Genomic DNA, 72089 nt, shown 5'->3' with positions numbered 1-72089 from the left:
TTCCCTTTGAGTTATGACACTTGTTACATACAATTGGATTTGGTGTAAATTTCCTATGTAAATATGCTCCTTGCATCATGCTCATCCCTTTCAAGGTTATATTTTCAATAGACTAATTCATACTTAAATAACTTGTTGAGAGGTATATAAATAGATACAACACCTCTTATCTTTGTGATCAATCAATTCATTTGTGATTCTTTTTTTAAGAGGGGTAAACGCTTTGACCTGGAGCTATGAACCAGTGAAGCCACAAACGGGGGACCTCATCCCCATTAGATTTGAACCTTGATGGCAAGGATAACAACTCAACAACTTAACCATCACAACATGCCACCATTGGCTTCAGTTCATTTGTGATTCACAATTTAATGATATGATTTATTTTATCTAGATCTCTTGTGAGATCACCAAATATTTGTGTTCTTTATCATTCTTGTGGAAACAGTTTGTTTGATATGAGGGTGTGTTCTATCATCATGCAAGATAGATGAAGTTGAAGTTAAATCCCTTAGAAATTTTCTTTAAAGAAGTCATCAAAATTATTGTTGGCGTAGCAACTATATGCTCAATTAGATCCCTCTCCACCACCAATACGCGCTTTTGGTGTGATAAAAAAATCTACATGGTATCATATCTCAGGTCATTGGTTTGAGTCCCTCAAGCCCTTTGACCCTTCATCCACATAGGCTTGGATTATCAACATGGTATGTAGTGGGTGCAAATCCCACATGATAAATGTTTGTATCTGTCTCCATTGTGTGGCGGGTGTTGGCGTAGCGACTATATCCTCAATGAGTTCCCTCTCCACCATCAGTATATGCTTTTGGTGAGATGGAAAAATCTACATAGTATCAAAGCATAGGTCATCAATTCAATTCCCTCAAACCCTTTGACCCTTCGTTCATGTAGGCTTGGATTGTCAACATGGTATGTAGTAGGTGCAAATCCCACATTATAAATGGTTGTATCTAGCTCCATCATGTGGGAGAGTGTTGGCATAGTGACTATGTCCTCAATGAGATCCCTCTCCATCATCAATACATGCTTTTGGTGTGATAGAAAAATCTACATGTTATTAGAATCAGATTTGTTGTAGCTTGTTCTTATTTGGAGAAAAAGATTAGCGAGAGTTTGACAGAATAGATCTAGTTGTTTTCAAATATTTTTTGTGAAAATAGGGGGGTCTCTGAAACTTGGAGCACTTTGAGGGAAAACAGACCTCATGGTTGGATTCAAAGGACGTCAAAACACATATTTCCATATAAGACATGCTTATTTTGGTCAATATTGCATTTTGAGGCCAAAAAATAATTGCCTATCAAATCATACAGCCCTTGGCACACAAATTGGGATGCAAAAAATCCAAAAATCACTTTGATACCATGAAGGATTTGATGTGAACGAAACCATGGATCCAATAGAACACTTGCATGCAAGGGTTCTACCGAATTTTTGGATTTGTTCTCATCAAATACTTCAATTATTAATGTTGGAAACAACCTAAAACAATGCATTTGATGTACAACAATTTGTTGCATTAACATTCACTTTTGATATGCATCAATAGATATAATGATGTCATTTGTGTTTGGTATACCTCATGCGACAAATAGTATTATCACTTTCAAATTTGAGTAATGAGTTTTTTAATGACACAATTCGCACTTGTGTAAAATTTTTTTTAAAAACTTCCCTTGTATGATTCTTCTCTATCAAGTTAACAAATCAAGTTATATGGAGATAGTGGACTATACAAAAATGTTTAGATGATTACAATATAACTATAGATCCCACGGTACCCAATGTGTACTTGATTGGTCCACTAAACAATAACCCATGGAACACTTCATGTTAGTGCCTCATAGATACAATACTTGACATCTAAAGGAAACACATAATATGAGGTCAAAAAGGTTAACAATGAGAGTGTAATATCCCCTTCAGGATATTTTACCAAAACATGTGATCTACATGTGCAGATTTTAAATCCGAACAGCAAACAATATTTGATACAAATTTTAGAGCCTTAAACGACTTGTAACCCACAGATTTGCAAACAAAGAAACTCAGAAAACTTTATTTTATTTCTCCAATAATCAGAAAGTACATACATTGATCCATAAACGAGTCAAGCACTTGCTCGAAATAGTTCATGAGTTAGATTTACAAAGACTACATTAGTCAATCTAACACCAGGATCTTTTAATTATTGATCTGAATCCAACATGTAAATTCAAATCTCTAATCTACAAAGCTCAAAGAAATAACTGCAAGAAAATCACAAAGAATAGAACTAGGATGATAACAGAGTTCATCGAGAATCGGCTACATCTCTGTATTCACCAAAAAAATGAATCGATCTATTGCCTTCAAGACTTGAAAACACCACAGGTTATAAAAGAAAGTCAGCTTTCACCTTACAAGAGGCCTCCAAAAAGCAACTTCGCCTATGACAACAACTCCCATGTCAGCAAGATGTCCTTCCAGAAGAACAAGAAGAAGCTTTGCAAAAGCTTTTTACAAAACGTAGATTCTTCGCCAAGTTAAAAAATTCCTCCAAGGAATGCTTGGCTTACAAGAAGAATTGCTACGAGAAGAGTTGGGAAGCATTGGATGATCAGTCGATGGCCTTCCTTATGAAGAACCTCCTAGTCCCCTTTTATACATAAAAATAAGCCAAAATTAGCCTTAAACAAATTGTTTTAAATATGGGGCTCATTAATTAACCCCATATCCGAAATCCCCCTCTAGGCCTTTTATAAATTTGGCCTTAACCAAATTTGGGGATAATAAGTTATCACCAATTAACAATTATCTATTTTAACATAGGTGCTTGGTGAACTATTACAAGTTAAATAAAATCTTGCCATTTAATATAACAAACCACACATTTGGTGCAACGGCGGTTAATGTTTTGATTGGTCTGCTAGTCGAGGGTTCCAACCCCGCCAGCGGCTTCCCTTATCTCCGATTTTCGGCAAATAAGGTTTAACTAGCACTTGCGCCAAATACATATTGAAGTTGACGTGTGGTCGAACAGCTACCGCCGGGGGTTTGGAGCTCGAAGGTCATAGGTTCAAATCCGAACAAATATTTTGGTGAAATAAATTATCCTGTTCGCCAATGGGTGCCATGTGGCACAAAATTGTTCGCTCCTCCACCACGTGGGCTTCCTTTCCATACACGTGGCACCACATTTTTTCATGTAATGCCACGTGTCAATTTTTGACTGGCTGAGCATGCTGACTATACTTGCCACATCATTGGTCAACCCTTTTCCTGGGCGAACTTTGACCACTCATAACTTTTGCATACGAACTCCTTTTTCAACGAAATGAACGTCGTTGGAATTGTGATGACAAGACCTTTTCGATGATGCCAACTTCAACCAATTTGGTGACGATGAAATTTTCCACCTTTTTTCTCGTCCTTGATAGCTGATTTGACCAACCTTTGACCAGGCTTTGACTGCCAATATCTTGCACAAACAGACTCATTTTTCGCCTGTTCAAATTGTGCCGAATTCAAAATTTTGTGCTCTACGTGATGGCACTGCTTCCAAGACAAACTAGAACACTTCAATTTTTGGTCCTGAAAATCCTCCTGGATCAAACCTCCCCACTGAAGAACTTTTGGTCCTCCAAAAGTGTATAGTTCCTTCAAAACATCTCGCATTCAGCATCCTGCCACTCGCCACAATTTGAATCTCTCGAACATGTTGTCACATCTACCTGGTGTGGCCTTACACTTGGCAATGTAGGAATTCACAACTCCTCATGATGCAGTTCAAAAATGGAACTTAAAATACCCAAACCAAGAAGGAAAAACTGAGTACGATAAACCTCTCCCCTAGTGCTTCTCACAGGGAGTTCACATTCTGCATCTCTCGCCATCTTCGGACATGCTTATGTTTCTCCTCCAACTACTCGAGCATGGTATCTGCGCCTCAGCCTGATATATTCCTTCACCTTTGTACATCGGAATAGCTGATTCAAGGCTCCACCATACAGCTTGGTTCATGTTCATCTGAAACAACAAGGTCATCAATAACATCCTTCATGAACTTCAATTGAGTTTAGACATATCTTCAAAATGGCCTCAACTGAGTCTTCAAGCTGAGAACATACAAGGTCACAGTTGACTGTTCTCAAAAACTCTGTCTAAAAAGTGCTCTTCAACTAAAGCTTTGCACTAAAAGAAACTACAAGAAACAAATTTCTATCCTGCAGTAAGAAGTTTTCAAGTATCTCTTTCCACTAATTACAAGAGACAAGGCTTCTAAGAGCCTTACAAGTTCTCAATCAGGAAGAAATAAAACTTCATAAATAAACTATTACAAACAATTTTAATGAGTTTTATTCTCACAAAACTACACTAGCTTATCAACATATTTATTATACTACAAACACATAATACACACACACAAGTTGATATACTTAGTTCGCCGAGCAACGTTCCCAACTCTTATGGAGTTGTTCAATAGAACCTTCCTTCTTGGGTTTCTCACTCCTCTATTGCTCTTCCACTAGGATTGCTTTAGGAGTGGTGGAGACTATTGGTGCTGACTATGCCCTAGTCTCTTGCCTGGTGGTATCAGGTGCCACCTTGATCCCTTCCTTGCCTGCTCTAGGCTGACTGGATCCTGCAACAAACTTAGGCAAGTTTCAAAGTTCTAGGTGCAACTTCCAACACTTCTCTATCCAATATCCACTTATCTGGCAATGGATGCAGAAGTTCTGGATCTTTTCTTGCATCTTGACCTTCTTCTTCATAGAAGACTCAGCCTCAACATGGTCCAGAGAATTTGTCTTCGACAAGGCTTCAAATTTCTTGTCAGTTTCTTCGAATCCCAATCCTAGCTTAAGAGGCCTTTGCTTTGCCTCAATAGGATGGGTGATGCCCTGCTCCTGGATACCCAAGCCTTTGCCACTGTATCCCATCTTAGACATTAGTTACCCACCAATGCCCTTTGTATGCTTCTCAAAGCTTCCAATGGAGTGATGTTCAAGTTCCTTCTTTTGTTCTGATGCAGAAGATGCCTCTATCCAACCATTGTGGTTGGTAGGGGCTTGAAACTGTCTCAGGTACTCCAGTTGTTCGCAAAAAGCACAGTGGCTCACATCCTCCTTTGAGCCATAATTAGCCCATCTACCATGGCCACAAGGGAATCCTTGCTTTGACGAAGACTTCATTGCTGACAATGCAGTCATACTTCCTGGTGGAGTGAGTGGAGAGTATGAGGAACTTCCAGGTGGGGTGAGCGGAGAGTATGAGGAACTTCCTTCTATTCGTGGGCTTGGTACATACATGCCCACACTCTCCGAACGAAGAGGACTCCTTTCAATGTTCTCTCTTCAAAACATCTCATGCAAGCTCTGCTTTTCTCAATTAGCTTCTTCCAGAAGCCTTCCAAAATTTGCATTCTCCAGTCGAAGTTGATGATTGGCTTCTTCCAATTCTTGGATTCTATCATCTTCTTCTCAACGGTCTTGAATGAGCAATTCCATTTTCTCTGCAATGGAATGAATACTCACCATCATAGACGGAGTTAATTCCTCCCTTTCTAGTGTCATCGTGAAAAGTACACTTGCAATCACCTCGTACACAATTTACCAAACTGGGCTCTGATACCAAATTTGATCCGTAAATGAGTCGAGCACTTGCTCGGAATAGTTCATGAGTTAGATTTACAAAGACTACATTAGTCAATCTAATACCAAGATCTTTTAATTATCGATCTAAATCCAACATGTAAATTCAAATCTCTAATCTACAAAGCTCAAAGAAATAACTGCAAGAAAATCACAACGAATAGAACTAGGATGATAACGGAGTTCACCAAGAATCGGCTATGTCTCCAGATTCGCTAGAAAAATGAATCAATCTATTGCCTTCAAGACTTGGAAACACCACAGGTTACAAAAAGAAGTCAGCTTTCACCTTACAAGAGGCCTCTAGAAAGTAACTTCGCCTATGACAACAGCTCTCGTGTCGGCAAGATGTCCTTCCAAAAGAACAAGAAGAAGCTTTGCAAAAGCTTTTTACAAAACGTAGATTCTTCACCAAGTTACAAAATTCCTCCAAGGAATGCTTGGCTTACAAGAAGAATTGCTATGAGAAGAGTTGGGAAGCATTGGATGATCAACTGATGGCCTTCCTTAGGAAGAACCTCCTAGTCCCCTTTTATACATAAAAATAAGCCAAAATTAACCTTAAACAAATTGTTTTAAATATGGGGCTCATTAATTAACCTCATATCCGAAATCCCCCTCTAGGCCTTTTATAAATTTGGCCTTAACCAAATTTGGGGATAATAAGTTATCACCAATTAACAATTATCTATTTTAACATAGGTGCTTGGTGGACTGTTACAAGTTAAATAAAATATTGCCATTTAATATAACAAACCGCGCATTTGGCGCAATGGCAGTTAAAGTTTTGATTGGTCCACTGGTCGAGGGTTCCAACCCCGCCAGTGGCTTCCCTTATCTCCAATTTTTGGCAGGTAAGGTTTAAATAACACCTACGCCAAATACATATTGAAGTTGACGTGTGGTCCAACGGCTACCGCCGAGGGTTTGGAGCTCGGAGGTCATAGGTTCAAATCCGAACAAATATTTTGGTGAAATAAATTGTCTTGTCCGCTACATGGGTGCCACGTGGCACAAAATTGTTCGCTCCTCCACCACGTGGATTGCCACTTGTACACCATCCGTAAAATCCAAGGTGCCACGTGGGCTTCCTTGCCATACACATGGCACCACATTTTTCCATGTAATGCCACGTGTCAATTTTTGACTGGCTTAACATGCTGACTGTACTTGCCACGTCACTGGTCAACCCTTTTCCTAGGCGAACTTTGACCACTCATAACTTTTGCATACGAACTCTTTTTTCGACGAAACGAACGCCGTTGGAATCGTGACAACGAGACCTTTTTGATGGTGCCAACTTCGACCAATTTGGCGATGATGAATTTTTCCACCTTTTTTCTCATCCCCGATAGTCGAGTTGACCAACCTTTGACCAGGCTTTGATTGGCAATATCTTGCACAAACGGACTCATTTTTTGCTCGTTCAACTTGTGCCGGATTCAAAATTTTGTGCTCTACGTGATGGCACTGCTTCTGAGACAAACTGGAACATTTCAATTTTTGGTCCTGAAGATCCTCCTAGATCATACATAAACCAACAATTAATACAAATAGCTGCCAAGCAATGTTACCGTACTATACAAAAACAATACAATAACATGCAACAATCCAAACGATCCAATCTTATAAACAAAAATAACAGTCAGATTGGCAATATAGATTAAACCTGTAAGAAGGCTAGGTTTGCATCCAACCTTCAAATACTTCTTCAAGGGTTTGCGTCCTAGAAGAAATAACCAATAACTGTTTCCAGCTCCCAGATTAATATTTGTTTGAATGTTATAATCTTCATATACCATCCCATGTGGAGTCTGTTGTACCTTTTTCCTTTTTCCCAATGTGATGAACGCTCTTTTAAGCAATGTGGGATAAAGCACCTTTTTTTGTCCTTTAGTCACTTAAGTGAACATAGTAATTTTTTAAAATAAAGTGACAAGCTAAATGACTTTAATAGTCACTTAGTTTGGAAACCGTATGATCATCAGGCATTAAAATAGCTAACCAAATGAACTCAGATAATACATGCAACAGCTCGTTGGAAAGCTCTTGGCAAGACGCTTCCAAACCAACACTGAGGTACCAAAAATACGGTATTCTGTTTAGTTACTAAAAATAGTAAGTATCCAGACAACCTGCCAAAACTACTCTGATGGGTCTAAAACTAGAAATGCTTAGGCCAAACCTCAAACTAAACCTTGTAAAGAACCTTTTCGCCCTTGAAACCTAGGTGAAGCGAGCCAGTACATAGAATTATAATGTCCCAAAAAAAGGGGACATTACAAAGCCTCCCTTCTCAAAGATTGCTTGCCCTCAAGCAATCTGCTCATACCTGTAGAAATCAAATGCTAGGATCCCATACTCGCCTTGAGAAGGCAATTCTACTCCTCAGTCGATGTAACCCGGCATGCATCATCTCAAATCCTGAATGGCGAAACAATACAAGAGGAATCGATGTTCCAAATAACTAAATGCTAAGATCCCAAGGCTCTCCATTAAGGGTCACCAACTGCCATCTACTACTACTCTGTGTACCAATACCCTCAATCAGAATGAATGTCTCACTCCATGAGTGACCCTGCGAGTCTCTACTATCAAGTGAAAATGGGAGCTCGACAATATGCCAATATCCACCACAAGATTATAACATCCAAACTCTCCTCCTAACTCCTCGATGAAAGGCAATACATAAGGAGGCTCCCCCTAGATCCCAAGTGAGAACTCGTGCACGGTCTGAGATACCTCTGACCAACTCTTGTAATATATGTACCACTGTACCACTATACCACCCCTACAATATATGTACCAATGATAATGATAGATCCGACAAATCTAACTCAATCACTATATCACCTAGGTGAAAATGAAGTAATCCTGATCTCTGGATCTCTGATATGCCAGAAGGTTGAAACACACAGATCATAATCCTGTGACTGTGTAATAACACAACATAAACCACCAGATGTAAGATACTACTAGCACCTGGATCCCCGATCACCCAATCAACATGATCCTGGGTAAAGGAAAGAGTGGTTGGTGAATCACCAACATCATGAATGCTAACACTGTCTCCAGTATACTGTTGAGTAAAAAAAGTAGATGCCTCATGTTGTACGTAGGGTAATGTATGCTCTCCCCACTCAGCTGCAAATAACTCATTGACCCCTGAAGGCCAAATAGAGCCAGTGAATATACTACCATCATAAACAGGAAAACCACTGATAGCTAGAATATATCAACAAGTAGAATCACCAATCAACAAGTAGCTCGTGACAATCTCATAAAAGCTAGGTGATAAAACTCTAGGTAAGTTGAAAAATCCCTCAGTGCATGCGAAGGATAAATCTGAACTTCCCACTCCACCATAAGTACTCTCGCTTATGTCTAAGTCTTCGCAAGAGGATGGTTCACTGTTAATTGAAATTTATGAATTATCCTCACTTATATCACTAACCATGTGCTCATGTGAAGATGTACAACTGCTGTCAAAAAAATCAGAATTTTCAGACTCATCAACTTGTTGATCCATAGAATTTTTCTCACCATAGAAAATCTCAAATGGGAAACACGTGATTGAATCACATTGTTTGCCTTCACATCTACCCACTATATGAATTCCTTCAATGATTTGAATGATTTCTTGTGCCTTTGAACCCTATTTATCTTTCTCATAAGTTGTTGCCACACTCGTTTGATTTTCAACTTTGTGGATGGAATAATGTGTTAAGCTCAATTGAAGGCATAGCTCATCTACCTCACTCTCCTTGTCCCTTCCAAATTTTATTGTTAGATCTCTATCCATTAATAGTTGCAAGTACTCATATTTTATCATTTTCAATGTTTCAAAGATAGTATGCAAAAGAGGACTTGTGATGCCAAATGCATTCCCATGTCTCTCTTCTATCACAACCTTTCGCATGAGATCCTCAACCAATTTGGAAGAATCATCCATCCTTGTCAATACTTGGAGAATCTTGCCCTCTTTGACCAAAAGCATATCCAATAAGTCAATGAGTGATAATGGTTTTTGACCATCTCCTTCAAACACAAGTGGGTTGTTCTCCATAGAATTTTCTAATTTTTCAACACCTAGTGGAGCAACATTTTCAGATATGTCCTCTAACTCAATGCGTGCTATATCATCTATCTTGCCAACATTGCGGTCCATTTACTCCTCAAAATCTAACATAATTTCCAGCCTAGTATCATCATAAAATTTATCCAAGTTAATTTCCATGTCACCAAATAAGATACTGGAGTTTCCAACATTGGCGGTTTGGTCAACTCCACTACATGGGCCATTAACTTGCTCATTAGAAGGACTGGTGTAAATAGCTCCATAAGATACTTATGTCTCCCAATTACCTGTTAGTGTACTTGTGCCATTACTAGTGCTACTATCTAGTTGATTAATGCCTTCCTCATGCAATTCTTGTAACTGCCCTCTGCAAGGAGATCTCGAGCCAAATCATAGTATTTGTTTCTTATCATACCCGTCTTGTTTGGCAACTCTAGCTAAAAGTGTACATATGCCATGAAGGGTAATTCTTTCTAAACCTGTGGAGAGAATTTGTTGTACTCATCATATATGCTCATTATTTCAATCCTCATATTGGATTGGAAATTTTGGGATAGTTGTTGTTGCGACTTAACAATGTCTTTCTTAACCTTTTTGTAGCCATATATTTTCCTCATTTGCAATTTTGTTAAGCAGTTTGCAAGCTTTCTGATATGATGTTTTGTTAGGAACCTGTGTGTTCCTTCTGTTTATTTTGTTAGAGTAGTGTTGTTGGACGCATATGCTTTGTAAGTCGTCCCGTGAGTATATTTTATTATCCCACATGCATAGGTAGTATTACTTTTCTAGATCGTACCTAGTATATAAGAATAGGTTGAGGCCCTTGATGGGCACGGACGAATTTATTGTATTGAGCTTGCTCAAAGGAGGTTACCCCCTCGAAGTGGCCTGCGATCAGTAGATTCATTCTGAGTTCTGCTATCACTTTGTATTCTGTTATTTCGAGCATTCTCACGATATTGCTATAAGGAGGTTCCTCACATCTGGTATCAGAGCACTCTCTTGGGCTCGCTGGGTGGAAATTACATCAAATTTTTTTTTCTGTCGTGGCCTTCAGGTTCCTCTCACTTCTAATATCTCTTGTTATTGCAATAACTCTTTTCAGTTGTTCTGTCTGTGAGTGAATTTTTCTAAGTCGACTGTTCAAAAAAAATTTTAAAAAAATAAAAAAAAGAGTAAAAATTTTTCTGTTTTTTAGTCGTAGCTTCCTTGTTTGCTTTTTGTTTCTGCTCATACTTCCGCAGAACGTCTGCAATATCATTTCGCATACTTCCTTCCTTGGCGACCCAACCCCAAATTTTACATATCAAAGCCCTAAATCCCTCATTTATCTAATTTTAGGGTTTGCCCTATCTTTTTCACCTCTCATCCAATCGCCACCAAACTGAGCCACAAGATTCAATTCCTCATTTTGCTCCCTTATCCCTCTTGGACTATTCGCCTCATTTCGCCTCCCTACCCTTGAAACCCTCATTTTTCTTTTTCCCTTGTCCCCAGATAGTCTCCCACCACTCGTCGAACACCCATTTCCTATATGAGTTTTACCCAAATCCAAGTTTGCCGTAACTAAAAAAGTTTTTGTTTCTCATCTTCTACCCATTCCAAAAAAAAAAAAAAAAAAAAAAAAAAAAAAAACCTTGTTTTATGGTTGTTACGCGTACAGGAGCAAAAATCATGGAAGAGGAAATTGCATCCCTCAAAACCAAACTTCAAGATCTGGATGACAAAATTCTGGGTCTTAACTTTCAGCAATCAGCCATGAGCCGAAACCATTCAGGAGATACTGGGTCCTCTTCTGGCAATTTTCGTGGACCAAAGCTTGATTTTTCACGCTTCGATGGTTCTGATCCGACTGGATGGATCTATAGGGCAGAGCAGTATTTCAGCTTGCATAATACTTTGGATAACCACAAAGTCCCCCTTGCATCTTTTCATTTGGAACATGAAGCTCTTCAATGGTTCCGTTGGTACATCAAGGCTAATGTAGGCCCAACGTGGAGAGAATTGTGCACCCTCATTTTGGAGCACTTTGGCCCTAGTTCCTTTGATGATTTCATAGGAGCACTAACTAAACTGCGTCAAACAGGCACTGTAAGAGAATACCAGACAGAGTTTGAAAAATTAGCTAATTACACAGAGGGCTTGTCTGATGAATTCTTCCGTAGTTGTTTTGTCAGTGGTCTAAAGGATGCACTTCGCTCAGAAGTCAAAATGTTTCGACCTACTACAATGATGGAAGCCCTTGGGTTGGCTAAGTTAGCGGAAGACAAGATTAGTGCTCTACAACGCTCCAGATCTAATTTTGTTCCATTCAGAAATACAGGTTCTCACAACCCTCCAGTCATACCAGCTCCCAGAACTACTCCGATCAAGCACTTGTCTGAAACAGAGATGCGAGTCAGGCGAGACAAAGGGCTTTGTTATAATTGTGATGAGAAATGGTCTCGGGGCCATAGATGTGTTCAGCAAAAGCTCTATCTCTTGGATGTGGATTCTCCACCGGAACTGGAAGAATATGTAGATGCTCAGGAAACAGTGGATGATGAGGTTGAGCCTCACCAGCCTGAACCTCCTTCACCAGAAGCTCCACCAGAGATATCTGTCCATGCTTTGGCAGGAGTCACTACTCCACAAACCATGCGGGTCCAGGGTTTCTTCAAGAAGATCCCTCTTACTATACTCATTGATTCTGGTAGCACTCATAACTTCATTGATCCACGAATAGCCAAACAGGCTGATTGCTTTATCCATCCCTGCTCTAACTTTGAAGTCATGATTGCCAATGGGGGCACTTTACCTTGTAAAGGGAAATGTCGAAATGTGCGTCTCTCTATTGGAGATTATAACATGCGCTCTGACATGTTTGCCTTACCCTTAGGTGGCTGTGATGTGGTTTTGGGTGCCCAATGGTTACGCACTCTTGGCCCCATTCTCTTGGATTTTGCTGAACTTTGGATGCAGTTTTCAGCCGAGGGGCACCAACACACTTTGAAAGGCTTACAACCAGGGTCTCTCAGCATCATCAGTTCACACCGTATGGAAAAACTTCTTAAGAAGAATTCACATGGTGTCATCGCTCAGCTCCATTCCATTGAGATGCAGCCATCAGCAGTCTCTAGCACTCCTGCCGATCTCCAACACATTTTGGACAAGTATTCTGGTATATTTGCTGAACCTGTGGGATTACCTCCTTCTCGTCCAGAGGACCACCGTATTCAGCTCCTTCCTGGCAGTGTTCCGCCCAACATCAGGCCCTACCGCTACCCATTTCATCAGAAGACCGAAATCGAGATACTTGTCCGTGACTTACTGAAGCAAGGAATTATTCGCCCTAGTACCAGTTCCTTTTCTTCTCCAGTTCTGCTTGTTCGCAAAAAAGATGGGTCATGGCGACTCTGCATTGATTTTCGAGCACTTAATCATCTCACTATAAAGGACAAGTTTCTCATTCCAGTTGTTGATGAACTTCTTGATGAACTTCATGGGGCTCATTTTTTCTCCAAGTTAGATCTTCGTTCTGGGTATCATCAAATTCGGGTTAATGAGGAGGATATACCTAAAACTGCCTTCCGCACACATGATGGTCACTATGAATTTTTAGTCATGCCCTTTGGCCTCACGAATGCTCCTTCAACATTTCAGGCAGTGATGAATAACATATTTCGACCATACCTCCGGAAATTCATTCTGGTCTTCTTTGATGATATCCTCATATATAGCAAAACTTGGGCTGAGCATCTCCATCATCTGGAGCTTGTCTTGCAACTTCTCTCTGATCATCAACTCTGTGCAAAACTATCTAAATGTGTGTTTGGCCAGGAGGAAGTGGAGTATCTCGGGCATATTGTTGCACACCATGGAGTGCGGGTGGATCCTACAAAAATAGATGCCATGAAAACTTGGCCGCATCCTAAAACTCTCAAGAGCCTTCGGGGTTTTTTGGGGTTGACTGGCTACTACCGCAAGTTTGTCAAAGATTACGGGAAAATTGCAGCACCATTGACAGCTCTGTTAAAAAAGGATGCCTTCTCCTGGACCCCTGTTGCTGAGACTGCATTTGAACAACTGAAACAGGCTATGTGCAGTACACCTGTTCTCGCGATGCCAGATTTTTCCAAACCCTTCACTATTGAGAGTGATGCTTGCGGCAATGGATTGGGTGTTGTTCTCCTGCAAGATGACCATCCTATTGCGTTCACTAGCAAAGCCCTCTCTGGTAAGAATCTAGCCCTCTCTACTTATGAAAAAGAAATGATGGCTATTTTGCATGCTGTACAGAAGTGGCGACCATACCTCTTAGGGAGTCATTTTTGCATCAGAACCGATCACCAAAGTCTGAAATACTTCCTGGAACAACGGGTATCCTCTCCTACACAACAGAAATGGGTCAGCAAACTCATGGGGTATGATTATGAGATCACCTACAAGAAGGGTAAGGAGAATATTGTGGCAGATGCTCTTTCTCGCACATTTGATAATCAAGCTTCCCTTTCCGCTATTTCTATGCCCATTCCCAATTGGTTAGCGTCTGTTCAGCAGGGCTATGACAGTGACTCTTCTTTATCTCAAATCATTCACCAGCTAGCCAATAATCCTTCTGCTATACCACATTACTCTTGGGATGGTGCTTCTCTTCGATACAAGGGTCGGCTAGTGCTTCCTCAGAACCCAGCTCTACATCAGGCTATTTTTTATGAACTCCATGCTTCTCCTTCAGCAGGGCACTCAGGCTTCCTCAAAACTTATGAGCGAGCAAGGAGAAACTTCTTTTGGAAAGGGATGAAACAGACGATTCAACAGATGGTGGCTGAATGTGATACTTGCCAACGCCACAAGGGTGAAACGACCCTCCTTCCTGGCTTGCTCGAACCATTGCTCATCCCTACACGGATTTGGACTGATATTTCTATGGATTTCATTGAAGGGCTTCCTAAATCCGGTGGCAAGACAGTGATCTTGGTTGTGGTTGATCGTCTCTCGAAATATAGTCATTTTTGTGCCCTCAGCCACCCCTATACTGCCTCCTCTGTTGCACAAATCTTCATGGACCAGATATTTCGTCTTCATGGACTCCCTTCTTCCATTGTCTCTGATCGTGATGCAACTTTTACCAGTCATTTTTGGACTGAACTGTTTCAGAAAACTGGCACCAAACTGAAGATGAGTTCGGGCTATCACCCACAAACTGATGGTCAAACTGAAATTTTCAATAAATGCTTGGAAACTTATCTTCGTTGCTTCACTTCCGAACAGCAACATCAGTGGGCCAAGTGGCTCCCTTTAGCTGAATGGTGGTACAATACCTCTTACCACACTGCCTCTAAAATGACTCCATATGAAGCAGTCTATGGTCAGGCACCTCCAGTGCTCCTTCCCTACACTCCCAACAGCTCACCAGTCCAGGCAGTTGACATAGTTCTCCGCAGCAGGGATCAGATTCTTCGTACCTTACAGGATAATCTTCACATGGCCCGTAATCGGATGAAACAGCAAGCAGATCAACACCGTTCTGAGCGCTCATTTCAAGTTGGGGATATGGTTTTTCTTCGTCTACAGCCATACAAACAATCCTCCCTAAAGCTGAAAGGGCGTCATAAGCTGGCCCCAAAATTTTATGGGCCTTATAAGGTTCTGCAGAAGATTGGTTCAGTTGCTTATAAACTAGAACTTCCTCCTTCTTCCCGCATTCATCCAGTCTTTCATGTTTCTTGTCTAAAGAAAGTTTTGGGTACCACTGTCAGAGCACAAACTACTCTCCCTGAAATGGATACGGAAGGATCCATTATCCTGGAGCCGGTGGCAATCATTGACCAGCGCACTCGCCAGCTTCGCTCTCGCTCCATCTCTGAGGTCTTGATTCAGTGGCATGGCATGCAACCAGAGGATGCTACCTGGGAACCCCTTCTTCAGATTCAACAACAATTTCCACACCTTAAGCTTTGAGGACAAAGCTTTTTTCTAAGGGAGAGGGGATGTTAGGAACCTGTGTGTTCCTTCTGTTTATTTTGTTAGAGTAGTGTTGTTGGACGCATATGCTTTGTAAGTCGTCCCGTGAGTATATTTTATTATCCCACATGCATAGGTAGTATTACTTTTCTAGATCGTACCCAGTATATAAGAATAGGTTGAGGCCCTTGATGGGCACGGACGAATTTATTGTATTGAGCTTGCTCAAAGGAGGTTACCCCCTCGAAGTGGCCTGCGATCAGTAGATTCATTCTGAGTTCTGCTATCACTTTGTATTCTGTTATTTCGAGCATTCTCACGATATTGCTATAAGGAGGTTCCTCACATGTTTCAATTTGTGCAGTGATAACAAATAACAGGTAGATTTTGGACTTCAAACTTAAAAACAATTCAATTCAATTACATAAGCCCAAAACATTGTGAATTGTTGATCATTGTCAATAATCACTCCTTAAGCTTTTCTTTATTTTGATACTCAGGAAGTAGCAGATGATTGAAACAAGTATGAGCAATGGGTGACCTTTTAGAATCTGAACCATTCTTAGAAATAACGAACCGAAGGTTTGCAAGTCCCTTAATTGGAGCACAATCACTACCTGTTGCAAAGAAAAGCAACTTCTTTTGTTCTCTTTGTCAAGTAAATGAACAATCTCCCAAAACTCACGGACAATGTGACTATCCTTTCTATAACCATCCTCATATATCGTGTATTTTTCTAGTGCTTCAAAATCAAGAACAAGGTTGCCACAAATTAGTTGTTCCAGTTCAGTAAGATGGAATAACTGTAGGACCCAACCTCTCCATAGCTTCTGAAATCCCTTTCTAAAAGCTTCAAATGGTAATTCTATTGAAGTCTCATGATAGTACTTCACACACAGATCAACATATTCTTTGCAATTTTCCTTAGTAACAGAAATATCACCTCCATTCTCCTTAAGCTCAATGTTCCTAACTTTCCCAAAAATGTCACATATTGACACCTGAAAGCTCCTATAGAAGGTTTCCTCAATAACAACATCAAATTGCAAGAGCTACTTCAAACCCTTTGGAAGACCCGAGTCAAGCTTCAGTAGATCTGTTTTCTTGTCGCATTGCCTATAATAATACTCAACATCTAAACCAACACTCTTCACAACTCCTCCTGTCTGACAAATAATAGCACATTATCCTGTACTGTGCTAGGGCATGATTTTTAACCCATGTGTGACTGAATGAATATGATGTAATTTTGTTAAATAGTTCTTTGTCTTCCTGTAGCAAACCTATTACCACTGTATGTAGATTTTGCCAAATACTGAATTCTAAAATCCAACCCACTTGAAAAATTTGGTAACAATGGTTATGCCAATATTCTGAGATTAAAATCTTGGTAGAACCAAACTTTGCAAACACAACATTAAATAGACCAAACCCTACGTATGTTGAAAGAACAATAGTCAAACACATTTTCAGTATTAAGAGAGAATGGTGTGTGAACAGACCTGAATCAATGTGGATGAGGAACTCTATTATTTGCAATAGTTAAGGTATTCATTTATCTATGATGCATGACCCCTTTGACAATGCTGACCGAGCACAATGTGAAAACCGACTACTATTGAAGGAATCTAGGAATTCCACTCTAATTTCCACCTTGACTCACAACCAACTGTAGTTGATAATGATGCCAATAGCTCCTAAACTCGTCCACGAATACACCTCTTATTTCTTGTCAAGATTGTTTACATTGCTTGGACACAAGACGTTTATTAGTCAACTAGTATTATGTCGTGTGACCACAAGGATGGATGTTTGAGGACCGACCACAGCCCACATGCGAAACTGAGAAAATATACAATGCTAAGTTTCCCTGTTTGTCGTATCTCCTTGCTCCTTATGGGTTAATACCGTCTCAGCCCCCCCGAACAAACTGTCGTCCTTCAACATATTGCTAACCCTTGACGTTTACATCAGATAATCACTGCTAATCCGCCACGTCTATAATGTGTTGTTCTGGCCCGAAATATCTAAATGTGATGGTATAACAACTGTGTGCAATCCCAGATATATTAAGGAATCGATATTGCACTCTCCCAGTGACACTCCAAACTCCCACTAGTTATTTCATGAAGACCATGGCATTGATACAACTACCTCATGCAAATTGTATTCCAACCCAGAAATTTGAATGCCCAAAAATAATGAATGATATCTAACTTTATTTTCCCTTACCTCCAACTCTTGGTTTCTTCTGCACTTCTACTACTACTTTTCAATCTTTTTCCCAAAACTATAGATTACTGATTAGAAGAAATATTGGCGTGTCGTCCAACTTCCTTAACTCTTTCCAAACTGGAGGGTTTTCATCCTCTCAATTCTTAGACCAGTCACATCAAAGCAACCAAGACTCAAAATATTTTAGTTCATAAATTCTCTTGTGTGTTGTGTGATCCCACAAGATGGTAGGATTCATGGCTCTGATACCACTATAATATCCTCTTCTGGATATTTTACCAAAACTCGTGATATATATGTGCAGATTTTAAATACGAATAGCAAACAATATTTGATACAAATTTCAGAGCCTTAAACAACTTGTAACCCGCAAATTTGCATACAAAGAAACTCAAAAAGTTATTTTATTTCTCCAATTATCAGAAAGTACATACGTAAACCAGCAGTTAATACAAATAGCTGCCAAGCAATGTTAATGTACTATACAATAGCAATATAATAACATGCAACAATCCAAACGATCCAATCTTATAAACAGAAATAACAGTCAGATTGGCAATATAGATTAAACCTGTAAGAAGGCTAGGTTTGCATCCAACCTTCAAATACTTCTTCAAGGGTTTGCGTCCTAGAAGAAGCAACCAGCAACTGCTTCCAGCTCCTAGATTAATATTTGTTTGAATGTTATAATCTTCATATATCATCCCATGTGGAGTTTGTTGTACATTTATCCTTTTTCCCAATGTGATGCACGCTCTTTTAAGCAATGTGGGATAAAGCACCTTTTTTTTGTCCTTTAGTCACTTAAGTGAACATAGTAACTTTTTAAAATAAAGTGACAAGCTAAATGACTTTAATAGTCACTTAATTAGGAAACCGTATGATCATCAGACATTAAAATAGCTGACCAAATGAACTCAGATAATCACATGCAATAGCTAATTGGGAAGCTCTCAACAAGATGCTTCCAAACCAACACTGAGGTACCAAAAATACTGTGCTCTGTTTACTTACTAAAAATAGTAAGTATCCAGACAACCTGCCAAAACTACTCTGATGGGTCTAAAACTGGAAATGCCTAGGCCAAACCTCGAACTAAACCTCGTAAAAAACCTTTCCGCCCCTAAAACCTAGGCAAAGCGAGCCAGCACACAGAATTATAATGTCCCGAAAAAAGGGGACATTACAGAGAGTTTAGCATGACAAGTGAATATTCAATAATGCATTGCAAAGTATTACAATAGGTGTTAATTAATAAGTAGAGGATTTGGTTGTTTGAGAATATTTGAATGACATTTAGTGCAAATGTGCTTATGCAATTGCATGCACCTACGATATAAAATTGTCATCACAATTTTGATTGACAAAATGATCCTTAAACATAAACCAAAAAGATTAACTAAACATAGACGTATAATTAAGTACAAATTAATTTGAAGTTCAAATTTGCAATTCTTGATAAATATGAAGGATCCAAATCCAAGCTAAAAGTTGTTGCCCCTCATGTGACTAAATCCTCTAAATTTTTCATTGTACATGGAGGAATATTACCGACTTGTTTTCTTTTCAATGACATTCATTGTGATTTTCTCATTTCTTCCTATAAGTTTCATTGTCCAAAAAATTGGAGACTAGTTTTCTCTATTCCATCCAAACAAAAAGTTGCAGAGTGCATTGACGTAATCTTCTCTTCCAAATGAAGTAAGATTACAATGACTTTAAAATGAATAGAATAACAATTGAAGAATTTGATGCTCAAGTTTGTAATTTGGAAATGTTGATTGTAGAGGCTAGTGGTCTAGAGAATTTTGGTTGTCTTGATGTGCTTGAACCTTACTTCTAGTGCTCTTTTGTTCTCCATACTTACAAGCATTTATGCAATTTTCAAAGTAACCAAACCTCATACTAGATAAGTAATTTGAACATCCATTCATGGAATAGTAGAAAATGACATTAGTAAAAAGGAAGAAAGGTCACAAGTGTCTAGAAGCCCAAAAAAACAATTTGCAATGGTGCTTGAAAAGGTAATCCCTGTTGAGAAACTCTAAAGGTATTGGAAAGGTGGAAGTTCTTCAATCTAGCAACTAATAGCACTACAAAGGGAGTGAAGGAAATTCCAAAATTGTAAGCAATGTTGTTAACAAAGTCCACCATCCAAACTGGAAACTTGAAGTATTGGAAGAGAAACTTAAATACAGTTAGGTGCCTAGTTTTTTTTTTCTCAAAATGAATTACTAACCATATGTACCATCAAGGTTTCTTGCAAACAAACTTCACTTCAATCAAGAGTAAGCATAAGAGATAAGAGATGCAAGATTGGGATGAAATGCATTCTCAAATTTAAGCAAATCATCATCCTTAAATTGTTTCAATAGTTCATGAGTGTTAATGGTGGTAGCTTAAGGGTCATCAAGTCATTAGGCTTACATAGTTTAGGATTTTGTATCCTCAAATTGTTTCAATAGTGCATAAGTGTTTATGATAGTAGCTTAAGGGTCATCTTCATAGTTTAGGATTCTGTATACTCAAATTGTTTCAATAGTTCATGAGTGTTAATGATGGTAGCTTAGGGGTCATCAAGTCATGAGGCTTACATAGTTTGGGATTTTGTATACTTGCACATATGAAGACACGATAGTAATCATTGCAAGGTTTCTTGGAAAGATTTAATTACAATACAATGAGTGTTGGAAATGCATCTTGCATCACTATGGTTAGTTGTTTGGTTGTCTACGGTCAATAAATGTTGTTGATGTTGGATTGTCATCACTATTCTATGTGAGGAATATTCTTGTAATGGCACATGGTGAATCCTATTGTAGCCACTTTGCCTACGCCTTATTTTAGACCATCATTCAAAATAGATCTGTAAGTGAAAGTTGTTTTAGGCGAAGAAGGCTTAGTCAATAATCAACATTTGAGATCCAAGGTATTGGGGAAGTGAAGCTTAACTTAAATATTGTCAATAATGAGGTTAGGAGATTATCTTAGCCACTGAAAGACTACAAAGTACAATCATATGTATTTAGGTAAAGGATGAAATGTGCTTCATGGCAATCTATGGATGTGATTATATAGTTATACAAAAAAATGCAAGAGGATATTAATAAGTTGCAATTGGATAATAAAATACTAGAGAAATTTTATCAAGATTGTAGGAAAGTTATGAGGCATATGGTAGTCTCCTTCTACAATGGTATAGATATTACCCATGGCCCTATTATGACAATTCTAGAAAGTGATTTACCAATGCATATATTATAGATAATGGAGGTGATCAAGGGTGTAAAGATTCATGGTGTTGTCCACAATTAGATTATTTGCACCTTTTGTTGAGATCATCCCAATTTTTAGCAATGAACTATATAATTTCAAAGTGATCATCCCAATTTCTAGCAATGAAGTATATAATTTCAAAGTGTTGCATATCTATAGCTCCTAGCAATGGCATAGCTCATAGAAACCCAGAAGCTCTTGGTGATATTTAACGTTTGGATTATATGTTTTATACTACATGTTTGTTGTTCCTCTATTGATCTTTCACCTATTCTTGGAAAGAGATTATTTAGAGCTTATGTATGTTGTGTTGTTGCCATATGCTTCCTTTGTCTAAAGATTGGTCTATTGGAATTGGTTTTTTGCAAGGTTGTTAAATCATTTTATATATTTGTTGTTGATTATACAAGATGATGTGTCTTCTTTAGTTTATGTTTTTTTTAATCTACACCGCCTATATTTGGACTATTATATTTGGACTATTCATGTGAGATGGCTTTGATTATATTGTATGTGTTCTTAGATTGAGGTCATATATAGGTCAATGGTTGCATGGCCTTGGTTATCTAATAGATAATGACTAAGTAGCTAGCTTAAATCAAATTAAAAGTTCACTCATGTATAGTTTGTGCTTGTCCAACTAAATCACAAGGAAATTAATGATCCATGCTTGCCTCTGCAGTTTCAAATTTGTTATAATCAAGACTATCATCACACTCTATACATGGGCAAGTTGTAAGTTTGAAGTGTTGTGTCCAATTCCCTTTAACAATACAAAAAGTATCACCACCATACCGCATTAATTCTATAATGGAAAATTCATTATAACCAAGAAACAAATTATAGCAAGGTATGCCCTTTGTCGATAATAACTCCGTACAAATATTACAAAGAAACAAAATAAAATTGACCCCAACTAAACATGTCTATTTTGTTGGTGATGGGAATTCATAGTTGTATGGAAAGGTGTGGTCGTCATTGAATTTTCAAATTTTATTTATATACTCATGTACCCTATATAAATATCAAGTCCATGTTACCGTTTACTACTTATCCCACATCTCCTGGTGTCTAATCTTTCGTCAACATTATATTGTTTGCTTTTAGCAAATATGGTTTGTTTGCTTGTAGCTAAGAGTGCAACTACCATGTTTGTGTATTAGTGCTTTTGTCCAAAGTAACCGACATGACCCACGATTGAATTCTAGAAAATCAGAAGACAATTCTAGTGTCCTGCAAGTATATTTATTTATTGCTAAGGGTTGCTGGATAAGTTTCTTCAAAAGAATAATGATGTCTAAAGATCAACATAAACTACAATGAAATCAATTACATATTCTAGGAAGTAATTCCACCATACGTTTATATAGATAAATTGCGTGTGACTACGCAACTCATTTCTGGCAGCATAATTGCACTCATGACTAAACCACAAATGCTTAAATCAAGAGGTCAACAACAAAATATTTTCTTTGGTTCAGATCTCTCCTCATCAGATTACTTAATTCACTGAATTTCCTTCATATCCAAATAATCATTAAGTATTGGTATGAAGATGGGGATACCATATTAATCAAGCGTATTTGAGTAAATGAATAAAGGTACGGCTGTATTAAATATTAACAGTATACCATGAAATGTTGGTCCAGGAACAGGTGCCCCTCTACTGAAAATCCGTGGTGACTGGTACTTTTTTGTTATAATACTCAGTTGAGTAAGTCACAACTTTAAGTTAGATACCTTATAAACTCTGAAGCAGTGGCTATGGCACCCCCTGTAATAGCATTCCTTGCCATCTTGTCTCTGTTGCCATTGTCAGCAAGTGAAACGACAGCTCCAGTTAAAGCGCCACTTATTAAAGCATTCTTCTGCAAAAATCATAAAGAGCATTGATGTTCCATGTGCAAATGAACTATGAAGAAAACCAACAGGTTTCAATTCCTAAAAATATTCGAAAGGTTGTTCAAAAATTAGTACATTTCTTCCACGAATCCTCAATCAGATTCTTAAAAACCACTTGAAGGGGAAATTTTCATACACAATTTAACCTGTGTTCCATGGTGTTCCGGGAAGGAGAACAAGTATGGCATATATGTGATTTTTTCAAAATACATTAAAATATTAGAGAGAGAGAGAGAGAGAGAGAGAGAGAGAGAGCTGATAGTGATAAACAACAATAGCAATATGTAGATAAATATGAGAGCTTTTTCCACAACATTTTTATGAAGCCCTTGAAACTTAATCACATATTTGAAAAAACAAATTGACCAGTTCAGGGGAAATAAAAAAGATGTATGCAGGATTAATTAGTTTATCAACAAAATGAATGCAAACCTTGGGGAGGCAAGTGAGGATATCCATTGAATCAGATTAGGAAAAAATTTCAACCAAGTTACATTATGCTTCTTATTGATTTGTTAGAAAATTGTGTTTTCTCTCCAGTGCTTGAGGATATCCTCAATCTCTTGTAATGAGGCTGTCTTATGAACCTACAACCCTGTTCTTGTTGCACCACATTATTTCCATTATGAGCTAAAGAATACAAAATAATAAAACGTCTGATTAAGTAATACATGACTTTCCTGAGTTCCAATTGATCCTACAATCTACCGTAGGCACAAACCCTCATTAATTTGTGCAAATCAAATTGTATGCAAGCAGAAATGAAGTTGCAACAGTCATAAATCATGTAAAACCTTATTTAAAACAGTAGTATGATGGCTGAAATATTTGTTTTCTGTAGTTCTAATGGCTAAGGCCCTTACATTCAACAAGATACATGGGAAATCTCTTTAATCTGATAACTTATGGCCGTATATGATTGATAACAGAAGTAAATCAGAAACCCTCTAAATCAATAATATGAATAAGGCATAACTATAATACACCCCAACTACAAGGGAAGCCTAGCCATTTGGTACGACCAAGGGATGTCTCAAATGTCCAAGGTACAATGAGTCATCCTGAAATGGCATGGGGACATTACCTGCAAATTCCAAAAGGGCACAGCAAGGGGATATCTCATCACCCCTGAAATGAGTAGGGGGCAGGGATACTTCCAAGAGAGGATACACATCCCAATGTATCATTGGTTTCCAAATATTTTTCTAATGAACTCGCATCATGCTCCCGTAAGTCGACTCTTTAGCACATCATGAATACAGCACCACGGCCCTTCTCTAATGAACTTGCGTCACATCATTGGTTTCCAAATATTTTTGAACTCAGTAGGGGTGAGTTCTCAAGCAACCATCTTGATCCAATGCTCTTTCCGTTTCTATGAGAGCTTCCGATTATTTATAGGGTGCTTCCTATATTGAAATGAGTTGCTCCTGCTATGGTTGCTGTATGCTTCAATCATCACTCTAAGGATAAGTTCAAAAGAGGAATAGAGAATACCGACATCCAAATTGCCCAATGCACCTATGCCCGTTGCAATATCTACTTTACCATGTCTGTGTCAAGTGTTTCCTTCCACCATCACTGGCATTTGAGCCCATTAAGTTCCTCAAACTGAACTGTGAGGTGTTTAATTTCTTCTTTTTGGGAAGGTTGCTGAAACTTGGGACTGACCTATTTCTTCTTACTGCTGGAAGTTGCCTCTTCTGTGTGGCTTGCAACCTGGAGTCCAGAAGGTAGAGTTTTTGTCTTCTTCTCCATACTTGAATCTTCCACTTCCAGTCAGGCCTTCCACTTCCTCTTGCCTGCCAAATACATGACAGTTGTTTCTTGTGTTGTTGTTATGTGCAGACGGTTAAGGCTGGATTGTTTATGCCGAATTTTCTAGCCATGCGTGGATGCAATTGCAAATGTTGCCGCAGACATTGACCTTGGTCGCTCCTCTGTTCTTACTAATTGTTGTTGAATATGGTCGCTCCTCTGCTAGTCAACCACAATATGTTGCCTAAAAATCCTCCTATCTAAGCCCAATGGTGGAATGCAATACCCGCTTGGTCCACATATGGCAGACACGTCAGTCATCTATCATTGGGTGGCCTACTTTTATGGTGGTCTTGTATCTTCTCTCCCTTTTTGTATTTTCTTCTCTTCTCTACATGATTTCTTTTTGGGTTATAAGTAGTTTAACAATTTAGAAGAGCACTTCATATTATCAACCAAATATAGGAGTTGAGTATCAATTCTAATATTCCATTGCATACCACAACACTTGTAGAATACAAGTTTATTCCAGGGTATATAGTTCCAGTCTGCTGTCAAAACTAAGCGGATCCGAACTGATGCAATATTCTTGTTGAATGGCAACTTCTGCTTTTTTGTATAAGTTCCGATGCTAACTCCTTCAATGCCTTCCCTCCATCGAAGTTCCTCCTTAAATATCCTTCGCTTGATAATTGATGGTTGTCTCTTTTTGACAGTCACCATCTCTTCAAGAATGGTGTCTCTTCAAAGTTTTTTTACCCTCAACTAATCTAAATCGATGTTTCATTAGATCGCTCAAGTTCTTTCACCCTTAACTAATACTAATTTCAATACATTAGATCGCTGTGTAAGCTTGCTGATTGCTTGTTTCGTTGAATTCATTCCTTAGTTGAGTATATAGTATATACCAATCAGTTCGATGGAGTAGAATCAATACTTCTTGTCTTGTCTGATCTGGGTTATAGAAAATTGTGAAGTCCTAAAAGTATGACGATTCTCTTGTGCTAATTATGGTGGGGGCATGACAGCTAAGTTTATGCCTGTTTTTTCCAAGTTAATAAATTTAAGTATTTTTTTTATTTGCCTGGTTTTGCCAAGTTGGCAAGTCCAAGTCAAAATTGGGTCTATCAAGTTTTGCTGAGTCACAAGTTTTAAACTAAAAATATTAAAGAAAAAGTATCATGGAAAGGAATGAACATTTTGAAGGACATACAGGCTTGAATACAAAGCTGATTTTACCTATAAAAAGGATTTCAAGACAGATATAATATTATAAATATGATTATAAAATGAGTGGGAGTAAGAAAGTACCCAGTCTCGCCTGCCACGAACCCTTTCTACACCATATTCCAATCCAGTGTACAGTCCAGCTACAGCTCCTGCAAGAAGATTGAACAGAACAAAGACAGCATATTCATCAGAAACCAAGATGCAAACACTGAACAGTGATTACCATAATGCGAATCATATTCCTGTACTAAAAGTATAATCATTCATTTGCATTAAAGAGCTATATATAGTTTGAAATTGCAAGTATGGCAAAGTTTCAAATATGATCAATACATTATGTTGGTTAATTTTATGGCCATACTTAAAAAGCCAAAAACATACCAGATGCTTCCAATCAATTACTTACCGCATTGTAGTCCCTCCTTTCCCATCTTCTTGAGCTGCATAAAGGATGATTACATAAAATCTAATTAGATTTAAACAAAGACCAGTTAGAAATTCCTGACCAAATTCATACTCTATAGTCTTTATAGTATTATACCATGTAGGGAAAGAATTTTTTATGTACATAGCCCAAATCTTAAAAATGAAGATTATTATTACAATTGTAACAGTGATAAATCAACCATATTCTTTTTTTCACCTAATCAAGCTTGACAGCATAAGGTATCCTTTTACTTCTGTCAACAAATCTCTAACATTTTTCTTGATTTTTCATCAAGCTAGACAGCTTTATGCCTTGAGAAGAAATTCATGATATGTGATGAGGAAAAAGATAAGGAAAGTCTTTAAAGAAATTTAGTCATGAATATATGATAGCTTACTGGTGTACTACAGATACAAGCAATATGCAATGTAGTTAATATGGTCAAATATATGGTGAAGGGTTGAGATCATATATTTCAGTTTATGTTACAATATTAGCCTCCTCAGATTTAAATTGATGTTCTCCATGCTTTTGTCAAGTTCTGATTTTAAAATTAAGTTGCAACATGTGCCATAATCAAATATATTCTCTAGGTACATATTTGAAAGAATCATGTCAATAAATGAATTAAGTAAATTAAAATTAAGTACCTGAGACCCAACAATACAATTACAAAGCCTCAACAAAAGGTCTACTTTTTGGAAATGGCACTCACCGTGTGCTCCAGTTCATGCTTTGTCACCCTACCTGGAAGGCAAGAGATAACTTTATTAGGATATATAGAATAACTTTGTCTGAGTCTCGCACACTTAACAATAATATAAAATTGAAGCAACTCAAATTCTATAATAACTTGTATGAAGAACTGGAAAAAGAATCAAGTATGGAAGATTTGTTGCTGTGTCATCAATTTATTATAGCAAAGGGATCTTTTGTTACTGTGTCATCAATTTATTATAGCAAAAAGACAATATGTGAATGTGCATAGTAAAAATTGTTTACATGTAATTGAATCTTTTGTAGGAATCAAGGAATTTAGAAACATTAATCAAGGAACTCAAGTAATAGTATTACAAAAATAGAAAGGTAAACAAACAGGGTAAAGATAATGATTAATTATCAGTGCTTGAATATATTGACAACAGAAGCATACACAGATGCTCAAGCGATTTGAGGAATTGAGATATCCTTTTTAATTTTTTAGTTTCTAAAAACAATTAACCATGATTAAATCATATATACTGAAATAGAAAGACACTGTTGTGTCATTCAACCTCATTGATGTAATGTCCACTTCTACTGACTAGCCAAAAGTGTCCCTTTTAACCTATTTAATTCCTATAAGCTAATTTTGGGTTCTGTTAGGGAATAGTTTATGCAACAGGTGCCAAATGATTAAAATTGACTAATTTCTAAGTTACCGGTTCGAACTTGGAATTAAGTTTTGCCATCCAAGATTTAGTTAAACAGGCCTTGGTCCAGCAGAACCTAAAGCACAGAGGATTTAATCCTATCATGTTGGCCAAAATCAGTTAGATACCCAGCATCGAGCAAGCAAGGCTCGTAAGTTTCTAACCTGTGATTTTGATAACCAACAGATTGGCGACTCTGCTGGGGAGAGTTGCTCACAACAGGTGTTGTGCAGTTACCCAGAGTTTCAGATTTCGTAAGACCAGAATCAGAAGGTAGTTATATCAGTTTGTTTAAGAGCGTACTCTACTGGAAGTAAGAACCCGGAGGATAAATACATTCCTCGAAAGAGGTGGCGACTCTATTGGATAAAGTTTCAGTTGGTAACTCTGTTGAGGGAAAGGACTCATAAGGAAATAATTTGATCATGCACAATGGAGAATATTTACTATGATCAGGATATGGATCTATGTTACACCATGGAGGAAGAATACATACACCCTCTAGATGCATTTTTTAATTTGGAAAGGTATGAAGGTGAGACATCGGCACATTTGTTTATAAGGATGGTGAATATTTTTCAGAATGTACCTTCAGACATCATGCCTTCACACAAGGATTTGATAAGAAAGTTTTGTGAATTGGGAATCTCACCAAAAGATCCTGATTTGATGCTTCTCTTCCAAATAATCGATGAAAGTCCAAGATATATATCTCCTTTGGATGCATATTTGAATGTAAAAAAGCAAGAGGATGAATCTGCAACAGAATTCTTTATGAGAATGTTCAATGCTTATCAAGAAATACCTTTCGAATACCAGCCTCCATCATCTGATCTTCTCTACAGGATGCAAGACTTAGGCCTCTTATATGATCATCGGTTTCTTAACTTTCTTGAATTTATGGATAATGAGCTGGTTGCAAAGGATAATGAATATAGGACTGAAGTAACTGATGAGTCAAGTGAAGTTTCAGATTCAAGTAAAGATGAAATTATTGAACATGTTGAAGGAGAATCAGCTCGTGATGATACGTATATGCCTATAGATGATGATGAATGTGAAAATGAGGAAGAGGATTCCCTAAGCATGGAAGAGATTTCAGCCTTGTTAGATCAGGTATATCAAAAGCATGTTGAGAAAAATGGTCCAAATTTTTTCTCAAATCACCATGGTGAGCAAGTTGATGAATCAGTGCATTCTAAGGAGGTATTGGATGAAAGATGTGATCATTCTGAGGAATCATATTATGGAGATGAAATAGACTTGTATACAGTGTATGAACAGGAAGGAGTTTTAGAGTATATTGCTGATAAAAATATCCCCCTTGCTGGTCAAGTAAATTATGATTCTCAAAGTGATGAAGTTAGAACACTATTCGATGAAACACTTGATGATATGGGTGAAAGCTCTTTTGAGGCCATGCCTGAATTCTCTATGTTTGTAAACCCTTTGTTTGAGGAGCAAGCAGAAGGAGATATGCCTGAGTTCACCATGTTCTCAAATCCATTATTTGAAGAGGATCTCTTGGGCGATCAAGTTCATCAGCATCATAATGAAGATATCAGGTCTGATTTTGAAATTGATGAAACTCATGATATGCATATAGAAGATGAGATTTCTTTCAATCCATCTTATTAGCAGGAAGTACAGCAAACATGTGAAGGTGAGGTGGAATCATCCATGCATAATGGGGATGATATGTTGAGGAATAGTTCTGCAAATTTTCTTAGCGTCACACCTGATGGAATTCTTGATGAGAGAAAGATAGCATCTCCTAAATATGAACCATCTTTGAATCCTTCTTGTCAGGAGAAACATCTTGAAAATGAGACAGATTGTGTGCAAGCCAATCAGGTGAAGAGGACGCATTCCAATGGTTGTATAACAGATAAAAATTGTAGCTCCAGCAATCTTCCATTCAGCAAAAATAATAGGACACTTAATGATTTCGTGAGAGATAAACGTAGGACACATACTAGAGAATGCATTAATGAAATGGAAGAAATAAGTGTTGTTTATAAGGATGATGCCTCCAATACAGCAGGATTGAGAGTGTTACTTGATCAAAATAAGGTATTTGATAGAGGGAAGGATCTATTCTATTTTTGGGGGGCCTAGGGTCACTCAAATTTCACCTTGCATCATTAAGCATCAAAGCTCGGTTTGTTCTTCCAGAGATAACTGAGATCTCGCTATGCTCACAAGGAGCATACGTCCCCAGAAAGAGCCACTGATGGATCTCTAAAATTTGGCAAATTTTAGAATCCCAAATAGCACAACACATTGGATGGGCGGAGCGTTTCTACCTATGGATAGTAGCTGCATTTGATGGTGTTATTTATGAGACTGAGGGTGCCGCACTTGCTGGAGGAAATCACCAAAGGCTGTATAAAACAGGGAGTTGCTACAGCTGAGCCAAATAATCCATTGGAGGTATCATACAAATTACAAAGTATTTTCCAGGAGGCCGTACAGAATAGAGACTAAGCTATAAGGGTTTTATACAGACTGTATTATATTGAGGATATTGAAAGTGAAAGCATGCTGGAGTATCACTGTCATTAGAAAATATTAGAGACGTCTAGGCTGCAAATCTGAAGGTGAAGCCACTGTCAAAAACCATACTTGAGTGGAGTTTGGAGGGGAGACTGTAGCACACGTCTGGGACAAAGAGGACTATACTTCTTATTGTATGTAATGCTGAAGCCAGGTAATTCAAAAGACAAAACTAAAGCACGGAGAAGAATCCACATGATTACACCACCTGCCGTTATGAATAATCCAGCGGTCACAATGAATCCCGATAAAAGTGAAATTCGCACTCAGCTTGAGCGTTTCCGGTAAGCATAGAATTCTAAATGATCTCATTACCTGACAACACTGCACAATTTCATGACGATAAAGTGAGCACGGAGGTTGGAAAAGCTTTGCTATACAGACACAGCATAAAGTCGAATTGGACAGACGCGATGGTTCACAAATTCAGCTCCCACTGGTCCCAACAACTGTGCCGAAATGAATAAACCACAAAAAGTATTCAGAGGAGGACACGTTTGAAATATCACACTGTGTATGGTTCGCATATACAGGATCCCGATGAGTCCATATTAAGAGGAGACTATCGTATTTTCGATGATAAAAGTAGTCTATTTATTAAAACAAATAAAGATATGAAACGGTGAAGTAGGAAATAAACAAATATTTGATACAAATGATGAGATACGATGCAATAACAGATACAAGGACCCCAATAATCTCAACAAATGGTTAAAATAATTAAGTTCTTTAATCAAACTCATTTGGAAGGTGCGATTAAAAAATTGAAGAAGTGCAAAGCTTTGAAAGACACGTTTTGGCTAAAAGTCATGTCATTTCATTTGAATAGGAGGAATATAAATAGAAGATGTATTTGTAAGCAAGAGGAGAGATATCCGAACATTCATTTAGATATTCAGAAGAAGAGATAAAATATTTATTATTTTGTATGGAGAGATAAGGGCAATATTATGATTTTGTAATAAAGTCCATTATTTTATTTTTTAAATAAAATAAAAATGTCTTTTGTTTATCTTTAATGGCGTGGAGATTTAAATTGCAAGTGAATCGTCCTTCATAATTATATTTTAAAATTCTGTATATGATTTTGTTATCAGATAAGTGGACATGATTCTAAGTTCGGGCTCGAAGAACTGTACAGCAAAATTTTGTAAAGTAGTTTGGGTTCATTTGTGCAAAAACATGTAAAAATTATTAATATACATATTTATGAACCTTAGAAGCATGAGTTGAAATTAGAATGCCACATAGTATCATAAAATTATATGATTTAAATTTTAAACAACCAAAACATCATAAATTTTAAAACTTGTAAAATCTTAAAACACATTAAATTAGATTTTCAGGTGTTTCATTAGGGGCAATTACAAGGTTGGAGCAGTGTGTATACAATTCAGTGTTACGGGACTTGGACTCGCCTCTGACTCTGAAAGTCAAAATTGGGCTCGGACTTGGCCAGGACTCAGCAAGAACTCGAAAAATCAAAAAACTCTTGAAATTCAAAGATTTTAAAGATTTAAAGATTTTTTCATGCATCATTTAGTCAATTAACATCAAATACACAATAATTGAGATAAAAGCTACTTAACACTCGGACACAATTTTGCATAGAGCACATAAGTATAAAAGCAAATTTCTGAAGGAAAAAAAATGAATAACATAATATAAAGTTAAACATAGTGTCACTATCAAATGTCTACAATATATGAAATCCATGGAATCAAAAGTTCAAAACATATATCAAAATATCAGCTAGCGTGTAGATAACTAAGGTTCATAGTAGCCTATGCCCTTCTATGAATATGCCTAAGATAAGTCATGGAAGACTCAGATATTGAGAAATATGTTTGTTACAGCTTATGTGCGCATTGTAAACAACAACAAGGCTCTCAAATATGTCTATGTATTCAGCTGTGTAATTTTCTATAACCTGGTTAACAACATTTGAAGATTTAAACATTAAATTTCCTATAATATGACAGATATTGTTCATATTTTCGGACTGGGAGCTGATTATATTGGTTTATAACTATTCTTCTAAAATCTGTAGGAGAACATTGACTTTTGTAATGCAAGGATATAGTTCCAGATTTGTTTTTGAAAACATTATTACTTGCTTGACTAAATAGTAAATACTATTGTACTAATACCATGATAATCCCACTCCAAAGATGTCAAGTCCTATACACAAGGGCAAGTTGGGAAAGGACAATTTCCTAAGAATAAGCTTGTCAAAATCAATTTCGAGCATTCATAACTGCATAAGGCATATTGTTAGACAGTTGGCGTTCTTTCTACATAATTTTCTACACACCCAAAAGACTGAAATAAGAACATTATAACTCGTTGTCTCCATAATCTGAAATTGGTCAAGGAACTGTTAAAGATTCAATCCTTAATATATTCCTGACACACCACAACATCATTTTCAGAATTAATATACACTGGAAAAAAAACACCTTCCAAAAATCTCTATATCTATTATCTCAAAAATTCATAACCTTTTTTTTTAATTTCTTTCAGAAGAGTCTTGGGCTTGGGACTCGACAAGTCCACGTGGACTCGGCCAAGTCCAAGTCCAGAGGTCATTTGCCTCGGAAAGGCCACCTTTGCCTCGGACTCGCAGAGTCCCAGAACACTGATACAATTTCCTGTTATCTTCTATTTAATACAATAGACTATCATGTAAGTTTTCATATACTTAATCATTGTTTTTATACAAATTGTTTACTATATCCAATATTGCTTCATCAAATCTATAAATGAAAAATTCTGTGAATATTTATGTAATGAAAATTTGCTCCAAAAACATTTAAACGAATATCATAAAACATTTCAGTCAGAAAATTCTTCAAACAGAATGCATACAAACTATTTGACATAATGACTACAAAGAAAAATAGTAGAACACTTGCATAAAAGTGGTGAAGAAATTGGTAAAAGGTCATTACAACTTAATCCATGAACAAAATAATTTCACGCACATAACATTACTTCAACCTATTACAATAATAGATAATCATCTATTATTAGTTAGTTGTAGCTTTATTTAGCTTTCTTTCAGCTAGAATAGAATGTTTCTATTCTTTACGATCATTTCCTAAGGAAACATCATTCCATACTTTTGTATATAACGACTTCTCGGTCTCTGTTAATAACAAGCAAGCATTTACCAATTACTTCGTAATATAGTATCAGAGCCTAGACTTCAAATTTTTTCAAATATTTTATAGTTTCTTTTGAAATTATCTGCTCCAAAATTTTCGAAATTCTTTTTGAAGTCTTTCACGGTTTTTTACGTGCTTCCTAATACCTAGTTTTGATAGGGTTTCTGAGACTTGATTTCTGGCAGCCCGTGATTTTTGGTTTGGCCTTTTCGCACCTAGAAATCGTGTTTTTCTCTGAAAATAGCTTTTCAAATATTTGTGTTTGCTTTCAATCTCCAGCCGCGTCAGGATTCTTGGTTGTGTTGGTCTTGCAGCACAAATGCGACCTCCAGTCCCTGCAACGACCTATCTCTACAAAAATGATTGTTTTGGTCGTTTTTCTTTGTGCCTACATTTTTGATTTCCAGCAACAAACAAAGAACTCACATTCCCTAAAACGACCCTAATTTCTCACACACTAGTGTCATTTTTGCATATTCTATCCATTGCCGCCTCTCTTTGCCTCAAGTACGACTAATTCCTGCCTTCAAACCACCTTTTTTCTATTGTTTTGACCTCCATGGCCGCCGACCTAGTTTTTTGCTCGAAACCCTAGTTTTTTTAGCTCAAAAATTTAGTTTGATTTCAAATTCTTTGTGGTAGCTCAACTTGGTTGTCTTCAAATTTTTTGGGTGCCTTGATTTTTGAGCCAGCGGATCCAAAAAACGAGAACATTTTCCTTTTGGGTTTTTCGAGCTCTCTTCAAGGTCACTCTCCAAATTTTTTAGGTCTTCCATTTTTTGCCTCGAAGAATGTGTCTTCACAAATTTTCACATTTTTCATTGAAAAATGTTCCATGGCATCTCTAACGAACATTTTGCTAGAGTACAACTCCAAATTCAACGGTTGAAATTATGGCACTTGGAAGTAGCGAATCATTGCAATTTCTAAATATCGGAACACCGATCAACTTGTTTTGGGTATTACGAAGTGTCCAACTGCCCCTAGTCCTAATCAAAATACATGAGATTTGAATAATCAAGAGGTTGTGATGCTTCTCAAAATATTCATGGCTGATGATCAACTCTCTCAGATTCCATCCGGCAAGACAATTGTCGAAATATAGACACATCTCAAAGGTCTTCATGAGACATCTGACAAAAGAGCTTTCTTTTTTAAAAACACTTTGTTTTCTATTATCATGGATGAGCAAACCTTGCTCCAAGCACACTTGAATAGGATTCAGGAAATTCATGATCAATTGCTTGCCATCGATCGCAAGATGGAGGAAGAGGATATTGTAGTTATCACTCTTCAAAGTTTACCAAAGTCCTATGAGCATATTATCGAGACTCTCAACATCATGTCTTCTAGTGTTGATCTGAAGTTCACCGATCTCTACACACTTCTACTTCAACAAGATTGGAGGAAACAACAATTCGGTACCAACTCCACCTCCACCTTCATAGAACAAGCCTTTGCTACAAAATCCTTTCAAAAGGATAAAGGCAAGTTCCAGCAGTCGTCTCAACAAAAGTCTTCTGCTCCAAAATCAAATGGCTCCCGGAAAAACATTCAATGCAACTGTTGCCACAAGTTTGGTCACATGAAGTTTGAATGTCAGAAACGCTTAGCTGCACAATCTAAGCAATTAGGTTCGCAGCCCAAAGCGAATAGTGCAGAGCACACTAAGCAGATGGAATCTGCCTTTTACGCCTTCATGGCTAAAAGACCTGCAAATCATGTGAAGACGTTTGCCTAGTAAGTGACGCCCTACCCTAGAATTTTATGGGTATAGGATGTATATAATTGCTGCCCCCTATAGAATTGTAGGGTCTGCCCCCTATAGAATTGTAGGGCGGCAACAACGCCCATTGAAGCAATTGTAGCTGCTCCGGCACCTATTGATTTCGCACCCTGTCATGATAATTGGCGGGCATCAAAATAACCATACCATTCTCTATTCCAAGACCCTGATTCATAGATCCCACTTCATAGTCTAATAATCATGGTGACCTAACCGTTGATGCCTTGGGGTTGAGCCTACTATATATAGAACTGTTGGGGCCCTGAAGTTGGAGCTCATTCTGGTGAAGGCTGGGAGAATTGATTCAGGAGCCTCTCGTCGTTTAACTCACTGCAAAGACTAATTTACTAACTACTAGCCTTATTCAAATTGTTATTTTTGGTGGCAGAGAGGAGTACACTATTGTCAGCAAAGGCAACATTTAAATTCAATCTACTTGGAGGAATCCCATTTTCCTCGATGTGTACTATGTTCCAAGGATGGAACTAAATCTACTCTCAGTCAGTCAGCTACTACAATATTCTCCACATTTAAATGTCACCTTCAATTCACATTAGTGTACCATCACTGATTGGGCAACTCAGTCTACTATCGCTGTGGGGCTTGAGGATCATGGTCTTTTCTAACTTAATCATTCTAATGATTCTTAATTCATGGATTGCCAGAGATTTAGACTCAGCAGCTTGGAGTTTGTGATGCATGCCAAGTTGGAAATAACATCGTACACCCTTCACAAGTGGCGATTCATGGTGAGCTTCTCAGGTACTTCAGCTTGTTCATGCCGATATCTGCGGCCCTATGGCCACTCCTTATGTTCTTGGGTCCAAACATTTTCCGTTGTTTGTTGATGATTTTAGTAGAAAAATTCAAGTGTATTTCCTAAAAAAGAAATCAGATGTATTTCCTATATTTCAGAAGTTTAAACCTTTAGTTGAAAAAGAATCTGGGAAATCTATTATTACTCTTAGATCAGACAATGGGGGGGGGGGGGGGGATTTTGTTCTAATGATTTCTCTAGCTTCTTGGATACTCATGGCATCAAACGCCAGTTAACAACACCCCACACACCATAACAGAACAATGTAGTTGAACATTGTAACAAAGCAATCACCAAGATGGCTCGATCCATGCTCGAACACAGACATGTTTTGAAGAAGTTCTGGGTAGAAGCAGTCAACACTGTAGTTTACCTTTTGAACTGGTCACCCACAAGTGGCAATCAAAGGTAAAACTCTAGTAGAGGCCTGGTCCAGTCGCAAGCCCAGAATTAGTCACTTGAAGGTTTTTGGCTCCCTTGCTTTTGTTTGGATCCCTAATGCGTCACGAACCAAGTTGGATGCCCAGAGTCAGAAACTCATGCTTGTTGGATACAGTAGTCTTCACAAAGCCTACCGCCTGATCGATGTTGAGACATCTCGTCTCGTCTATAGTCGTGATGTAGTCTTTGATGAGCAACGAGGACCATTCATGCATGTTTCTCCTATTCCTAATCCAGCAAACTAGCCTATGAAAGCTCATGATTTGGGAGTTAGGCTTCCATTAGGTCCACCTAATGGGAGGGCTCTAGTAGCTCCTACAGCTCCAGTTATACCAATGGTCCCTATACAGACACCTCCAGCTTCTCCTGCAAGATCACCTCGATTTGTAGATGCTTCACCTCAGTTTGATCCAAATTCTTCTAAGGAGGAACCTGATCACTGAGCACCTCCTGATACTAATGTTGGTCGTTCAAACTTATAGAGCCTGTCAACTTTGCTCTGATGGCCAACATTCACAGTGTGTTTGAACCTCAAACATACTCCGAGGCTAAAGGAATTCCACAATGGAAACAAGCCATGACATCTAAACATTGAGTCTGTTGAAGAATAACACCTAGGTCCTTTCTGATCTTCCACCAGGGAAAATACCCATTGGTGGCAAATGGGTTTATAAAATCAAATATAAATCAGATGGTACTTTAGATAAGTACAAAGATCATTTAGTTGCGAAGTGCTTTTCTCAGCGTCAGGGCATTGATTACGAGGAGACCTTTGCTCCTACTGCAAAAATGAGCACCATTAGATTAGTCCTAGCCATGGCAGCATAGTTTGGCTAGAAGGTCCATCAAATGGACGTCAAGAGTGTTATCCTGAATGGTGATCTCCATGAAGAGGTCTACATGACGCAACCTCTTGGTTTCAAGGTTCTTGGTAAAGACCATCAGGTTCTCAAATTGGTAAAAACTCTCTATGGCTTGAAGCAGGCCCCTCAAGCATGGTACATAAAAATTGATTAGTACCTTAGTGATCAAGGCTTCAAGAGGAGTTTTTCAGACTCAATTTTGTACATCAAGACTACTGACAGCGGCATCATCCTTTTGGTTGTTTATGTGGATGATTTGATCATCACTGGCAGTTTGGCATCTTTGATTCAGGGAATCAAAAAGAATCTATGCCAAACTTTTGATATGACTAACCTTGGGCTCATGCATTATTGCCTAGGTGTTGAAGTTTGGCAACAGTCTTTTGGTATATTCATCTCTCAGTCCAAATATGCCAAGGCTCTGTTAGACAAATTCCATATGCAGGATTGCAAGCCTACATCTACACCCATGGAGAAAGGTCTCAAGTTATCAACAAAGTTTGATTCTCCTTTATTTGATGATACTACATACAGGCAACTAGTAGGCAGCCTCATCTACCTCTTTGCTACTAGGCCTGATATCAGCTTCGCGGTGAGCTATATCTCACACTTTATGAAAGCTCCTAAGGTTGATCATTGGATGGCAGCAAACCGTGTGCTTCGTTATGTGAAGGGCACTTCAAATTATGGACTTTTGTACTCTCAAAGTTCTAATCCTAGACTCAATGGGTTCACAGATTTAGATTGGGCAGACTCTATTGATGATAAAAAGTCAACTTTTGTATGTGTTCAGTTTGGGATCCGATGCAGTCACATGGACCAATAAGAAGCAGCAGGTAGTTTCTCTCTCCTCTATAGAGGCCGAATACAGAGGGACTATTAAGGCAGGATGTGAAGTTGTTTGGCTTCATCAAATGCTTAGGGATATGTAGACGTCACCAGCAGGACCGACTACTTTCTTTGTTGATAACGAAAGCGTTATCAAGTTAGCACGAAATCCAGTTTTCCATAAACAAACCAAGCATGTGGATGTTCACTGTCACTACATACGAAAATTAGTTGAAGATGGGACAATAGATTTGTAGTATGTTCCTACCACAGATCAGACTGCAGAAATTCTCACCAAGCCTCTTGTTCCTGATAAGTTTGTCAAATTCAGAGGACAGCTTGGTGTTGTAGATAGATTAACCATTAAGGGAGGATATTACGATAATAGATAATCATCTATTATTAGTTAATGGTAATCTATTATAAATACTTAGTTAGCTTTAGTTAGCTGTAGCTTTTTTAGCTTTCTTTCAGCTAGAATAGAATGTTTCTATTATTACAATCGTGTTTCCTAAGAAAACATCGTTCCATTCTTTTGTATATAATGACATTTCAATCTCTATTAGTAACAAGCAAATATTTACCAATTACTTCGTAATACAACCTTCCTTTTACAATTAGTTATCATAATGTTTTGAATTCCGATCCATTCTTTAGAAAATATGTTTGGACTAAGAAAAAGATTACTAAAGTAGTCACCTCATCACCCAACTTGATGAATATTGAATAGACAATCAACAAACATTTAAAAATAAAATTAGTCACTCAAATTTAACCAGCTCAAATTCAATAGTAACTTGTGTGAAGAATTGGAAGAAGCATCAAAATAATGGAAAATTTGAAGCTATATCATCAATTCATTATAGCAAACAAACTACACGTAAATTTTCATTGATAAATATTAAAAATTGTTTGTGTGTAATTGAATCTTTTGTAGGACTAAAGGAATTCAAAAACATTAATCAACGAACTCGTAACAGTGTTATAATAATGAAAAGGTGATAAATAAGAGTAAAGACGATTATTAATTCTCATTGGTTGAATAAATTGACAATAGAGTCATCCACTTATGCTCATAGTGAAAAGATTAACGAGGAACAAATGTATCCTTTTTCATTCTTTAATCTCCAGCTGTTAAGATTTGATATTGCTGCAAATGTAATCACTAATAGTACTGCCAGTGTAGTATGTGTGTTTCAAATGCAACAATCTCTCTTGCATTTATATTTGGGAATGAGGCAAGGAGAGACACATTGGGACATGTCTATTATTATGATAAGATTAATATAATAATAATTGATTATGTAATATATATATATATATATATATATGATATTAACTTCTTCTAATAGTATTTTAATCATATATCTATATAGATATCTACAATTGGTGTTAAGTTTGTAGTTGCAGTCAAATTGATTCAATTATGAGATAAATTGTTGATGATAAATCATCATTAGATAAATATTCTTTTATACATATATATATATGGGTGTATATATAATTAATATATTAACTAATGACGATTAACCATAGAGACATGTCTCTTCATGAGGCATGTTTCCTCCTCTCATATTTATGAGCCTTCAAATCTGCATTTGGAAGACATCAATTACAATGGTCATGTTATTACATTTGCAGAAAACAATCCATGTTACTTCAACATAGTATCAAAGCAGGCTGCAAATGTTTGGCGGAACTAGTGTTGGATGACTTGAATAAGTATTATTTTTGAATCAAATACTTAATGCAAATATAATTCTAGAGGCCCAGTCAAAATCAGCATCATTTTCAAAGTATGTCAGAGTACATGTGTATACAAAGCGAAATTATAATGATCTTACGTGTAAGAGGTCTATAGTTATAATTATGTCACAATCTGCAAACCCCAAAAGACAGACAGACCCAATCTCTGTGCAGCATGCATATCAATTTAATCATCCAAGATGTAAGATGTTAAGGCAAGACAAGGTGTCTGTAGTCAAGTTATGGTGGATGGGGCCAGACTCTGTGGTGGAACATATTGAAGACAAGATCGCCAAAGTGTTCAGCAAACTTAGAATGAGTTGGTGTTTGATCTTTGGGAATATGTCAAGTTCTAGTTTTCCATATAGCCGGTTGCGGCCTCCCTACCAAAATATGTCATTATTGTTAAAAAAAATAAAAAAGGAACATTTCTCATAGCATATTCATAGCAGACAAAAAGAAAATTGATGCTTACATACAGAAAAGTGACTCATATCCATTATAATCTCAGCGATCATATCCATATACTCAGATCAAATTCAAGGAGATTTTTGCTTTGGCTATATACTCTACAGATTGAACGACATTCAGCACTTCCATTCAGCAACATATATATTCTCATCAATCTTCATTCAGCGATATATTTGTCTAAATATTCACAAATATAGACTTCTGGAGCAGATCAATATTACAATCACGGACAATATACAGCGGAGTGACATATATATAAAAGTTGATATTCATTGTGCAAAAGAAAAGAGCAGAGCATATAACAGATAAGGATACTCCTGGGAGTTTGAACCAGCAACAATTATGTGGCATCCACGTAATGTAATAGAGATTATCAATAGGACATGACATGTATGACAAGGCTACTTAAATATCTAAACTCATGGGTTTATGGTTTGCCCATTCTTGTTTGTCACAAAGATCAGATGAAGGACTGCAGAAGAATGTCACACAATGGGACGGATAGACATTGTCTATGCTCAGATTAAGACTATATGTCCTGTTGGATGCAGGCTGAGTGAGTTCAAATGACAAAATACTTGAATTTTGAGGTTTTGATGCCTTCTTTTCAACCCAGATGCATGTAGATTCAATGCAATGTAGGAGCAGTGTTTAAATGTGTACTCGACATTAATGAGAAAATCAGACACAATGCCACTGCATACCAGATAGAAAATTGTTGGATTCATTGATAAAGTGTGAATGCCATTAAAATAATGATCCCCCGAGCCATGTAGAAACTCAGAAAAATTCAGACCTCTCGTGTATCATTATAATGACATTGGGATAAATACGCAAGTTGGATTTCTATCTGTGTGGAACATCTTAACTTGGTATCTAGCTTGGTAATCTCAGAATCCTCAACGTACAAATTAAAAATCCTGATGAAACCCATAATCAACATCCTACTTATCAAATGGATTGGAACAGGACAAAGAAGCAATCTATCTCATTTAGATGGAAGAAAATAGATTACAAAATATAATGGGCACATGTGACTTTCTCAAGAATCTATCAATGCCTCAGTAACAATGCACCATGACATGGCGAAAAAATGGTGATTGCAGAATTGAAGGCTACTGCATAATCTTTTAGCCATGGATAGAATGTCATTATTATTATAAGGAGTGTGGACTGAGTAATAATTAACAAAGCAGGACTAAGATATAAAAGTTTGAAGGAATATAGGGAATAATATATATATTACAAGAAACATATATAAGGAAATAAGACTCTGGACAGTACTCCAAAATTATATTGGAAACTACAAAGGGTTGTAAGAAAGCAATAAGAACATCATCATATTAAATGGGCAATAACCCTCATTCGACTTGACTACTATGGCCATAAATAATGCCACCTGGCAAGAAAGTGTCCATGTAAGAAACATCTAAGCATACACAAGGGAAAGCAATTCATTATTGCCGTAATCCTTTGAAGCAGATAACTTAATCATATCACTGAAAGTCAAAGGGATGAAAGGAGCGCCAAAAACAGGAGGATGATGTGTTGACACATTTGATACCTTAGGCATAGTAAATAAGTGATTGCCCTGCCTATCACATATGACTAACTCATAGTGGGACTTGATTGCTGACTTAGAAGTGGGTCATCGTGCCATCAAAACTTGCAACACTGGATTACTTATGAAAACAAGGATTTCATCCTCAACAGTTATGGAAATCAAGTCACTGGTAGAATTAAAGAAGAGGCTCACACTTAACAAAGTTAAATTATCTACCTCTTGGCTGATGTGAAACCCAAGGACTCTTAAGGTGATAAATCAATTCCATTGATCTCATTAAAAGGTAAGTATTAAGGTAAGCCACTTGTTAATTAATTTGTGTTTGCAAAATGGTAATGATTTATTATTTATATGTATGTTAACATATAAATATTACTGAAAGTTTGAATATATATACATGTATTTATATATGTATAATTACATGTAATGATATTTAATAAGTTGATATAATGATTGTGAGATCTAATATGGGAGTATGAAAGATTAAGTTCTTCTATTATTGAAAATATAATATAAATACTACAATCATTTATGTTACTGTGAGTAATAGGCAGCGTTAATTTTCTAATAACCAAATTTTATTTGTATTTTTATACATCCTACCAAGAGCCACATATCTTGATCTTTTCCTCCAAGAATGTTCTTGCAAGAAAAAGAGAAAGATTGAAATTCAGAGGGAGGCTGACATTTAAGGCAACCTTAAAAGAGAGGGAGCATATAGAGGATATGATTCAGTCAACCTTTGGCGATCTTGATCATATTAATTCAGAGGGAGTAAACCTCGTTGTAATGGATTCGCCAATGATATAAATTTGGAATACACAGATTACAAGATGTGTGTAATATAGGTTTAATCAAAAGATCAAATAAATACCTTTGCATGAACAAAAGAAATTTAAGTTGTTGCAAGACGTACCTTTCCATGAACAAAGGAAATTTGAGTTTTTGTCAGACGTTAATGAAGCTTTTAAGAATTCATTTGAACCATCTACGAGTCTCTCTTTGATGAATGAAACTCAACGTATGAGTTGTAGATTCATTCGTGTGGCACAATCATACTCAATCAAGATATTGGCGTATTGTGGACGAGTTTGAGAAAATGGAAGAACATGTTTGCTTCTACTGTTAAGCTTAATGAATGTTTGGACCTTCATCGGATGAAAAGAGAAAGTTAGAACTTAGAAAGAAGCTGTCATATTTGATGTGATACAAAAGTGTTCAAAGATATAAGAGTGGGAATTTTACATTGTGGGGGGAATAATAACCAATGTTTCATTCCCACTTGTACCATCTTTAGAAAGGAGATGTTCCATGACCCTCATGGGCATATAAGTAATCGTATCTTTTACATTTATCTATTCATTTATTTATAATCTGATACATACTATACAAGTTATTTGCCTATAAGAGTTATTTGCCTACTATAGGATGTTCTTGCAAGAAAAGAAGGTTAGTACTTTACACATGCTACCAAATATTGTGTAGACTCAATCTTATGATATTAGCTCCAAAGACGTTGATGATCAAGATAGGAAAAATGAAGCTCTTGAAGCAAATATCTTTGATGATTGAGATTATGAGATCCTTCTACATTAAGAGGGAGTATGACACTTCTTATAAGGCAATGCAACAGCTTAGAAGATTGATACTCAGAGGGAGTCTAGAAATACATGTGTGTGACTGCATGATTTTGATTGGGCCTACTCCTATGTATATCATGAGGAAGTAATGACTTACCACCAGAAAATCAAAAAATTGATATCAGATTCAGAGGGAGCCCAACAAGCATCCTTGGGCAAAGAGAGTCTCTCAGGATGTAACTACAGGACCTGACTTCTAGGATCATTGTTCAGAGGGAGGATTTTGAGGTGCAATCCTTTGTGAATGATATCTTCTCTATCAAGATATTTCTAAGTGAAATCCCTTGTAATGCATTCTTTTCTATGAGAGAATTGAGGTGAAAGCCTTTGTACCACCCTCTGACTTGGTTCGTGGTGGTTACTATTTTGCATATAATATGCAATGAAAGGTGACAATCTTTCATTGACATATATAAACAGAAGGTAACCATTGTAAGGTGATGATCTTATAAATGGTAGACCTGTTATCATGATCAAACAGAAGGTAACCATTGTAAGGTGACGATCTTATAAATGGTAGACATGTTATCATGACAAACCTCAGTAAGTTGTTGTCCCAGAGTGTTGGAAGTCATGATAACGAACATATCATGATCAAACTTCATTAAGAGGTTGTCCCGGAGTGCTGAAGATCATGATACTTGTCATGATAGAGACTATGACATTGCGATTTCTTGTTATCTAATAGACTATATTAAATAGCTGTCCCGAAGTACTAGAAATTAGATAACTCATATCCTTCTAGGATATAACATATTCTTTTGATAGGCATCAAAGATTTGATGCATGTGCACATATCAAAAGAATATACATATGATGAATATCTTGTTGAATCATACTTCAGACTATATTGAGATATAACATCTAAGTTGATGGATTTATGTTGATATCCTTAAATATGTCATTCCAGGAATATCATACTGAGATGATATCTCTTCATATACTCAAGAGCATAATGTGTTCTATATCAATCCTCCCTAACTAAGAGGGAGTGTTAAGTTTGTAGTTGCAGTCAAATTGATTTGATCATGAGATGCATTGTTGATGATAAATCATCATTAGATAAATATATAAATATATATATGGTTATTTATAAAATTAATATATTAACTAATGATGATTAACTATAGAGACATGTCTCTTCATGAGGCATGTCTCTTGCTCTCATATTTATGAGTCTTCAAATCTGCATTTGGAAGACATCAATTACAATGGCCATGTTATTACATTTGCAGAAAACGATCCATGTTACTTCAACAATTGGTTTTATCTGACTTGACTATAAAACTTTAACACCAGCAATAATAGATCACGAATTAATCACATAACTGAAACACAGTAAAACAGTGCTGTATTTTTAATTTTGCTAAAATCGTGAATGAAATAATCATACAGATAACAACACTTTAACCTCCCTTTTCTTTAAGTTAGTGTAATGTTCTGAATCCTAACCCATTTTATTAGACAACATACTTGGGCAAATATTAAATCACTAAACAACAAACTCCAGTGTATATTGAAGGTAACATGACCCAAACTTGACAAATATTGAACAAAAAATCAATGAGTATTAAAAATATTTAACTCAATTAGTTTGCAAGAAAATTAGCACTGGATTATTAAGAAAACAGATCTTTAAGGAAAATGACTTAAAGCTTGCATGACTAACTAGTAATTTTCAACCCTTGTGGTCTAACACAATATCATAGATGTTATGAAGCTAGTAACTTTGTATACTTTTATGCTTTTATGATCCTTACATGATTACTCAAAATTCTGATAATCAAAGATTGCACTAAGGGACCATGATTTCTCAAAATTTGTATTCTTGTTTGTTAAGTCCATAAATATCTCTTATAAGGTAATCAATGTGGAGAATTTGATTTTAATGCTTGAAGGGATTGCAGTAGAGGTGGGCACTGATTATGTGGTGCAAGTGTAATTGCTAATACATCAACATACTTGGCAATAGATTTACACTTTATTGTTAAAGAGAGGTGCCACAAATCGCATTTTTAGACTCTTGCACTTCCCATTATCTTGTCATTTTCTTGGAGGACACAAGCAAAATTGATGGGTGAAACTAATGCTGGAAAAGGATAGAAACATCACTAAATACATCTGCAATCACCCACAGGCTCTCAACTTGATAAGAGATCACACCAAAGGGAAAAAGCTTGAGAAAGCAGGTCTAGCATGATTTGCAACTGACTTCCTCACTTTACAATTGGGTAGCCCCCCATAGACTGTAGTGCATCAGGTAAAAAATTTAGCATGACTTGAGACATTAGTGCAATACGCTCTCCAATACCCTGTGGACTAGAGGGAGGCTAGACCTTGTGACCTCGTGCCTACCACAAGAGGCTCTCATCAATCAAGCCAGGCCTCAGCCTAGTTAAATTTGAATACTTCAATTTCATTTTTTTAAGTATCTATTATAATCGTAACTTTAATTTGTTTGTAGGCAGTGAAGCCTTTAGTGAGGGTTTTGTGCTTGGTGGATGGTGGATGGTGAAGAAAGTCCAATAAAACAAGGCCAAAGATGTCATCCAACACTACTTTGTGAGAGATGACAAACAATTTGAAACCATTTGGGAGATAACTGACCAAAGGTAGAAAAATCAACTCCATTAAACTATTTATGTAGTATGGTACTGCCTCAACCCCATGATTTTCATCTCAAAGGACTTCAAAAATGTGAATAAGGAGGTTATGGAAAACCTCAATGTCCATTGTGAGGATGACAACTAAGGTTGAGGTAAAGCACCAAATTATTAAATATTTGTAACATTACAAGCAAATCAAAGTTAGGCTCTTTTTTTCACCATATGTGATGAACCAAGCATACACATGACAATACAAAGCATACACATGGATTTACAAAAACAAGGTGCATATACATAAAAACACAAATTCTTGAGGCAAGAGCTTACAACACAATGGTAACTTGTGAGCCTCTCATGTGGGAGGTCTTGGGTTCAAATCTACTCAAGCTTAATGCATATTAATAATAAATTTCAACGAATAATAATAATTAATCTAGGCTTCAGCCGTTTACTGATCAAAACAGAAAACACAAATTCTTAGATTCCTTCACAAAATTAAACTATCAACTGCTACCATAGTTTGGTGCATAAAGTACTCTAATATTTCCTAATAAAGAAATATAGTTAGAAATAAATAAGGAAATACAAAAGTTTAATAAGAGAAATGAATGGTTAGAATAGATGTTCCCATGTTCAAATCCTTTTACTACTTTAGTGCTTGAGGAGGAGAGGACTGAGGCATTTCCAGGGAGGGACAGTCTAAATCCAAAACATAGGATAATTCCCAAGATATTGTAGGGATAAGTGTCCCTTAAACCTTGAGGACATGGCTCCAAGATAGGAAAGGGCTTGGATCTGTGAATTTTGACGGAGGCTAGTGTGTTTGGTCTCTAAGTGCCTTGGTTACACTCATATTGTCTTCCTCTCAAGCTGAAGAAATAATATGATCAGCATTGACATTAAGTATCATTAATTTTAAAGAAAATCAAATTACGTAACATGTTTTAGCATGATAAACGAACTATTTTCTTACTTTGATCTATGGAATAACATAGATCTGACTCATTGTATCTTAGCCAATTCAGTTTAGGCCATAAGTATATTAAAAAGGGTTAGTTCTGGTTATAACAGGCCTTGACCTAGCAGGGGATATTACATTAAATCCATTGTACGTGGTAAATATAGTTTCCAAGATGCATTTAGAGGTCTCTGCAAATCCATTTGCTCATGACTGTGCAGGTGTAATATCCACCCCAGTTCACAGACCAGCTGAAGTCAGTAAATTGGACACAGTAGCATTCGTAAGCATCTAAGATATCATTTGTAGATTGGACTTGATGTTTACCGGTTATCCACATGGTGTCATGCAAGTTAAATAGCCACAATCACACTGCAAAATTTTGTCCCTTTGTGAAGAGTGGTGATGTAATATCCCCTCTAATAATGAAATCTAGTATTAAAATTATAATCAATATCACTATTTCTAAATTGACTAAATAGATGATTAAGAATATATAATGAAATGGCTAAGTGATCATTAGATAATTAACAATAGTAAATATTATAATTATACATAAATTAAATAGCTAAAACTACCAAGTATAGTTCAGAAATATTTAACAACAAATAAGATTCAATATAAGAATAATGGATCAATATATAATATTAACCCATATATACCTATCATTATCAATGGGTCTGCAACAACACATTTTGCTGGGTTTTGTGCTTTCATCAGCCAAAAAAAATAAACTCCTTATTCGGTGTTAAGATCTAAACAAAGAAGGATTAAATTATGCACGACACCTTTGAAAAATTGCCTTGAGAAAGTTACAAAGTTATTAAAAAGGGAGGATTCCAAATATTTAAACATTAATGGGTGAAATGACCCAATCACCAAACATAGTAAGGGGTATGGTATGCCCTTAAATATCATAAGATAGATTTATATTATATGAACTTAATGTTGATATATATTAGTTCTATTAAATTGATAACTATAATAACTAACCACATCTATATATGTTATATTAACAAATATAAGTGAGTACCAATATAGTGATAAAACTATGTTTAGTCTTATTCTTATTTTAAATTATGAAAGAAGGATTATGATGGTACCAAGGAGAAGATTGTATAAATCCAATCTAGTGGATCTTATCCCAATAGAGGGTGGGGGTCAGCGTCACGTAAATCTTGGCGAAACGGGCTTGGACCTGTAAACTTTGAGGGAGTCCATAGAAGGGAGCTAGGCAACTTGGATAACATCTATAACAATCTGATCATAAATCTAAATAATACTGTCATTTGATATTTGAATTAAATAAATATGAACATTTCTATTGATTAAATAACCATTTCTAATAATAATCCTGAAAGAGGGCATCACAGGTGAGGAGATTTTGTAGCTCCTATAAAGTGATGCATGATTTATGTGATATGTCTCAAATCTCTGTTCGTACTTGTAGTGTAGCAAATAGAATCAAAATATATAGAACCAAGCATAAATTAATTTAGTATAGATAAGATATTGTTTGGAGATTGAGCTTAATGTTTACTCACCTGATGTCATTTAAGTATAACAAACCCAAATGCCATGCAAGTGGTAAGAAGTGATTCTTTAGCTCCAATTGAACAATAATGGTTGCATGGTTTATGACATATGTCATTTATCTCGTATCTTTGTTCATACTTTTAGTCTAGCAAACCAAAACAAAAAATATACAACCAGGCATGAATAAAATAAAAACTTGCCACTTTATTCATATATCAAAATATTCAAAGGAAATATACAATATATATTCTACTAACCACTGAAATTAACATCACTGTAATGTCCCCATTTTTAGCAGGTTCTTTCAGTTGACTTGGTCAATTTGTCATCACAACCCTCGTGAGCTAACAATGGGATTTGAGGGTCTCAGTTGTGGAGTTATTAAGCATTCCAGTGGCCTATGGTGAGTTTTGGCTCTGTTTTGAGGGACTTACTATTCATAGTAAGTCAACAGTTGGTGTTTGAGTTGGAGGAGTTGAGTGATGCTCTCAGTTTTTATTTTTGTCTTTTAGTTTGGGCTCCAAGAATCTATTTTTAGCAAGTCACCCCTTCAAATTCATTCATCATTTTTCTTCATTAAGATCACTCTTTGTGTTGTCAGATTTTGATATTGATGCTTCTTCGGTCATTTTTGCAAGAAGGGTGAATTATTATTATTATTCAACTAAATATGTTGAGGTTGTTATTTTTGCTAGTATTGTATGTTGGCCACCTTAGTGTCATAGCTCATTGGAACGAAGTTGAAAAGTTTTAAATCTTGGGCACAAGAAACAATGACCTCATGTGTCAGAATATCATAATATGGTTTAAAAGGTCATTATTGGGAGCCAAAAGGAAATTAATAAATTATATTATGTGCCCAAGTATAAAGCAAAAAGACTTTAAGTGAAAGGTGTGATGTTGTAACTAAGTTGTGCAAATGAGATTATAAATATGGATCCCATTATGAGAATTAATCATCCATTTGTTTATTGATTTTATTTTATCTCTTGTGAGGGTTTTTGAGTCTTGTTTTCAATTCCCTTGCTGAAGTATAATGAATTGAATTTGAGTTATTGGATCTTTGATTTCTATATTCCTGTTGCTTGGAAGAAATCAATTGTTGTTGAGGTATAACAATTGGTGTTGGCTTCTCAATCTGTATCCGAGAAGTCTTTGTGCAAGAATCGGTTGAGATTTGCAATTCAACTGAGGGAGAATATTTCTGCATTGAAAAGCACTTGTGCTTTCTAAATAGAGCGCTGAATTGTGTATTGTTGACTGCCATTGACAGGAAATTGGGCAGCGATTCATGTCATTAGGAGCTTGCAATAAAATTATAGCCCTGTGTTTGTACTTGGGAGGCCTGCAATTGCAATTTGGAGGCTTGCACTTGCCTTTGGGAGACCTGTGTTGACAATATGAGGGCTGCAGATCACTATTTCCAGCCTGTGATCACATTCTAAGGCCTGTGATTACATTGTTCAAGGCCTGCATTTGTCTGCTGAAGTTGCAACAGCATTATCAGAAGCACAAAAAAGCAAATACATTCCAACATATCATCATATATGCAGTGATAACAGAGTTGCTTGCCAATTGTTTGACAAAATGTCAAACAACTAAATTGTGAAGAAATTTCATGTTGTTGAAGTGATAACCAGTTGGGTTTTTACAATCACAAAAGTGAATAACCAACGAACCTCCCTGACACATCCTCAGACTGAAAACCATTAAAATCAATGCAGTTGATCAATGGTTCTAACTTGTATTCATTGGACAACAATGACAGCCACCTGGATTCATAAACCTGAGTAATAATATCAAGTGATTTTGAGCATGGGCATGGTTGAATACAGTCTAATGCAGAACACCTCTACTCCTGCAAGTCAGTCTCTAAAAAATTACTCTATCCATGCAAATAACTGCCAATGGAAACCCTTCTTACGCAATGCAAACTCAAGACAAAAATAGTACCAAAATCACAGAAGATAATGTAGAAGAAACCTCATCCAATTATACTAAAAGAAGATACAGCCAGGATCCTTTTAATCATAATTAAACCGATGCAGAAAAAAAGAATCCACAATGTAAAAAGGTTATTGAACAAACAAACACACCCACACAGCACAGTCCTACCTTCAATAAACCCAGCTGGATTATTTCATAGATCGCCCTCATCACCAAAAGACTAACAACAAAAACAAAAACTGTGAAATATAAAATAAAGGACCAAAAATCACTACACCCACCACTAACAGCAGTTACAACCAAGGATTACATCACATTCTCTAAATGAATACAAAAAAAATCATTGTGTAGGTCCCAGGGGCCAGACCTGAGTCATTTTGACACAATTTTTAAGTCACTCAAAAGCCACAAATCTATAGAATTGATTGTATTTTTATCATATTTTAAAGATACATATGGCTGTTGATTGTTTTGTTCTTGTCATTTCTCCAAGTTTTTTGTAATTTGTATCCTGCATTTCCAGCTAATTTAATAAAACAAATCAATAGATGTCTTCCCTTGAAGACTATGAGAATGCTAATGTAACAATACGTTAAATACAAAGAGAAAACACTATCATTATGAAAATAATCCAGCATCAACCCATGGCACATAGAAAAAAATGGGAATTAACAAGTTCTTGAAAGTGCAGCACTTCTGGACATCTCTTCTGAGGAGAATTGTCATATTTTGTGCTGATTGTTTCAATGCCAAGCAAATAAATCTGATTTCCAGATTTGGCAAAGTCATATCCAAAATCACCACACTACTTGCCCAAAGGTGTGTCTTTTCCTCATCCCTGACATACCTTCTATTTTTTGCAAGAATACACATACAACCACAAATACTCACATAAGTGACTTAGCAGTTGGAAGAAAACCATCCTCAACAACTAAGAAACAATGACTCAGAGTGCTGAATTTTAGACACACTTGGAGAGAATGTGCACTGCTAATCTGTAAAGTTCTTGGGTCAGGCAATACTGACAATCAATTAAGTACTTTTTCTGTGATAGAATAAGGGGTTAAAAAAGAGTCTATATTTTTTGACTGGGATCAAACAGCTCTTGCTTTCCTTTTAATAGTTTCATTAGTTTTGATTGTGCTTTAAGTGGATTTGGTATAGAACAAACATTAATGTATTTATTTTTTCTAATAATGCTAGGTTCTATGATTTTTTAAATGTATCAAATATTACTGAGTTTTGTCCAGAAACTTTAACCAAATCCACACTCAAATTTAAAAACAATTTTCCAGTTTTTGGATAAGTTTGAGTCTTAACACTATGACATTGCCCATCTCTTCAATCCTTTGGAGAAATGTAGGATGTCTCCTTTCCTCAGTTATATGGCATTAAAATTGTCACGTCATCAATTGTAAGCACCTTGGATAAGGTGTACAATTTATGCTTAGTTGGCACCTAGTTTAGTGTGTTTTCATTCCTCTATGCATTATAGGACTTCCTATAGTCATTTAATTAACAGGGGCCCTTAATTATAGGCTATGTCACAAGGTTCGAGTTCAAGTTTGAGTTCAAGTTAGAGAACATTAAAATTCCGATGAAGTTCGACTTAGACAAAAAGTTCCAAAAAAATCGACATTAAGTTCGTCTTATATTTATTTTATTTCTTATTTAAAATACAAATAATAAATCTTTAAAAATGAACTGATATTATGTTAAATTCAACTATAAATAAATAAATTTTGAAACTTATTTATATTTTAATATTCTAAAACTTGAGTAAAATAATTATAACATAAATAATACATATATAAAATTTATGTACTGAAATAAATATATTATAATTTAAATATAGAAAAATTAAACCTTAATACATTTAATAAAACACGAATCAAATAATAATCTAATATATAAAGATCAATTTTTCAATTTTAAGATGAGAAATTTATTATATTTTCAATTATATCTTAAATATTTAAAATATTAAATTTTAATAAATTAACAAAAATAAAATAACAAATCTGGATGTTTTAAATGAAATTTCTTAAATTTTATTTTACGAAAAAGAAAAAATGATTATCAAGTCTAAATGTTTAAATTTAAAATTAATCTCAATATTTAATATTAAAAGTGTAGCCTAACGTTATTGATCACAAAACATAAAATTTATATGCTTATTCTCTATTATGTTTATCAAGCGATTTATTTTACTCTCAGTCACATTCACGCCATTCATCATTGAGAAGGTTATCCTAGTCTGCATTGGATACATTCTTATAGACTTAACTCTGACTTGATGGTTCAATGTGGGAGAGCGGGTTGTTGTATTTAGGTCCAGTACTATCTCCAACCATATACACAGCCAAAGATCGACATTCATAGATGAAAAAAGCACTATTAAAAAACATTCGTAGATTAAAACATGTGCAGCACTTGACCCAAAAAAACCTTAGAAAATGCATTTTTAAAAATATTTTTTATGAAAAAAGAATGTGCCCTTTTAACTGTACGAATATAGGCCAAATTTTAACGAATCTTTTAGTAGGGTTTTGAAGTTCGCCGAATTTCAAACTTCGTGGATGAAATTTGGCGAACCCTGTGACTTAGATTATAGGTGCGCTCCCTTTAAAAAATTCATTCATAAATTATCTTTGTATGCATAGGCCCTATCACCATGTGTGACCTATTTCACATGTTTCCTCTTTTGACATCCTATTTTTGTATATATATTTGCAGGATCCTTATTATTATATTAACCCTCGATAAAAATTTGAGCCATTTTTGCCTCGACAAGGATGATCTAGACGGAGCAAAGTGCACTTTTTGCTGCCCTGTTATCGGAACTCACCCTAGTCACACTAACTCGGACCCAAATTTGAATTGGAGTTGGTTATTGTGCTTTTAAGCAGGATTCTAAATTCCAAGTCAGCCTACTTCAACTCTTGAGCCCCAAACTGGCCTAAAGAGTCATAAAAGCAATGTTACCTCTCCAATTTTGGCATTCATTATCACATCCACTTCAATCCATCCATCCACTGCAATCAAGCATTGAAGGAGCAATCAAGCATTCTACTTTTCACAATGAAAAGCCCACTAGTCATTATGCAAGCATGTCTTTTATGATGTCCTTTTAGGCCTTTGTGGAGTCATGATATTGCACCAACTCTTGTGATTTCATTTCAAGAAGCACTTGTATTGTCAAGATATAAGATTTTTATCTAAAAGCATGTTTCCTTTCCTTTCATGCAATTTCGAGGTCAATTCCCAAACAGGGGTTTTCGCGAGGCAAACCCTTTTTCCCAACACTTATTTTTTGTGTGCAAGTGACAACTACCAAAGTTTTGGATCCAGATTTAGGAAGTCTTTAACTGTCTACTTTAGTTCCTGGGATGACATTAGAATTTGACAAAAGAAGAGTGACTGTCCTAGAGGGGCAAGTCCAATCGCCCCTATCTACCTAAGTTGCCCTTGACGGAGAATTTAAGCTAAGATTTCCAACACAAGTTAGTGGTTGTGTCTGCTACTTGGACCTGGTCCCAAAATTGTTGTATCAGTCTGATATGTTGAAGTTTGTAGCTGCGATAGAGATCTTTATCTCTCGAAATCTGGACATTATTACCGTTATTGTCATCTTTAGCTGAAAATGACACTTAAGTTTAATTTGTAATATTAAATGTAAATGACATGTGTCATTCACATGCATTGAGGCATGAATATTCAAAGAGTTATAATTAATTATAGGAGTTATGGGAATCTCAAGAGACCTTCGGTTATAATGTGAAAAGTCTCTCCTATTCTTATATATTCGCATCAAGCAAAGGATATTGTACACTTGAATTCTTTGATCAATAAAATGATATTTTTGTTGTGTGGCTAGGTTTTTCCCTTCATTTTAGAAGGGTTTTCCGAAGATATTTCTGGTGTTCTTTGTTTCAGTCTCGTCTCTTTCTTATTGTTGATTATCTTCATTGATTTCTGGGCTAGTTTCAACATGGTATCAAAGTCAAGTTGTATAATAACAATTAAAGAATAAGGTTTTCTTGACTATTAGCATATGTTATGTCTATGAGGAATGTCTATATATATATATATATATATATATAATGAGGACATTAGATGTGTCTTCATCTTTCCTTGTGAACCTCAATGCAGATTAGTGCATGAGATTGCAGCGATAAATTAAGAGTTTTGTATATGTCTTCATGTCCTTTAAATTAAGCAATTGTGCAATTCTGAAGAATTTCTAGTAGCGTGAGCTCTTCCTAGCTCTCTGCATGGATATTAGGAAGTATCATAAAGTATCATATGCATGTGTGGTTGTTGGTCGAGAGTCTTGTATTTGTTTGGTTTGTTTTCTTTTTTATATCTAAGCTATGCATTCCCAACAATTTCAGATGTTACCTTCAAATGAATAGTTATGTAAATCTAATGGAAAGTTGCCTTTGAATAAATTCATGTTTTGTATATTAATGGCAGTAGTGTGCGAATATGTTCATCACAAGAGTCACAAGATCATTTTTAGCCATACATTATTATCTAAGAAATTAATGTTTATGTAGTTGGAGTTTTATGGATCGTATGTTTGTATTGAATCATTACATGCGTCCAGTACCAATTTATTCTGTGTTTTCTTCAAACAATGATCATCATCATGTGTCACATATATATTTTTGCAAAGTTTTGTTTTGGCAATGAGATACAAGAAGATATCTATATGATCGATGGACAGTGATTCTACATCATTCATCCAAGGATTCTGGTCGAAAAAGGAATTGATGGCTTTTCTCCTCAGGAGGGGACGAAGCAGTTGAGGCATTCACAAGTTGATCTCTTCCATTTACACGCCTTCATACAATCGTCCCCTACAGTTTATTGATCTATGCAGTATATAGAATCCTAAACATGTAGGAAATAGTTGACAACATCAGGCAAGTCCAGACAACAAAATTGGCTTGATCTCTTTTAGTGTGAACAATGTGAGGCTTTATTTAGATTCTGCAAAGCAAAGAGAAAATGGTAGGGTTTCGGAAGATTTTAAGCACCAGGAAATTGAGGGGCCAATCATAGAGAGAGACATGTCTATTCTTGCAAATGAAGTGAGGGAGGAGGCAAAGTAGTTGAGGAAACGCATGCATGATCTGAGTAGAGGCTTGTTGCTTCTTGGAGTGGCACAACTGTCATGCGGGGCATGGCTCCACTGGGTTATGAAAGTCTCGCCTTTTTCTGAAATATCTGTACAAAGCTTCTTTGCTTTTGCATTTCCCTTCAAATTTGCATATCTGGTGAGACAAGCGCTCAAGTCCATGAGCTTTTTCACCAAAATGGAGGAGCAGAAGTGCTTGCAAATACTAACCCTAATGCTGCAAGCTACGAAAGGGACGAGCGCCCTGTTCCAGCGAGTGAATACTGTTGTCATACTTAATGTTGCACGCATCTCCATGGGTCTCTAGGCAAATCAATGGCTATTAAGCAGAAGCAGATCAACCTAAACCCTGAATTTCATGATGCTATGTACGTCTAGAGCTGGATATAGCCAAGAAGGCATCATGTTATCTGACAGCGAAGAGGAGAGAGCGTTGGATTCATGCTATGCATGTGACAATAAAAGAGCTATTTGCACCAGTATACTCTAGAGATTTGGGCTAGATCAGCTCCATCACCAAAATCAGGAATTTTGAGGATAGGTTTTGTTTATAATTTTTATATAGCTGGTAAGAATGTTTTCTTTTCAGTATTCATCTCCTTATATGCTAGATTGGTTTACTAATCTCCCTTCATTGCAGGATGCAACAAGAAAAGCAATGATTAAGAGGGAGATGATTTAGCTCCAAAGGGAGGCCTCATAATTAAGAGGGAATGTTTATGTAATTCCCTTCATTGTCATATATGCTTGTGATGCTTATGGTATTTGTAAAATTTCACTTAAATGGAACTAAGTCTTATTTTGTTATGCATATTTCTATTCTTGTGTGAATAAATGAGATTGTAAGATCAGCTATGATAACTCTTTCATTGTGCGATAGTGAACATCATGTTCACAGATCCATGATGTCATTATGTTGAGAGATTTCGTGATGGGAGTTTGATGTCATGTTGAGATTTTCCATGACAGTTCACATTGAGAGAGTTTGTGATTAAAAACTTAGCTGTGAGCCTTACAAATCTTTCATGTTGAGTGATTCCATGATTATGGTTGATTGGTTCAAATCTTTCATGTTGAGTGATTCCATGATTATGGTTGATTGGTTCAAATCTTTCATGCTGAGTGATTCCATGATTATGAGTAATTGTTTCATGTTGAGTGATTCCATGATTATGAGTAAATGTTTCAGGTTTATCATGAGTAAATTATTCTCTTACTATTATAAGAGAATCTAGTTATGCTTCTTGCAGGATTTTTATATCGAGTGACTTCATGAAATCTTATAAGATCTATATTATGTGCTTGATCAGCTAAAGATCTCTCTCTGGCTAAGAGGGAGTGTTGAAGTTTGTAGCTACGATAGAGATCTTTATCTCTCGAAATCTGGATGTTATTACCGTTAGCTGAAAATGACACTTAAGTTTAATTTGTAATATTAAATGTAAATGACGTGTCATTCACATGCATTGAGGCATGAATATTCAAAGAGTTATAATTAATCATAGGAGTTATGGGAATCTCAAGAGACCTTTGGTTATAATGTGAACAGTCTCTCCTATTGCTATATATTCACATCAAGCAAAGGATATTGTACACTTGAATTCTTTGATTAATAAAACAATTTATTTATTTTTGTGGCTGGGTTTTTCCTTTCATTCTCAAAGGGTTTTCCCAAGATATTTCTGGTGTAATTTGTTTCAGTCTTGTCTCTTTCTTATTGCTGATTATCTTCATTGATTTCTGGGCTCTAGTTTCAACACGATAACTGTCTCTGTTTTGCAGAAAGCTCCTTCTCTCTCTTCTTGATCCTAGATCTTGCATTTCATCATTTCATTTACACATTCAACAATCCACATAGCGAAAGGAAACCCATACATCCATTCAGCACATGAGTCTTCTCAATTCACCCATACATACATGCATACATACACAATTCTCAAATTTGGAAAAAATTGTTTTAAGACTGATCAATATATTTTTGCTTGCTATTATTATTTGTTCCATGGATAATCTTAAATAATTTAAGCAAATACACACTCGTACTCACATGCAATAGGTTGTCTCATTGGAATTAGTTAAAAACTACATCTCCAATTTAACATAAAATACTCATTAGGTTGTAGTAGAGCAGGCTTTGAGGAGCAACATACAGCTGAACGCATAAATGAAAAGAAATAAGCATAAAAAATAAAGATAAAAAATGTATAATCTAAGGATAGTTTGTTTTTCAATGTTCGGTAGAAAAATGAATTTTAAAAGAACAGAATGCCAAAAGTTCAACTGTATTTGTTGACCTTGTTTTGTTTCATATTAAACCTTTCCAGATAAGCTGTCCAGAAAACTCAAGAGTTTATTTAATCGTGGATATAATTATTCACTTAGAAATTCAACACAGTTAAGTCATCTTATGTCTTTTTAATCTAAGTTGCCGCTTTGGGTTCGGAGACGGGTTCAAATTTAGGTATGGGTTTGTGGGTTTGGGCAAAAAGAAAATTTCCATTTGGGTTCGTAGGGGGCTTCATGTGTGTGTGTGTGCGCGTGTGTGCGCGAGTGCGCATACAACAAAATAAGAGAAACATACATAATTGCAAAACTAAATCATTTCATGATATGAATATATGTTGCTTGATCATTGACCATTGCCAAATGTCAAAGATAAACATTAGATACTCGTTCATTAATCTGTGTTCACGATTGTAAAGAAAATCATATGTTGAATTACTGAATTGCAATATGAAATTTCAAAACATAGACTAGTTCATCAAATAATAATGTTTGAAACAAAATGATAATAGTGACAAGTGTTAATAGTTTAGCAGTGTATCAAGGCCCTTCAAGGATCAAATGGGTCATAAAAAAATGAGGGATCAATGGGTTCATCCCCGGCTGCAACTAAAGTTTTTAAGATACTTTTTGGCCTCATGGATCGTGGGTTCTTGCAGGTCCTCTAACATCCACGTAGGGTTTGCGTAGGTCCTTGCCAAAGCCCCGCAAGTCCATGGCGAGTCCTCACCATAGACTGTGGGTCTGTGCAAGTCCCATAGCCTATGGTGCGGACCCGCCACACACCTAGCTCGAATCCAAACCCATGACAAACCTAGACACGGACCCATAGTCCATGGTTTTTGACTTCATGGGCCGTGGGTTCTTGCGGGTCCTCTGGGATCCACACAAGGTCTGCCTAGGTCCTTGCCAAAGCCCCCCAGGTACGTGGCAAGTCTGCACAAGTCCCATAGTTCGTGGTGCGGACCCACCACAAACCTAGCCCAAATCCGAACCTATGAGGAACCTAGACATGGACCCTACACGGACCCAAACCGAATCCAAATGCACGACAAACCCAAACCCGCACCTAGCTAGCAAGTTCCGAGCCCTGAAACTCACAATTCTTTTCTATGCAAGGCAAGTGCTTTTCTCTAAAAAAAGACGCTTTAAAACTAAAATCAGAAAATGTGAATTCAAATGTTGTAGTTTTAGAATGAGATCTTTCTAGGGGTGAATCCAAATAAAGTTCTCAAAAAACTCCAATGATTCTCTTTGTAAAGTTCTCAAAAAATCTAATAATTCCCTTCATAAAGTTCTCGCAGACTTCTGATGGTTCTCTTCAGAGTTTTACTTTGAATTTTTCAAGAATTAAGTGGTTTAGTAGTCTTCTCATGGTTCTCTTCACAGTTTTACTTCAAATTTTTCAGGAATTATGTTGTTTAGTATCCATGGAAATTTAAGAAAATCATACAACACTATAACAAAAGAAAACCATAATAAGATATCTGTTGTCTAGAAATTATGTGACCTTTATCCAAAGCACTGTAAATCTCTTCTGCAGCCACGCGTGAAGCACCCACCTGCAACATTTTTAAACTTCAACATTATGCTTATGTTTATAGATTATACCATCATCTTCTCTAGTAACATATTAATCTTTATGACAATTCAATTGCATTCTATCATAATTCCCAATTTATTGTTATTTTCTAATTCCACACTTTTAACTCATTGCACAAACAACTTAACTTTACTTCTTATGGTTTTGATTATTCCCATATTCCCTACACATCTGTTTTCCCATTTGTATGACACACAGAATGTTATCCTTCTGTGCATATTTTGAAACCAAAGAATGCTATTGCAAGAATTAAATCACCATAAAAGAGAATAAATATTTCCTACAAATTATGCGGTTAAAGGAAAGATGAATACAGTTCCAATTTTGAAGAATCCATCAACTGCTCGATTAAGTAAGGGATGGCCCATATCCACAAACACACCAACAGTGGGTGAATTGAGGTTGGCAGAAATTCTTCCTTGTGGCATCTTGTCGAGTACCCTGCCAAAATAAAATTATAAAAAATGTAACTATGATCTGTCAGGATTTCACGCTTACAACATGCAAACCGAAATCACCCAACTGATTTGTCTTGGAGCCTCTCAGCATGCAGCAGCAAAAACTAGTTCAGAATACAATGCCAAATGTAATATTCTAAAGATAATTAAATAAACATTTCAGAAATCATATACTACAATATTCAACTGCCAAACATTTTAACAAGGAGGAGATGATTTCCTGTACCCACCATACTCCCAAATAATCTTAACTCTCTTTTCATTCAAAAATATTGTCTCCTTCACTCTGCTGGGACCATTCTTAAAATTTATTAATTGAACTCTCTCTCTCTTTCTGAGTAAAAAAAGTTTAGGCTCTATCAGCAATTCCTTTTTCATGTGATAGGCCTTTTCCAAGATTATCTTGCAATTGGGTATTTTACTCTTTTGAATTTACCTCTCTTGTTAGCTTTTCTCACTTTTTAGATCTAACTTTAGATTTAGATTTGGTTTTTTTTAACTTTAGTTACTCAAGTCCTTTAAGTAATTTGGACTGCCTTTTTTTCCTATTTCTTGTTTTGAATAAGAATTTGGGATGAGATTCTTACTGGAAAGTCGGGCCATGACTCAAACCTGTGTCAGCCATAGTAAACTCCCTAAGATTGGAGTTAACGTGTTACACAGGAAGAGATGATGTCTTTGAGGACCCAGGCTATGATTCAAACCTATGCCAGCTCAGTAAAATCCGTAGGATTACAATTGGACCCCTGTACGCTTGACTCCCACGAATCTATTTTGTTCATCTGAAAACATTTAAATATTTTTTTATTTCTCAAATTAATCTGACCAACCCTTATAATTAAATTGAAATAACATATCATCTGAAGTGAACACACCGATTGATCCAACCCCACTTCATAATATTACATACTATGTATTGTTTTATATCACGTGCGCCTGCGGTTAAATCTATTTTACTAATTTTCCTAGTGGCCTGTGAAGAAGAATTTATCTAAAACTATATGAATAGCTATTTTTTGCGATGCTCAAAACGCGAATTGGAAGTTCAACAGCCATGAAACCGTCCAGTACATTAAGAATGCACCAGACCCAGTTACAAATAATCTGAAGTCTACCCCATAACCGTAAAAATAGATGATCGCAAAGCTGACAGAAAAATGCCCAATGCAATGCATAAAATGAGCATTGACAACTTCTATACAAAACCCGCTGATGTCAAAATGGGTACAGATAACTTTTTTAGTCGATCTTACATATGGATCTTAGCAAACCGGAAACCCCGCATAGGGGATAACAAGAAATGATTGATGACAGTTTCAATTCAAAATCCACTATTCTGAATTGGGTACGGACACTTTTAGCCGGTCCCTTAAAAATCTCGGCTGACCGGCAACTGCCCTAACGCAATAACACGAAATGGGTTTTGGCAGTTTTGATTCATGGCCCGTTGATCTCAAATGCACAGAGAGAAGCACAATTTTAACTTAAGCAAGTTTCATTCCAAATAAATATAAAATAAGTGCATGCTTCAGTGAAAAACATATTCACTAAACTGTATAGACAGTGAATCTACGCAACAATCTAGCTGAAATCAAAGGGAGAAAACCGAGGAAAATTTACACTTACCCAGTCAGGAGCAAAATAAGCAGGTGAGGAGATCTGTGGGGCTACTCAATAATAATTGTCAGAAAAAAAACATGAGATGGCCTCAACGAAATGATGGAGATTGTAAAAGTATGACAAATTTTCAGTGGAGCGGTTTCTAAGGAGGGAAGATTCTACAACAAAACCAGATCCTACATTGACGCTCGATTTTGAGGTTTTTTATTTTCCTTCGTGATGCCACCTCGGACTACGTCTATTTCTGGCATATGCAGGTAAGAATCATTTCCAGGTGGGGTATTCGAGATTCAGATTTTTTAGGAGCACGAGGCGGCGTGTTGGAGTGCGTGGTGTCTTTTTCTGGCAATGCTTCTCGTATCAAATGCATGAAAACTCTTAAACGGTGTTAATTGAAGAAAATGACGCTTGAATTAAGTCCAATTCGCAGATGTCTATTTCGAAGTTCTTGTTGAGTCGTACGAATAAATTAGAACTAATTATATTTTTCTCTAATAAGATTATTTTAGGGGAGAGGAGTCATATGCCATAACTTAATATTGGGGTCCATGTGAGATGCAGCATCTTACAAACAATTTTTTAACTTTTCATATTTGGGAGTCTGATTGGCAATCTGAAATCAAAAGTTACTTGGAAATGTTTTTTCATGTAGTCCAACATGATTGGTGTGACATAGGCAAAACTTGTCATTTTGGACCTGGGATAAGCACGGTCTCAGAGGTGATCATGAAAATATCACCTTGAGTACATGATATGGTGGATGCATGGCATATTGTCGTCACTCAACCTATCAACCACCTGACTACCAATATTTTTCATTTCCAGCGTGTCAATAACTATAATTTCCCTTAATGGGTTTATATTTCCCAACACAATTCCCTTCAATATGCCTTCTTTTTTGTTGATTGAGACACCTAACATTACTTTTTATTTCCACTTGTGTTGGAGTCTTCTTTTAGTAGGGAGCCACAACATGCTCGACAAAAAACCCTACAAAGTCAAAATATCGCCATTACATGCTCGTGAACAAACCACCATCTACTTCGACTTTGCAAGTATATGCATGGATGTTTCCCATTTTTAAATTTTCTTGCTCCCTTCTTTTCCACTTTCCCATGACTAGATACTAAGACTTATGTTCTTTTTGTTTGCTATTGCTTTTGGTTACAGGTCAAAGCTTTGAATTCCTTCACAATGCTCAAGATTTTGAGGTCAAGGAGGTAGATGAGGATGAGGAGTTGTGGGAGGAGCTATAGGAGCTTGTATATCATTTGGTCTTTGACAAAGGTGAGGATAACTCTCCTCAATGAGGCCACCTCTCGTCATTGGGCCCATTTAAATCTGTGTTTTTTGGTTTCCTTGATTATTTCACTAACACATTCCTCCATTGTCTATTATTTTGCATGTGTTCAATTTGAAATGGCATTTGTGTGTTACATTTTGTTTTTTAACATGATTTACTGTGTTCATTAACATTTTTTTGTCAGTACAAGCAATTGCCCTATCATTTTATTAATTAATATTTAATTACACATTATTTTCCATGTTCGAAGTATGAGTACTAGGGGAAAAATGAGGAAGAAAACCCTTAGTGTAGCCCAAGATGAAACATCATATTCAAGAGTACAATTGCCCCATTTTTAGATAGGAGACTTGAGAAGGCATACCTTTTATTTACATATTGATTCAAAAAGTACTAGGTTTCTTATTACGTCACACATTGTCCCATGTTGTAGAGTTAAGAAGGCATTGTAATGTCTCGCCCAACTGATCCTTAGAACAAGGATGAAATATAAGCAAGATAAAAAAAAATTACAAGTATGAGAGCACAAGACAACCATCATACGTGGATCATAAAGATTGCAACAAAAGACTAACCAACAACCAACCACGAAATATCTCCAAGTGTCACCACTGACCAAAAACATTAACAAGAAAACAAAAGAGATCAACTGAGTTGAAAGACAAAAGCTGACTCCTGAAAATTGGCTAAGTCTGAAATCTTAAAGCCTTGAAATTTGGCTAAGTCTGAATTTCTGAAGCCCTGATATTTCCTAGAATCTTGATCTTAGCTCGTAGAGATTTGGAACCTATCTCAAAAGACTCATCCCATATATTAAAATATATCTTAAGTATAATCAACTTATACTTAAACTTATACTTGAGATATATTTTAAACCCTTAGGAAATCAGTTTTCAACTAGGAAGGTGTAAAACCTAAAAGGGTGTCCAAAACCAACGTCCAAACTTTTCTCTAACAAGCCTAGATAGCCCATGTTTTTTGTGTGAGGCCCACAGACTGCCAGTTTTTGCGCGAAGATGGGCAGCATGCCCCGCAAGGATGTGTACCATGTCATGCAAGAAAGTACCTTTCCAACAACATAAAGTAGTGTTGGGTTTTGCGCAAAGAAGTGCAAAGTTGTGCAAAGAAACCCAACACGCCACGCGAGGACTTGCATTCTTGCGCAAGAAACTGCAACTTTGCACAAGAATCCAAAACATCAAGCTAGAAAACAATAAAGGAAGAAAAACTAGAAAAAGAATTCCTCCACACCAAGGAGTACCAAATCCACTTTTTGAGGCAAGAACACTCGAACCATATCTGAAAGACAGAACGCTAGAAATAACATCTAACCATCTAATCATACAGCAAAGGAAAAGAATAGAAGGGAAACATCGCATAATACTGAAAGCAACATCACAATGAACAAAATTAACATCGCAATGAGTATTACAAACAAACTAAATACGAGATTCCCCCCAACCGTCAATAGCATCATAAGACCATCATGGGCCCTAGCCATCCTCGACGCGTAATGTCCCAAGCCACCAATCAAATCGTCGGTACTATCATAATAGGGATGTCACTACTATAACATGCTACAACATATGCATAAAGAAATCTAACATGCTAGAAGTAAAGCATAAGATAATCCTACAAGTGGATAACATCACATATCACATGCTAATCATCATAATAAGGAAATGTGTCAAATCTAACATCATCTAAACATGATATACAAGCATTCCAATGAAAGCATAAATCACAATAAAGCATACTCCGGAACCTGAAGTACCAAGTGAAAACATCCAGCAATGGTCGCGCTAGAACAATAGATCATCTCTGTACACCGATCCCTAGCAGTGGTATAGGTAGCTACGCCTCCCAACCACATGGCACCCATAGGTCCACAACCGTCGTGCTGATGGAGATAATGATCCAACCACAACCACACACAAAGCAACACATCCATGGCTAACACACACGCCAGGTAGTATGATGACTGAATTCAAAACATAGACAATGCATAAACTACAGGTCCTGGTCAAACACTCGATGGGCTACTAAGTAGGGATTGACATCATGGAGAGTCGATTGGCATCGACAAGCCCAAGCTGGTATTGGCAGCTCTCCACTTCCCAACAGAAGGAGCACATCCTGAATCATTTTTATTATCTTTACGTTTTATTACCACCCAATGTTTAAGTTTAGTTATCACTTGTTTACAAAGCTTCTACATGCCAACCCTTGGGAAATAGACACCGAGCTGTGGAGTTAGAAGCCCCCTCCATATGGTACCCTACCCTACCCATGCTCATCCAATGATGAGTGCCTATAGGTATGCAAATTCTCAACCCAACCCCAATGATCAAAACTTTTGAAAGTACCACGGAAGATCAGGCCTCACAAGTCACCCAATAGATGTACGCACACATACTCATGTGTAGCACACCACCATCACGAAGATCATAGCACAAGGACTAGATGAGAATACAATGCAGAAAATCACTCAATTGAAAACAAACTCGAGAGGATGGATGCAACACGCATCCCAATGCAAAAAAAAAGTACAATAAAGGTCTAACTGACATCCAAATGGATAACTAGGTCCACGACCCAACTCATGCCAAGAAAAACTGAGAAAATTGGGCAACACACAAAACAAGGTAAAAAAATTTCAAAAATTGGAAAAATTCCAAAATTAAAACCCATTTGACCTTTGGGTACAAAACCCCTAAAAATCAAATAATAAATGAGTTTGGACATCATATGCAAAAATAACCAGCATAATGGCTCAAAACCCCAAACCCCCATCTCGAAAATAGGGAAAACGTTTATACCCAACAAATTGGGCAAAACCAACAAACAGAAATAGAGGGGAACACTAGTTCTCAGCCTCCTAACATATTGCTACAAGAAACAAAAGCTAAAACAAAGTAAAAACAACAAAAGGGGAAGGCCCTACCTAGTAGCAAAAGGGCATAAATTGAAACTCATTGAATAAAATAAATAATCCGTCGAAACTATTGAAAGTGACAGTAAAGAAAGAACTCCCTGAGCTAAATCCAATGAGATGTGGAGATAAAAGCCCCCCTTCATATGCTACCCTACCCTACCCATGCTCATCCAATGATGAGTACCCATAGGCATGCAAATTCCCAACCTAACACCAATGATCAAAACTTTCAGAAGTACCACGAAAGATCAAGCCTTGCAAGTTACCCAATAGATGTATGTGCATGTACTCGTGTGTGGTGCACCACCATCACAAAGATCATAAGGGTTGGATGAGAAAATAATGCAAAAAGTCACTTAACTGAAAACAGACTCGAGAGGACAAATGCAACACGCATCCTAATGCAAAAAAAATGTAATAAAGGTCCAACCAACATCCAAATGGATAATCTAGGTCCACAACCCAACTCATGCTAAGAAAACCTGAGAAAATTGGGCAGCACACAAAATGAGGTAAAAACTCTAAAAATTGGAAAAAAATCCAAAATTAAAACCCATTTGACTTTGGGTACAAAAACCCCAAAAATCTAATAGTAAATGAGCTCGAGCACCATATACAAAAATGACCAGCATAATGGCTCAAAACCTCAAACCCCCATCTCGAAAATAAGAAAAATGTTTGTATCTGACCAACCATGTAGAACCAACAAATAGAAATGAAGGGGAACACTAGTTCTCAACCTCCTAACATATTGCTACACGACCCAACTCATGCTAAGAAAACCTGAGAAAATTGGGCAGCACACAAAATGAGGTAAAAACTCTAAAAATTGGAAAAAATCCAAAATTAAAACCCATTTGACTTTGGGTACAAAAACCCCAAAAACCTAATAGTAAATGAGCTCGAACACCGTATACAAAAATGACCAGCATAATGGCTCAAAACCTCAAACCCCCATCTTGAAAATAAGGAAAATGTTTGTACCTGACCAACCGTGTAGAACCAACAAATAGAAATGAAGGGGAACACTAGTTCTCAACCTCCTAACATATTGCTACAAGAAACAAAAGCTGAAATGGAGCAAAAACAACAAAAGGGGAAGGCCCTACTTGGTAGAAAAAGGGCAGAAACTAAAACCCATAGAATAAAATAAATAATCCGTCGAAACTACTAAAACTAACGGCAAAGAAAGAACTCCCCAAGTTCAATCCAATGAGACTGATCTCACCAAAAACCCACGCTCACAGCTCCTAGAATGAACAAAAATCAAATCCTTTAGAAGAGGATTCTCAAAAGAGCTCTCAAATTTCTTTTTAAAAAGGTTAGAAGTCCATAATAAAATCACTTTTTCAATACTTATTCACTTTTCGAGTGAATAGTTGATTAAGGAAAATAACCAACTAGAGTAGCTAGAATCCGAATCGACCCAAACAAAAATAGGTTATTTTTTGTAACAAGAATTCACTTAAGGCAAAGCTACCAGAAATGAAATTCAAAAAGATTTAAAATCCGAAAACCCAAAATCACAAAAAAACCACTTAACACTTTCACAACAGAGAAAACTTCTAAATGCACAGACACACTCACTGGTCTAATCACATAATGCAGATGAGTTTGGATTTACTAATCACTGAAAGGTTTTAATTTAAAATAATTAAATAAGGATACATCGACCATACAGGGACGACATTGGTAAAATATGAATGGTTGCATCTCTAACTCCATGTGCCACTGCCAGGGAATAATTCCTGCACACTAAAGCACATGAGCAAGTGCAATTGCATAATAATATCATAGCCAAAGAAAAATACATTAAATAACTAATTAATCCATTTACATCACTCACATTCACATAAAGTGCAAAGAACAAGAATGAAGTAAATAACCATAGCATAAAATCCAGCTCATAACATAATCAACAAATATCTCCAATAAACCATATAACCAGATATCATCATAGATCTACCATCATCTCAAAATAGCATCAACATGCAAATATGATAGACTGAACAGTGTAGCAGTAAAGCATCTATGGTAATAAATCAAAGTCTAACATCTGACCCTCTGGTCATCTCAAAGTACAAATAACAATCCGAGTATCAAGTATCTCTCGAATCAAAATAAATAAGGTACAGACTACAAACATTAGAGGCACCACATCCTCCCCCACTAGCATAGGCTTACTCCTGGAAGCCAACAAAAAGATAGGGATACAATCCCCTCAGTCGTGTAGCATCCTCCCAAGTCGCAGAGGTCTCATCACTTAGGTCCCATTGGACCCTCACCTGCTCTATGTCCCAACCTTGTAAGGTCAACTTCTATTGTTGTAGGATACGAATGGGCTCCAATGTAAGCTGCCCATCCACTACCTACAAAGCATCCCAATCAAGAACATGGGTCACATCTAGAATATACTACCTCAAAAAAAAAAACACGAAAAACATCATGGATGCATGATAGGCTAGGTGGCAACGCTAGTCGATAAGCAATAGGACCGATCCTCTCAAGGATCTCAAAAGGTTTGAAAAAATGTGGTGCCAACTTGGAGCCTTTCCCATAATGGATGGGACTCTTCCTTGGATGCACTCTCAAAAAGACCCTGTCACCAATAGAAAAGTGACAATCCAACCTATCGGCATCTACATACTTCTTTTGCCTGTCCTGAGTAGTAACCAAATGCTCCCTAATGCGAACAACCTACTGCTCCATATCTTGAAGCATATCTGGACCCAAAAGAACTCAGTCCTATAAGCGATCCCAACTCAAAGGGGTATGACATGGTCTACCATACAAGGCCTGAAAAGGTGACACACCAAGAGAACTATGATACTCGTTGTTATATGCAAACTCAACAAGGTACAAATAGTCATCCCACTTCACTTGCCTATCCATAACATACATGTGAAGCATATCCTCTAGAACCTAATTCACTCTCTTAGTGTGACCATCAGTCTCTGGGTGATAAGTCAAATTGAAATTGAGTTGCGCACCCAAAGCATGCTGGAGAGACGTCCATAATGCAAAAATAAATAGTGGATCTCTATCTGAAATAATTCGAGAAGGAATCCCATGCAAATAAACAATATCCTCCAAGAAAACGTGCCCTACAAAAGAAGTTGTGTAGGATGCTCTCATGGGTGAAAAATGTGCTACCTTGGACAACTTGTCCACTATCCCCATGACACAATCATGTCTTTGTGATAACATAGTCAACCCTGGATAAAATCAATGGATATCATATCCCACTTCCACTCTGGAATGGTATGTGGCTGCAAAAGATCCATTAGATGCTAATGCTCTGCCTTCACTCTCTGGCACTCAAGACATCTAGCAACAAAATCACCAACATCATGCCTCATCCCTACCCAAAAGTACAACTATCTGAGATTAGTATGCATCTTCTTAACTCAAAGATATGAGGAATACGGTGCATGATGTGCTTCTAACGAAACCAAGGTACAAAGATCACCCGACACAGGTAGATAGATACTCCCCATGTGACGCAATAGTCCATTGGACTCAAGCACATAACCTAAAAATCTCCCCTCCACAGTATGTTCGGACTCGACCTCTACCCTCACCTCTTGATACCAAGTGTCACTAGGCAAAGCCTCCAAGATACAACCTTACAAATTCACTCCTAGTGACATCATTGATAGCTCATGTCACCTCCTACTCAAGGTATTTGTAATGACATTCTCCTTCCCTTTAATGTAATGAACATCAAAGTCATACTCACACAAGAACTCCATCCAACAGTGATGTTGTGCATTCAGGTTTGGCTAAGTAAAAATATACTGCAAGCTCCTATGATCACTATGCAACTCAAACCTATGTCTCAAAAGAAAATGCCTCCAATGAACAAGGGCATGCACTATGGCTCTGAGTTCCAAATCATGAGTGGGGTAGTTAAGCTCATGGTCCTTGAGTTTTCTAGACTCATATGCAATCACTCGACCATCTCGCATCAACACCTCACCCATGCCTTCCAATGAAGCATCTATGCAAACCATGAAATCACCTATAGGATTAGGCACTACAAGGACTAGTGCATTGGTCAAACACTCCTTAAGAGCATTAAATGCTACCTCGCACTGGTCTGACCAAACATACCTCTTCCCTTTCCTCTGAAGAGAAGTGATGGGATGAGCTAATCGTGAGAAATCCTTCACAAAGCAATGGTAGTAACCCACCAATCCCATGAAACTACAAACTTCTAAGACATTAGTGGGTATCGACCAATCCATGATAGCACGAATCTTCTCTGGATCCACTACAATTCCATCACCTATAATGATGTGTCCCAAATACTTCACCTCTGACTAGAAGAACCCATATTTACGCAAATTTCCATACAACTGATGGTCTCTCAAGCACTGCAATACTAACATAAATGGATTTTGTGCTCCTCCACAATCTTGGAATAGGTCAATATGTCATCCAGGAATACAATGAAGCACTGATTGAGGTAAGTGTGAAATACACCATTCATCAAACTCATAAATACTGATGGCACACTGGTTAACCCAAAGGGTACAACTGTGAACTCATAATGCCCATACCGAGTATGAAAAGTTGTTTGATGAATATCATCCTCTTGGATACAAAGCTGATGGTATCCCAACTTAAGATCAATCTTTGAGAACACTCATGCTCCCTTTATCTGAGAAAACAAGTCATCTATCCTTGGCAAAGGATAACAATTCTTCACTATCACCTTATTCAAATGTTGGTAGTCAATGCACAAACACAATGAACCATCCTTCTTCTTTACGAAGATGATTGGTGCACCCTATGAGGATACACTAGGATGAATATGGCCCTTGGCCAACAATTCCTCCAACTGCAATCTGAGCTCACTCAACTCTTGAGTAGTCATGTGATAAGGAACTTGTGAAATCAGTTCCACTCTTGGTACAAGATAAATTTGAAAATCAATATCATGCAACGGTGGCATACATGGAATCTCATTAGGAAAAACACATCTACATAGTCATGAAGAAGTGGGTGATCATCAAGTGTCACTGTACAACTCTCAGCTTCCTCGAGATCACTGATAGACACAAGAAACAACTAACAACTAACAACCTTTTTACACATTCTGCTTCAGCTGATTAGTTGAGATCATTCAAAGTGAGACAGGTCTCTAAACTCCCAAAAGTTCCACCTGTTCACCTGTGTCATCCACACACTATACCACCTTACAATGGAAATCGATATTCACCTGATGGGAAGCTAACCAATCCATGCCCAACACAATGTCATATGATCCTAGAGGTAGAATGCATAGATCCACTGTGGTGGTGACAGTTCCCAAATTCAAATTTCAACCTTTGACCAACGAGTCAACAACCACCTTGGAACTCGTGGCTAACTGAACCCGCCACCTATCAACTTGATGCATTGCCATTAGGCCACATTGTTGAACAAGAGATGGTGAAATTAAAGAGTCTAATGCACCAGAGTAAAAAAAAATTGAAATTGAAATACCATACAATGTACCTATAGCCTCGACTACTATACCTTGATGATCCACTTGATGGTTGTCAACCACTGCAAAGACCTTGTGATTCTGACCGGCATCTCCTATAGTAGGCTTAGATCTTGCTACGCCCTTGCCAAGTCCTATGGATGGTTTGATCGAACACTCAAAATATTTATGGCTAGGCTGGCCATAAGAATAATAGTTTCCTAAAAAGTTGGAACATGTTCCGCGACTACCTTGGGTAGCACTAGGATAAGGTGCACTACCCCTGCTAGAATTCTATTTACTGCTCTGAGGAGGGTGATTTTGTTGTGATTTATATCCTTGATTCTAGTTATCTCCTTTCTCACTTGAGGTACCAGAATCCTATCCACCCTTGGTTTAAAACCCTTTCTTAAACTTACAACATTGTCCA

The 72089-nt window shown here is 36.8% G+C and overlaps 1 protein-coding gene across 1 annotated transcript; it reads right to left on the bottom strand.

Moving 5' to 3' along the window:
• Window positions 1–22525: 22525 nt before the first annotated feature.
• Window positions 22526–62206, bottom strand: LOC149562897 (outer envelope pore protein 16, chloroplastic-like). The gene is made up of 7 exons (XM_089826347.1): window positions 61958–62206; window positions 60188–60314; window positions 59781–59832; window positions 27222–27253; window positions 26486–26519; window positions 26161–26228; window positions 22526–23057 (listed from the first exon to the last, which is right to left on the bottom strand). The coding sequence occupies exons 2-7, from the start codon at window positions 60299–60301 to the stop codon at window positions 22917–22919; spliced, it is 441 nt and encodes a 146-aa protein (XP_089682473.1). The 5' UTR covers window positions 60302–60314; window positions 61958–62206; the 3' UTR covers window positions 22526–22916.
• Between the last annotated feature and the right edge of the window lie 9883 nt (window positions 62207–72089).

This window comes from Cupressus sempervirens, chromosome 4 (assembly GCF_028749045.1).
Source record: "Cupressus sempervirens isolate cs-2001-9-10 chromosome 4, ASM2874904v1, whole genome shotgun sequence".
Classification (NCBI taxonomy): Eukaryota; Viridiplantae; Streptophyta; class Pinopsida; order Cupressales; family Cupressaceae; genus Cupressus; species Cupressus sempervirens.
The sequence above is the reverse complement of the archived record's forward strand: the minus strand, read 5'-3'. Positions and strand labels throughout refer to the sequence as shown.

Bases quoted from the DNA above. Each gene is read 5' to 3' on its own strand.
- LOC149562897 (XM_089826347.1), bottom strand. From the start codon at position 60,301: ATGCCACAAGGAAGAATTTCTGCCAACCTCAATTCACCCACTGTTGGT. The intron at 26,520-27,221 runs GTGAGTGCCATT...TCCTTTATGCAG, and splicing joins AGCATGAACTGGAGCACACG to CTCAAGAAGATGGGAAAGGA. The intron at 23,058-26,160 runs GTACTTTCTTAC...TGATTTTTGCAG, and splicing joins TTCGTGGCAGGCGAGACTGG to AAGAATGCTTTAATAAGTGG.